General features: G+C 39.5%; 1 long non-coding RNA gene across 1 annotated transcript; it reads left to right on the plus strand.

The window, feature by feature from the left end:
* The first annotated feature begins 7,519 nt into the window (after positions 1–7,519).
* Positions 7,520–44,246, plus strand: LOC132351574 (uncharacterized). Its single transcript, XR_009498397.1, has 6 exons — positions 7,520–7,581; positions 34,741–34,868; positions 35,480–35,557; positions 36,422–36,504; positions 41,371–41,511; positions 42,228–44,246. It is a non-coding gene; the product is annotated as an uncharacterized LOC132351574 (long non-coding RNA).
* Positions 44,247–72,089: the final 27,843 nt, after the last annotated feature.

Here is a 72,089-nt window from a genome sequence, read left to right on the forward strand (position 1 = left end):
AGGGAGGCCAGTGGGCAGACATTAAAATCCTAAGGCTCTTTCCAAAAGAATCATAGTAAGATACATCCTCTGGGATCCTGGGATCCTTTATCAAGGAAACAGGAGGCAGACAAGTGAGAGAAAATTTGCAAAGGTTTTTAGGTCTTATAAACACAAACTATATGAATAGTAGCATCAATATTAGGAAACATACCATCCTGTATATCCTTTTTTGTTCCTCTTCTGGAGAGACAAGGGCATAAAAAGGCAGAGAAATTGCTAGTTATCGAACAGAAATAGTGTTAGATCCAGCTTTCCCTTCTCAGAGGCAGTGTTATCTCCATATCTTTCCAAGTTTTGTTGGCTTGACAGAATGCTGCTAAAAAATGAACAGTCTGTATGCAGGCAATGCTCTAGCTGTAATTCCCCATTTAGTAGGAAAATAAGAAATCGCTTTTGCATGATTTGGTAGCCTCTGCCATAGTACCATATTACTGAAAAACATGGTATAGTTTCCTTTTCATAGCCCCAAATTGTCTTGTTTAACAATTTAAGCAGGAATTTAAACTAGGTCTTAACTCAAAAAGTTAAAACAAATATTAACCTAGTTATGATTTAAAGCCAAATAATCTGTCCTAATGCATTTCCCTTGTGGGGAGGTACAGGGCAATTTAAAGAGATCTTACAAAAATAATAAATTCTACCTAAGGGAAATGGAAATCTACAGTTTTTTGGTTTTTTTTTTTTTCTATTTTTTTGTTTTTTTTCCCACAGTTCTTTTAAAAAGGGATTCACATTTCCAAGGAACTGAAGGACGGAGTCTCTTGTTGGCAGACTCCATTAGCTGTAGGACCTGACATGGTAGAAGCAACCCAACAGGGTATCTTTCTCATTTTCATGTAATCGGAGATTTTTTTCTTTTTTTTGTCTTTAAACAATAAGCGAGTCAAGTCACGGCTGAATGGATGTATTGCTCCGGTATTTTAATGTATTACAATTTATGGCAGTATTTACTTCAGCCCTTGGCTTGCTGACACTAAAATTATCTTAAACAGGAATTATAACATAAAATTAGATTAGATATACTTTAACAAGTTTATCTCTAACACTAAATATATACAAATTCTGAAATGAAGTACCCTGCAATTTTCAGCCAGTGCTTAAAGTAATTACACATTCTGTGGTGATAACACCTTCCGTTTTTTTATTGTGCCACAAGCTGGTGAGATACCTCTACCACGCATGTTAATGCTAATTAGCAGATAAAGTGTAAATCTGAGGGAGCCTTAAATTCTGTTGCTTTGCCAGTTTTCTCCTGACTGGAAATTGCAGGCCGAATTTCCTCTCATTCTGACTTGGTCTATTCAGGCATCGCCTGAGCTGTCTTTCTTCAGTGCGTTTTAATCCATCAGATCTGTTCGCCATTGAGTGCCTCACTGTTTGTTTTTAATTCAGCAGACTCACACAGTTTCCCCTATAACTGCCTTTTATAATCAATCATAGGAGAATTTTGACTCTGCAGAACAATAGGTGGGGATGACATGTTTATGCCACGCTCCCTCATCCCTGTTGTTTAGCTGCTAATAAAGTGACATGTTGAAATATGTTCCCGAACCTAGAGGGAGAGAGGGAGGCTCTGTAGGAGCTTTGTTTCCACTTATGCATCCGGAGCCCTCAGCCTGGAGGAATGCACCCAGTGACTCCAGTTACAATGAGCCTTCAGAGGGATGCGAATGTGTGGGAGCAGGAAGGACTGTCCACCCTGTGCTCTGGGATGGCAGAGACCCAGAAGGTGTGGTCGGCAGCTTCCACAGTTCAAGTTCAAGTTCAAGAAGTACTTATCCGTAGCCTCCACGCAAACTTGAGGCACATTCCGTGACCTCTTTGCCTCTCTTCCCTATGGCCCAACTCTACCTTTGAAGTCACTGGGAGATCCTTTAGGAAGAGTTTTGCTTTGAGCTGTTGGGCTTGATTTAATTTGAATTTACATTCTGCCCTACAGCAAATACGTTTGAGTTTCATTAACCAGGATGTGCTCATCAAGGACCTTCCACACTCTTTTTATTTCCACCTGCCTTTTTGATTTCTACCTCTACATCAATTAGTCAATAAAAAATCTCCCCTGCTATCCCCACCATCTGTGTGTCCTCAGCTCTGTCCACGTTTGCTACATGCCTATTGAATTCTTAACTGACTGTGTGTGAACCACCAGGGTCCCAACGATGAGCATGAAATGTCCATCAGCTGGGTATGGAGAAGAATCAAAAGGCCTAGAAGAAAAAGTGGTTCAGGAACATTTGGAATTCACTTGTGTGTGTGGGGAAGAGCACTGCCACCTCTTCCATGTCTCGATAACCATGGGTGAGGGTTACCAAAATGATGTGATTGCTCAAAAAATTAACTACGAGGTTAAATACTTATGCATGATAATAAAAATGATTTTGTTGCACCACGATGTTTGTATTAGTCAGCTCGGGCTGCCATAACAAAATACCATAGACTGAGTGGCTTAAACAACAGAAATTAATTTTCTCATAGTTCTGGAGGCTGGGAAGTCCAAAATCAAAGTGCCTGCAGATTCAGTGTCTGGTGAGTCCTCTCCTCCTGGTTTGTAGCTGGCTGCCTTCTTGCTATGTTCTCATATGACAGAAGGGGAAGAGAGAGAGAGAAAAAGAGAGAGAGAGAGAGAGAGAGCGCGCGCGTGAGCACGCGAGAGAGCAAGCTCACAAGGGAACTTCTCATGTCTCTCTCTTTTTTTAAAAAATAAGGACACTAATCCTATCCGATCAGGGCCCCACTGTTATGATCTCCTTTAACCCTAATTACCTTCAGAAAGGCCCAACTCCAAATACAGACACATTGTGGGTTGGAGCATCAACATATAAATTTTGGGGGGGGATGCAAACATTCAGTTCAAAACAATGTTTCTTTAGGCACCAAAGGCACAGAGGAAAGAGATAGTGATGCAGACCCTGAATACAAAAATTTTACTTTTCTGGACATGTGGTGTGATGTTTAATTGTTTAGAGTTGTATTTCTACTTTTATTAAATTTTAAGAGAAATAACATTAAGTTTTATCTTTAGTAAAGTTCTAATGTCCGTTAGAGAAGATTTTGAAAATATATTTAAGAAAAAAGAAGAAAAAAATTATCTCCAGAAAACTCACCACCCAAAGAGAGTAACTGCTAACACATTGGTGAATATCTTTCTAGAATTTTCCTATGCAAGCATACACGTGCACATACACACACACACACATACACACACACACTATGCATTCTGTTTTTCAATATGAATTCACATTGCATTTGCATTTTAGAAATTTGCTTTTTTCCTTTACCAATATATCTTGAATATTTTTCCATGTCATTAAATGTTCTTTTATAACACGTGTTTCCATTTTTTTAATGAGAAAAAAGAGTGGTTTCTGCTGCAAGATTTCATGGTCAACTTGTTTAAATTTATGGCCAGAACATTTTTAATTGAAAGTGTATCAGAATGACATGCCCAGTCCTGGAGAGGAAATGGAGCAGAGGGGAGCAAAAGGGTGTAACCCGAGGACCTGGAAACACACAGAGGACAAATTACTGAGCAAATCAATACTTGAAGATGTGCAAAAGTCACTGTGCCCCAGTTACCAGCAAAATTCATTCTGTCTCTTGAAGACATTATTTGCAACAAGCCTGGAACTCAATAAAGTTTGTGTTCAGTGATGGGATATGAAGTTGATTTAATAACCAAGGACCCTGCAATTTACTCAGCTGGCATAAAAAAAGTTGATCCTGTGGTATGACAAATGTGTGAATCTGTTGGATTATGTGGGAAAGTAGCAATCAGCTGCTGTTTAAATACCTGTAGGGATTACTTGCCATCTCTTAAAATCAGTTTCATAAAAACACTTTGTAAATTTACTTTCTGAACAGCCCTTGTGCATTTGATGCAAGAATGCTAATTTGGTGATCGACCAGAAAGTGACTGGCAGGAATGTCGATGACACTGGGAGCAGACAAATTGAGGCTAAAGCTGTCCTTTGGTTTAGAAAGTGTGAATAAAGACATTAAAATGTAGGACAAAGAGGAAACCAGAGGTGAAGGAAGAACTGGGAGTCTGGTTAGCATAATTTAGGAAAGATGACACTCAGTGGGATCTCCAGTCATGTGTCTGGAATATCATATTCATCTGACAGAGGTCAAATACTTCTGGGACCATGACAAATGGTGCGCTTTCAGTGGAGAGAAGAGTCTGAAATGGTGAAGAGTCTGAAAATCATGGCATATTAAGAACGTTTGAAGAGCTGTGTGCATTTAGTGCGAAAAAAGGAGAGCTGCAGTCAGCTACATGTATTGAGTTTGAGGTCTGATGAGGTATGTGCATACACTTATTCTGTGTTACAACAGATGGCTCAGAAGTTTCTCATGGTGATCTGCCACTGTTCTAGGATGTTTGAGGCAGGTCTGCATTGTGGCTTGTTGCTGTAGAAGATCTCTAACTTTCCTTTTAATTGAAGGTTTCCAGGGCCTCAACCTTCCTGCAAATTAGCTAAAAGCTCTTTGGTAGAGATGGCTGACAACCCACCAAAAGTTAGTGTTCTCCTTGCAGAGTAGGGAGCGATTGTTGGCAGAAAGGTGCCCAGCCAGAGGCTCTATTTCCCATTTCCATTCTAGGTGTGGCCGTATGACACTTCTCACCAATGGAAGGAGACTGGAAGGGATGGTGCTCACTTCGGGGTCAGGGCTTTTTAAGATACAGCCTGGGCTTCTTCCGTTCTCCATTTCCCTGTCTGCCAATTGAGTGCAAAATCCTTCAAGGCCCAGAGGATGGTGAGCTACAGGTGGAGGGAGCAGGTCCCTTAATCACCTTAATCACTAAACTACCTGCCCATCAGGAACACCAGCTCTGGACTATTATGTGAGAAATCAGCTTTTAAAGTGTTAAGCTGTTAAGATACGGGGTTTTATTTGTTACAGAAGCTAACCTAGTGCTTTCATCTGGGCCAATTCTGGGTGGTCTCCTGTACAAACAAGAACAGAGAAAACAGATCAGACCTTCAAATAAAATAACTATAGGGCAAGTACAGGGATTGTACCTGGACAATTGGGCCTAAAGAACTTTGCCTAGGACCAGAGGGAGGTGAGGAAGATGAAATAATGATAATGATGATGATAATAAAATATATAATTTAATATAATTATTTAATATATTTATAAATTTAATAATAATTATTATTATCAGTTAACATGTACCAGCACTGCACTCGGTAAATTACATTTGATCCTCACAATAACTCTATGAGTTTACCAATACCTTCCCCATGACAAAAATGAGGAGACTGAGATTCAGAGAAATTAAATAACTTGCTCAAGGTCACACAGCAAGTACGTGACTAAACCAGGATTTGAATGGAGGCTGTATAATGGCACCGTTTAATTCTAAGCCTGTGACTTGAAGAAGAAAAACCCTTTTAAATCCTGGGGTCATACTAGCTTTGGAGGGAGAACTACAAGCAGGAACCTTTCTGTTTTGCAGAGATATTGGAACTCTATGCCATGGTGCATTGTCCAATCTCTTCTGCTAGCATAAGCTTGCTTACTTTCTTGTTTTCCCTAAAACATATCTCCTGCAGAGCCTTCTAAGGTAACAAGAAATGCAGCTTCAATTCGAGCTCTGCAATGCATTCTAGAAGGGAACTCATCTGGATTCCCTTCACTGAGTAGAAAGTGTAGCTTTCAGCCAGAAACACTGCCTCTAACTGCCAAGGATCCCACACAGAATCCGGAATATTCCATTCACCCTACTCTCCACTATGTATCTTAAATCTGTAAGAGTGACTCTCTTTGTATGTTGAATTGTAGTGAAACACACAACTCATGTATGTCCGTGGTATCTTTAACCTGTGATGCAACTTTGGCTTCAAAACTCAGATGAAAGGACCCTTTTCTTACCTGCATTTAACTGGCTGTTTGTGGATACTCATCTCAGATATACAGATTGGGCCATTTTGTTATTTTGTTCCTGGGTTGTACCAGGCACTGGAGGAATTTGTGTAAAGTTACTGCTGAATCAAACTGAAATTTCCTGGGTCTGGGGAGGCATAGGTACCTACATATTTAATACGCTTCTCATGCACACAAAAAATTTGAGAATAATGCTTTATAGGATTGTAGAAAACTTATGTTTCTATAAAGTCTGAGTCTTTCTGCTTAAACATACAGACAGTGTGATGTTTTCTGAGCATCTTTCTAATGACTGAGCAAATGCTTCATTACATTTACTATGTCTAGAGCTCTGTCCTAAGAGCTGGAGATAAAACACCCTCTTGAAGCTTTCAGTCAGTTTGGGAAACAAAGTCAGCTTTTATAGTGCACTGTAGTAAATTATTGCTATGTTTTGTTCTGATTGATCTAGTAAGTTACTTGACCATGCCGCAGTACCCTGACTTCCTAGTTAAATTTTCCATTACAGGGGTGAGTATTATCTCAGGAATCTTTTATAGGGTTTTTCAACCTTGGCTGTTGTTAGTTTCACCTTGCAAATAAAAAGAATCTTGATGCAGCCTGGACCAATTAAATCCAAGTGTCTGGATTGGTGATCAGTGTTTTTCCCCAGGTTTTAGTTCCAATTTCAGTCTTAGCAGGATGTTTCTCTCCTCTGCCTTCCTGAGTATCTGTCCTTTGGGTGCTAGGAGGGTGTGTGTTTCCCAGAGACATCCATCATCGCGGAGCAGGATTTCCATTCAGATCTGATAGAAGGCCACGTACTTGGCTTCCCATCTGGGATGCGAGGTCCAACTCTTTAATTAGGCTTCCCCCACGTCCGCTATTGTATCTCCTTGTAATTACAAGAAGTTGGCATGGCTTGTGTTTGAGCAAGCCCATGAGTGATGTAGGCCTGTTTTCTGACATTTAAATTAGAAAAATTAATTTGCCGAGAGCAGAATGGAGGGGCTACCAGAGAGCCCTGGACCGAACAGTCTATCTTTAAAAACATCATTTCCTATTTGTTTGTATAAAGCATTTCAGGAAGCCTTAGGTGTTGGGATGATGAGAGAGGTGTAAAGCAATTCTACCAGCCACCCACAGGTAAGATGTTAATTACGCTGGGTGAGAGCCCAACACCAGTTGAAAACTAGATCCGTGAACACTAAGACGGGTGATTTTCCACTGAGAGAATATTTTTCCATTCTGGGGGTTATGCTTTTGACCTGAGACAGTGATTTAATAGTAGAGCCATTGAGCATATCCCGGATCTCTTCTTTGCCCAGGACTTTCTCAAAGTCCAGGCTAAGGCGAGTGACGGAATCTCTGGCGCGGAAATGCAGGCTCTAACGTTCTCCATTGTTTGCGCGTTTCTCCAGATGCCAGTCCACTTCGGCCTGGGTGGTCCAGGCTTGTGCTTCAGGCAGCTGCAGAGGTTCCAGCAGGCTGCAAGCCTCTGACGCAACCTTCCTTGTGAGGACTGATTGGCCAAGAGCTGGCAGCCAGCCACGGGTGTTTTTTTTTTTTTTTTCCTTCGCAGCGTTTGCACTTTTATGTCTAAGCTGCTACCTCTGCTGAGCTGAATGGAAGCAAAGTGTTCGAGCTTTATTTTCAAAACCGAGAAAGGTTTGTGGGAAGAAAGCGGTAACCAGGTTCTCATGTGGGTTTCTAGTAGAGGATGATGGCAGTTTATTATTATTTTTTTGGTGGGCATTTATAGATTCAGGTATCTCACAGTTTTGTGACTTTTTAATTTCTACTTTATGCTTCTGAGAGCATCACTGATTAAAATGATTTAAAGGATGATACAAGGAGGCACTTTGCTAGTTATCTTTTGCATTCTTCCACATCGCTGGTAGAAGACTCAAACATAAGTGGAGCACCTAATTTAAAGAGAACCCCACTTTGATTTCAGGGACAAATCAAAATGATCACGTCAGTGTCTTGTCTTTACATGTTTCCATTATCCATTGAGGATACTTGGACTTGAACCAGGGGAGGGAAGAAATTGCTTTTTGTTGAGTGGCATCCAGTTCCATGTACTTTCAATGGCCTGAATCAGCTAATCCTCACAGCAGTCCAATAAGGCAGGCACTCTCAGTGTCCTCATTTGACAACACAGGGAATTCAAGCTCAGAGAGGTCAAGCAACTTGGCTAACATTACAATATAGGGATTCCAGGAACCAAACCCTGGTTACTGAGACTCCAAAGTCCATGTCTTACCATTGCCATTATTTTTACCTCCTTGGCTCAGTCTAATTTGCAGCAGCTAATTCACAAGGCTGGGGCTCAAACCTAGAAGCCATTTAAATAGAAGGAATGCTTTGAACCAGGAGCACTTACTGCCTATCTTATTCACTGCTACATTCTCAGAGTGTGGAATAGAGTCATATATATGTGTATACACACACACACACACCCATACACAAACACACACACATACACACGTACACACACATATATAGAATATATATAGTAGATGCTCAGTAAATATTTTCTAACCAATTGAATGCTTTTTTTAAAAAAACCTTAACTCTTACAATAGTGTTCCTGAAACATGTAAACTTTGATCTCAATTAAGGTCTTTCTTTGTTTTTGTTTTTCTTGGTGTGGATCTTGGACTCCTCTTCTATATTTTCTATGCTTTGAAGGAAATGAGAGACCCCATTGTCTGGTTCTAACTGGTATAGTGAATGTCAGCAACTTAAGCCCTTTCTGCGGCCCACGAGGAAACCAACTATTGGACATGTGCCTGTGAGGGAAAAATACAATTTGTGTCTTACCTGATTTGAAAAGCCTTGTCTTGACATTCAGAGGCAAACTGGTGAAGTCCAGGCACTGTCATATCTGGTGAGCTCTGTTTAAATTCAAAACTTATTTAAGGAGACACTGCTCACACTAGAAATGCCAATAGCCAATGGATATGAGGCCAGGTTTGTCAAGATGCAATATTTTCCTGCCTTATTTTATGGAAATGCAGTATACCGTATGTCTCAAGGGTTGCAAAATCTGTGGCAGTATTGGATACCTAAATTATATCAAACTGTTCTGGCCTGAGTATATTTACTTAGTGGAACATGTAAGGTAGGAGGAGAGTAATTTAAATTACTAATCTTTTTTGAGAAACAAAATAATCAGTCTCTTTGTAGAGTATTTTTCTTTTGACTAATCTCATGAAGTATGAAAAGATAGTTATGGTAAAGATCCTTCTGCAATTCATTGAGGCTACTTCTAACCTCTTTTTATAAACTATTTTTCTGTGAGAATATTTAAGAGGTCATATAGAAGGAGTACATTTATAATAAGTATAAGTATATTTATAATATTTATATTTATTTATAATAATAATAATACCAAACGACAGATATTTTCTGTACCAGTTACTGGTACCAAAAAGGACTTTAGCTGTATTATCTCAGAGGTGGGTATTTTTAATCTACATCAGTGTGAATATTGCAGCTCTAAGAGGTTTAAGATCACACAGCCAGGAAGAAGCAGAAATGGGCTTTGAGTTCAGGTTTATTTGAGAACCAAGTTCACGGCAGGCCCTTATTTGCTGGGTATGCTATTTCCTGGTAATAGAGTGAAACATTTTGGTTAGTGTGATTTCCTTACTATTGTCCTTCCTAAAGTATAATCATGCTTCTGGTAGATATTAACTATACTTCTCTAAATATTAATTAGTTATGTATTTATTAATTAAATTAGTTGGCTCTGCATACTGAGGGAGGCTATATTTTTTACGTTATTAAGGAGAATAAATTTATTATATTATTACAAGGAGGAAAGAAAAAATTTATGCACCTAAAAGTGCAATTGGGAAGGAAAACTTGGAGCTAAATATAATATTTGTCTTGGGATCCAAAGCAATGAAAGAAGTTTTATATAAAGCAAAGTAAGAAATTGATTCTTGGATACATTTCTTTCCCATGCATCTGAAAAGTATCAGTAAGAGCATCTACAAAACAGTCACAAAATCATGAATGATTCCTAAATATTAGATCGAGCTTCTATTTCAGAAAGATTTGTTTTTTTTTTTTTATGCAGGAGTGGACGTTTGGATTATTTCTCATCTTTGGCCGTTAAAAGTAAAGCTGCTATGAACATTCATATACATGATATTTTTGGGGTTTTTGGATTATTCATAGTTATAGAAACACAACTGGTTTTTGAGTGTTGATTTTGTGCCCTTTAATGTTGCTTAATTTAGTTATTAATTTCACAGGATTTTTTGTGGAACCTTTAGGGTTTTCTATGTATAGGAATACGTCACACATGAACAAAAAATTTTTTACTTCTTTCTTTCCAAATTGGATGTCTCTTGTGTCTTTTTCTTACCTAAGTGCTCTGGCTAAAACTTCCAATACTGTGCTGAATGGAAGTGGTAAAACTGGGCATGTTTGTCTTGTTCCTGATCTTAGGGAAAAAGCTATCAGTGTTTCAACACTAAGAATGATATTAGTGGGACTTCCCCTGTGGTCCAGTGGTTAAGACTCTGCACTTCCACTGCAGGAGCCATGGGTTCCATCCCTGGTTCCTGAGGGAGGCTATTTAGATGAGGATGCCCTGTTGTATTTGGCAGAGGACATCCAGACCCAGGAACCCAAATATCACTTTGTAAAATATGATTAGATCTTGGGCCAATGAGGCAATGCAGGCCATATATTTAGGGAGGAAAACTTTGGTGACTAGAACAAATATAAGAAGATGTTTTAATTCATGACTGACGATGTGATGATGTAACTTGAGAATGTTTTATGGAGAGTTTTCTCTCTTGTTGAAGTTTGGTTCAGCTCAGTATGATGTTGGGTCAAATTTCAGTTTGAGACGTGGAATGATATGGTGAAGAAGAGTGGGGAGTCCAGGGTAAAACTGTCTGAGTTTGAATTTCAGTTCCATTATTTACTAGTTGAGCATGTTCCTTCAACTCTGTTTGTCTCGGTTTCCTCATCTGTAGAATGTGGATAATGTCCAACTCATAGAGTAATTGGGAAGATACAAGTGAGATGATCTTGGTGGATATTTTTGCCTGACAGAGGAAGTACTCAACAAAAGTTGATAATAATTGTTAAAACTATATTTCTTTATTATTATAGTTACAGAGAGTGTTGGATGAATATGGTGATTCCAAGTCAGCTGGATGTTTCTAAGCATTTTCTTCAGCAGGTGTAGAAAGCCTAACAAATGGTTTTTCTCCACTATAGAGAAATGTCAAAGAACCAGAGTCTGGCATGGAGTTCCCACTTCTCTTGCAGGAGCTAAAAAATAGACCCATTGTGTCTTACTTTCCGATTCGCATTTTCTGAGAGGTTGGGTGTGTTGGGAGCTACACCTTCCTGTGTTTCTCCCTTCCTCTCCTGCTACGACCAAACTCACAACCTTTCTAACACCAGATGTGTAGGGTTTTTTTCCCACACCGAGAAATTCTCTCTGATAGCAGCTGGTGTCCTCCAAGTCAGTTCAATTCTGACATTGACTGGAGTTAGTGCAGACCCCACAGGTGAAGGGCTCAGCCCCATGAGACTGCCCCCCACTTCAGACACCAGTTGCAAATTGTAGGTCCCCAGGTTACCCACTACTTTTGTTCAACTTGGCTACAAGTTTGAGGTGCCTATGACCCACCTCCTTGAATGTGATCACAATCTTCCCTCAACTTCTGCAAGGGATTGGTTCTAGGACCCCCTGTGGATACCAAAATCTGTGGATGCTCAAGACGCTTACATAAAATGGCCTGGTATTTTCATATAATCTAGGCACATCCTCTCCTATACTTTAAATTGTCTCTAGATTACTTTTCAATGCAAATACTATGTAAATAGTTGTAAATACAATGTAAATAGTTGCCAGCACGTGGCAAATTCAAGTTTTGCTTTTTTGAACTTTGGAATTTTTTTTTTCCTTGAGTAATTTTGATCAGTAGCTGGTTGAATCCGTGGATGCTGAGCCCATGGATGCAGAACCCGTGGATCAAAAGGGCCAACTGTATTTGCTAGAACAGCTCATAGAACTCAGAGAAACAATTATTTTCACCCGTTTATTGTATAATAAAGGCTATGATAAAGGACAGAGATGAACAGCTAGATGAGGAGATACCCCGGGCGAGGTCTGGAAGGATCCCAGCACAGGAGCTTCTGTCTCCATGGAGTTGTGGTATGCCATCAGTGGGTGTGTTCACCAATCTGGAAGCTCCTTGTACCCCATACTGTTGGGATTTTTATGGAGGCTTCATCACATAGGTGAGATGGATTATTATCTCAATTCCCACTCCTCTTCCCTCTCTGGAGAATGGGGGTGTAGGGCTGAAAATTCCAAGCTTCCAGTTATGGCTTGGTCTTTCTGGTGACTAGCCCCCATCCAAGAGCCCACCAAGAGTCCCCACCTCATTAGAACAAAACACACTGCTATCACCCAGGAAATTCCAGGGGATTTAGGAGCTCTGTCTCAGGAATCAGAGTCAAAGATAAAATGTTGGAACACAAGAGTTCTCTAGCACCACTATTTAGAAAGGTTTTAGTTGCTTTGTGTCAGGAACCAGAGTGGGGGCAGTGGTGGGGGAAAGAGACCAATATATATATTTCTAATTATTTTACACTGGGCCAGACTATTTTTTTTAATATCAGTAACAGACTGAAATTCAGCATCCCTTTTCCAGCTCTCCATTGCCCACCCCACCTCACATTGCCATTGCCATTGCCATGCTGTTGTGCCTCCAGTTCATCGTATGTGTGTTTTCGTTCTCAGTGGTGTCAGATATTTGTTCCTTTCTGACACCAACCTTGGCACACACCTTCCTTTGGATCTATAATGACTACAGGTCATGTGTTACAGAAAGGCTTATTGCACAGTCAGAGAAGTTGCTTTGGTAACTTAATTGTTTCCCATATTTTTCATAACCTAGTTTAATACTGTGTTAAAGATGCTTTATTTACTTTACTATGTCAAGATGCTTTCTTTCTCTCATGCCCAAATCCATTTTAGGGTTATTTTATGCATTTTGGGGGGGCCATACTTTTTAAAACGTTCAGTAGAATTTCATTTATTTTGATTCTTTGAAAGTTGAGCAACAGTAATTCTTCAGCCGTTTCCAGACTTGCAGAAGTATTTAAAAATAATAAGTTAATTTTTCTAAAAGTACTTTATAATTTGGAACTTTCTAGTTCATACATGGTTCCTTTCCTTTTTTCCCCTTCATTTGAGTTAATGTAATTTATTTTATATATGCTTTGATAACAGACACATATATGTTAAAAGATATTATTATATTATTACTCCGTATTTTTTTTAGTGTTGATCATTACTAATAATAATCACCAACATTTATATGTAAGATATAGCTTGCAATTGCGTCTGCCTATGATGTTATTATTTCCATTTAGCAGATTGGGAAATGATGTTAAGTGAGAGATGACTAGCAAATGGCAGGGTAGTCATGTCAAGCTGGATCTTCTAATTCCAAAATGCATTCTTTTTGCAAAATACCACATTGTGTTTTTCTGAGAGTTACTGTACTTACGTAAAATAAGTGAATCTTATAGAGAACTGTGAAATCAAGATTACCCATTATCTGACTCCTTCTTTCATAAAAATGTAACATGCATTTTTGGGCTCACATTTCATATTGCGCTAAGTATGTACATGCTTATCCTCTACAAGGGTTTTAACCTTGCTTTTCTAGTCTTAAGATTAAGTGCTTCTTAATTTCTCCTCCCCCTTCCTTTGGTTTTGATATAGTGGAGATCTGAGGAACTGTAGTCTGTGATCTCCTGTGACCTTGAGCAGTTTTCATAACTTTTCTGAGCTTGTTTTCCTCTTTGGATATAATACCACAGTGAGTATCTGATACAATATGTAAAATACTTTGGAATGTGCCATACCAAAGTCATTTAATATTATTGTTGCGTTCATATTGTATATTATTTACGGGGTCGATTTATAAGAGTTATGGAATTAACAATTTTTATGTTAATCGCAGAATAATTCATTGCATCACTCCAAGTTCAAACGTCACTCCAGAGCTTTTGATCATTGGCTGAAAGGGATCAGAGAGGCCATTCAGTGAGCTAATTAATTAGTTGACTAATGCCTTAAAAACTGTCATCCATATTTTAGTTGAAATGAAGAAATCAAGCTCAGAGAAGTGGTGAATGATTTGAAGTCACAGAGCAAGTTAAGTGAGAGAAAACAAACAAACTTAGGTCTTCTGATTCCAAACTGATGGGAATAGCATGGATCTGGAAAGCACATGGTACTCATGTATCCTGGTTCAGAGGCAACTCAATTAACATGTTCACATTCAGGCATTTTACACCTATTCCCAGGGTGGGGGACTCACAAGTGTCCCACATGTAAGGTTGTTTCTTTAGAGACTAAAACAACTTCCCAGATATATTAACCTAGACACCCTGATCCACTCTTAGCTGTTGTAACTACTTCCTGAGAATCAATTCCTGGTATCAAAGGCTTTCCTAAACCCAGACACCAATTATCTAAAGACAGTGTAAGCAGTGCTAGCACCTTTCTCTTCATATGTAGGATAGAAAAGTGGTTTTACATAGAATTCATAAAATTAGCCTGAAATAAATATTTGGGTTCGTCCATGAATGTTCACCCATGCATTGAAACTGTTTATGCAGGCGACCTAGGGATTTGACGCAGATAGCTTTAAGGATCACAATACAGAAACTCTCATGCATGATTAGCTGTCCTCAATGTTTTAGACAAATAGAAAATAATGCCAATTTGCTTCTGTTTACTTTGAGGCCAAACTGATAAACTTCATAAGAAGGAAGAACGGATTTATTTAATAACGTTCAAGAGTTTGGTGCTGTTTCATCAAAGTTGTGTAACACTTTTCCCTTGTCGTAATATTTGTTTGTATCTTGGGGGACCTCTTTTCAGCATTCTTGGAAGCCGATTCTGTTACTGGAACACTTAACTCCTTTAATGATGGTGATGAATGCTCATTCATGACGTCCATCACTGGCTTTAGAATTCTCGTAAGAGGTGCATTTTGTACTATATACGTGTCTTTAACAGGATTGAATGCAAGAGGCATACAGAGTAAGGGTGATAGACTTTTAAAATCATGATTACTGTGAATGGCTTCAGTCTTTTAGATAGTTCTATAAAGGGTTTTTCTGTGACAGGTGAAATTCCAGTCAAGTGAAAAGGTGATCTTTTAACTCAGCTACTGTGGGACATATCTTAAAGGTTTTTTTGGGTTTTTTTTCCCTCCACAAATCTTTACAAAGCTTGTGAATCTGCATAGGGGAGAAACATCTCCACAGAAAACTTGTTCAAATGACAGATTTTTATGGTCTAGACATTCCAGAATTTCATAAGATTTACAAGGCTCCAGTAAATGTGGTAGAAAAACTTATAAAACTCCAGTGGCTTGAAATGAAACATTTTCATGGAGTGGAAATCAACCTGCTTTGATTAAAACACAGTTCAAAGGAGGTAAACCAATGTGATGTAACAGATTTAGTTAAAATAGTGCCTTTTCATCGTCCTCCACCATCCCTTCCCATTTCCTTCTCATCAGTGGAAAATGGTGTATTACAAAGAAGTTACTAATTATTTATTTATTACTTCCATGATCCTGCAACTGTGTCCTTGTTAGGTATATTAGGAAGGAATGTTGCTTCCCTGAAATAGTATCTTGTCAAGCACATACCTGTGCACACACATGCAAACTTTTAGACTTTCACTTGGGAGAGAAGCAACTTCTAGATCTCGCTCTAATTTAGGGAAGTGCCATTTATGCCCAATTTAAATGTAGTTTCCACGTTGGATCATAGGGGCGTTCTCAGCCAAGCTGAATCCTTTCCCACTGAATTTATTGTGTGCTGTGGGTTTGGAAACAGGTGTAGGGGGTACAGTTGGTTTCTGTTCTTCTTGGTCAAAGTCATAAAAACTTTCTTCTGGGGGATGGGTGTGTGTGGGTGGTGCCAGTGGTGGTGAGATGTAGATCTTTTAGTCTTTATGTCTGCTCCCTTGGTTGATGTTTTTCTTGTTTTTTGCATTTCTACAGAGAAGATGTTGTGGCTAAGAGGCTGAACCGAGAGAGGTGTCATCAAGCGGTTTAGTAGGTTGAGAAGGAAGCTTGTCATTACAGCTACGGTTGTCAGGCTCTTAGAATTTTTCCTACAATAATAAAGATTTCAAGAAATTATGGTGTGCCAAAATGCCAATTATTTAAGGAGTGAGATATAGTTTTCTAGTAAGCAGATTTCTCTTGAATACTAGCCATGCCACCCCTTTCCAGGATCATGGCACCTGTCAAATCAAATCAGTCATCTCAAGGTTACTTCTGAGCACAGAATCAGAGCACAGAAATATGGATGGTCTACTATGGTTCTGTTTTTAATATTTTTGCTTTTTCTTCTTCCAGTTTTATTGAGATATAATTGACATACAGCACTGGGTAAGTTGAAGTACAGCATAATGATTTGACTTACGTACATTATAAAATGATTACCGTAATAAGTTTCACAAACATCCGTCACCTCATATAGATACAAAATTAAAGAAATAGAAGAAAATGTTTTCCTTGTGATGAGAACTTTAAGGATGTACTCTTAACAACTTTCATGCATGTAAAACATCCAGCATAAACTGTGGTTCTTACATTTTAGTGTGTCTGAGAATCACCTAGAGGGCTTGTAAAACACAGATCAATGGACCTCATCCCCAGAGTTTCTGATTTAGTAGGTTGGGAGTGGAGCCCAAGAATTTGCATTTCTGACAAGTTCCCAAGTGGTGTTGATACTGTGCTCTGGAGGTCCATTTTAAGGACTACTATTTTACAGCAGTAATGTGTTGCTCAAGTTGTATTACAGCTTTGTGACTTATGCCTCCTTTGTCATAGAGTATAACTCCCCAATGACTAGGATACTTGTGTCCACCAAATGTAACTACTTCTCACCTCAGATGATACTTGATAAGCACCAACAAACTCTTTTTTCTTTTTTCAACATATTTATTGGAGTATAATTGCTTTACAATGTTGTGTTAATTTCTGCTGTATAACAAAGTGAATCAGCTTTATGTATACCTATATCTCCATATCCCCTCCCTCTTGCGTCTCCCTCCCACCCTCCCTATCCCACCCCTCTAGGTGGTCACAAAGCACCAAGCTGATCTCCCTGTGCTATGCAGCTGCTTCCCACTAGCTATCTATTTTACATTTGGTAGTGTATATATGTCAATGCTACTCTTTCACTTCGTCCCAGCTTACCCTTCCCACTCCCCGTGTCCTCAAGTCCATTCTCTATGTCTGTGTCTTTATTCCCGTCCTGCCCCTAGGTTCTTCAGAACCATTTTCTTTTTTTTTAGATTCCATATATATGTGTTAGCATACAGTATTTGTTTTTCTCTTTCTGACTTACTTCACTCTGTATGACAGACTCTAGATCCATCTACCTCATTACAAATAACTCAATTTTGTTTCTTTTTATGGCTGAGTAATATTAGATTGTATACGTGTGCCACATCTTCTTTATCCATTCATCTGTCAATGGACACAGGTTGCTTCCATGTCCTGGCTATTGTAAATAGTGCTGCAATGAACATTGTGGTACCTGACTCTTTTTGAATTATGGTTTTCTCAGGGTATATGCCCAATAGTGGGAGTGCTGGATTATATGGTAGTTCTATTTTTAGTTTTTTAAGGAACCTCCATACTGTTCTCCAAGTACCAACAAACTCTTATTAACCAATACCTTTCCTATATCCGCCATCAAATATAATATTATTGAGAGACTCTACTTCCTCGTTACATTACAGTGTAATTAAGATGATCATAACTTTCTTTAATAATTATTAGATGTCAATTATGTTCTTCTGAGCACATCTCTTTGGTGCTTTGCTTTGGTTGGTAACTGGATTTCCTAGGTAGACATTTGGGAATCTGCTTTTTCTCATTAGCAAACAGCTTACAAACCATCTCCTTAAGATGAGGCTATTTCTCTGATAGGCAATCTCTTCTATGAGGGGTTCTTTCACTTGCTTCAATTCCAGAAAGTGGCATTTTTTTCTGACCCTGTCCCCCAAATCAAGTGGGGTGAAGTCTTTGTAGTTTCTCATGTGCATTTATGATGAGTAATGATATCTCACAATTATTTAGGGCTTATTATGTGTCAAAAGTTACTCTAGACACCTTGCACGTCTTAACTCATTTAATCTTCACCACAACCAAATGAAGAATGTACTTTTATTATCCCTACATTAAAGATGAGAAGATGAAGCCAAAGAGAGGTGAAGTAGTTTGCCAAGGGTCCCACTGATAATACATGGACCACCCAGGATTTGAACCCCAGGGTTAGATATTTGTCTGTTGGTTGTGGTTGGTCCTCCCCAATATGGGTGTTGAGGAGGGGAGCTTCTCCTCAGTCATTCTCCATAGTGTAGGGCCTCCATTGCTGCTCTGCAAGTTGGTCCTGCACAAAGGAAGCAGGACAAGAGGTTGAGAGCAGCTGAAACTGTGCTGTTCTCAGGTCACCAAGTCGTGTCCACCCTGGTGTGGGCTCTACCATCGGGGGTGGGCCTTCTCCAGCTTCACACATAGGATCTGTATAGGTCAGTGCTGATTAGAAAGGAACTCTTGCTCTGCTTTCCTGGGAGGGAAACGGATGGGAACAACATTTTGGGTCCCTTTCTGGCCTCCATTTCTCTGTAAAAGACATTTTAGTACATCCTTGCTGGTGTCCGGCTGTTCCTGTGATGGGGGAGGTGGTGATGAAGTTAAATTGGGGGTGTGTGTATGGGTGGTGGAATTAGAAAGCCTAATTGTGGCCTCACATCTAAGCAAAGTGTCTTAGGTTGGGTTCTCCAGAAGAAGAGCCTAGGAGGGATGTGAGTGCATGTGGTTTATTGAGGAAGTGTTCTCCAGGAAAACCCATCAGGGAGCAAGGGAAGCAGCATAGGCAACGGGGAAGACTTGAGCGAGGAAGAATGTGGCCTTGGGTCAAATTTACCTGATCCACAGGGGAAGACCCCAGCACACAGAGACCACTGCAGAGCTACTTCTCCTTGAGACAAAGGGGTGGAAGGGCTGCTGGGGTGGGGAGGGAGGAGGGAGTGGTGGGCTTGTAACTTCCCAGGTGAAGTGACCCCATCAACTGAGGACAGCTCTTCAGATTAGGGAGGCATCTATGCAACACTCACAGCAGCTGAGGGTGGGTGCACTGGGCCCTGAATAGGATCTGGGTGTGGTAGCAAGCTCTGTTTGTAAGTTTAGCTTTAATAGAAATAAATATCTGTATTGTCTTCTGTTTGACTCGTATATCTACTGTACAGATATAGGAGGAAAAGAGATGTGATTATCACGCTAAAAGCCCAGCATTAGGCCACCAAGCTTCACTCTGCATTAATACCAGCTTGAGATGGCTTATTTATAGATAAATCACACATTTACTGAAGCTTTTCATTATAGCACTGTAGGATTGAGTTTGTCTAGAAGAAAGAAATGAAAATAATAATTCGTTTGCTTTGATCATTTTTTTCTAACGAATGAAGGGTATGGCTTCTAGTTGCATATTGTAAAAAAGAGAACAAGAGAAGTCAAAGTAGATATATAAATGGTACTTTTGGCTACTGTTGTTGAGATTGCTCTAGCCATGAAGCCTCCATGAAGACCTCACAACATATTGGAGAATATCCAGGCTTTGGAGAAGAACAGGGATAGATTCAAATGGATCGGCTTCCACTTAGGAAAACTACTTAATCTCTTTGGGATTCATTCTCTTCATTCATAAGATTGTTGGGAGACGCAATAAGATGTTGTATATGAAGCTTCTCTTACAGTCCCTGGCACATAGTAGGTGCATAAAACATAAAAACCACTTGTTCAATAAAGATTTATTGCCTGTACTACTATAATACATGCTGAGCAATGCACTAGGCACTGGGGCTGTCAGCATGAATACAACACAGTCCTTTGCTCCCGAGTCTAGTGAAGGAAAAAGACACATGAGTAAATAATTACAACTTTAAGTGGGACAAAAGAGGTGTAGCTTGGGGAGACCAGATGAGGAAGTAGTTGCCTGAGGGAACTCCAGAAAGTCTTTGCAGGGGAGAAAAAAATTGAGTTGGATTTCACAAGATGGGAACAAGCTTGCTAAAAGGTAGAAGGAACTGTAGAAGGCATGGATGAATGGAAAGTTATGTGGTATTTAAACACTATGTAAAGGGTCCCCAACAAATAAATATACAATAAGAGTTTCTCAAAACTCTGTTTTGGGTCAACCTGATGCTCATACCTCTTGCTATAAACCAATACCCACATTCCATTTTGGTCCTATAAACTTTTGAACTGAATGATTGTTTATTTATGACACTTTATTTCCATCCCCAAACATGATTTCTGTAGGTATCAATGATGATGATGATAAAGATTGATGGTAAAGATTATGAAGATATATTTAATTTAATATGGGTGTATTGGATGTAGCAAAAGTGCATCAAAAACTTGATATGTGTATTTTGTTTAATTTGTGTTCATTGAAATGCAGCTTAAATGAATTGGAGATCCCATGTTTACATAAATATGGAGTTGGAACATTTAAGAAAAGGCTTTTTTTGTATTAAATAGCATTCCTAATATATCTATATAAATCAATACCTCCTGTTCTGGGATAGTTTAATCTGAGAAGATTATGGCTTTAAGATCTTTTAATCACTAAGGAGGAACAAATATGTATCAAGCACTTAACATGTGTTAGATGAATCACAGTATCATTCAAGCTTTTCAACATTCTTGACAGATACAAGGAGCAGTCATTACTGTTTGCCTACCTACCTCTACACTCCGCATTACTAACAATACTCTGATTTGTTCAGATGTGTGGTGGAATAGATCCCTTTCCTAGCCATTGGGGATGAACAATGATACAGCTATAGTGCCATGTCTCTTTACCAGTGATTGGTTTAGAGGTGGACATACAACTCACTTCTGGCCAGTGGAACCTGAATTGACATCTCCTGGGGGCTTCTAGGTAATATTTTCCTCTTGGTGGAAAGGCAAAGCTGCATAAGGGAAGTGCTTCTCACCTTGTTCCAGCTTTGGACATTTTCATATGAAAATATAATTCTTGGAACCACTTTAGCCGTCTTGAGATCATGAGGAGGAAGCCAAGGCAATTGCACAGACCAACTCAATTTCTGAATACTTTAGCTGCAGAATCAACCCTGGAGCTTACCATCTTTGGACTGTGTGATATATTAGACAAATAAGCCACAATTGTTTGAGCCAGTTGTAGTCAGGTAATCTGTTACTTGCAGCCCAAAGCATCCTAATTATATATTCCCATTTTACAGGTTATGTCACTGAGGTGTAGGAGGCCAAATCATTTATTCAAGATCTTACTGATATTGAGCAGGGAAGAAAAACCAGGTCTGTTGAAATCCAAAGCCCGGTCTCTGTGTCTTGTAAGAAAAAAGAACTTAAGTTTAAAAAAAAGTCTTTTCTCTTCCTCACATATTGAACTCTATTTCATTCATTTTTTTCCCCTGAGGAATTTTCAGAAAGTGCCTCTCGTCAAACACCAGGGTAATGAAGCAGTTCAAAAACACATGGATGTTCCATTAACCAGCTTTACTATATAATAGCTAATAATTACAATTTATTGACAGTTTGATATATGCTTTGTGTGAAGTGCTTTCCATGCATCATTTTATTCTTGCAACAACCTTGTGAGGTAGGTTGTTTCAGATGAGGAAGATGCATTTCTGCAAGGTTAAACTACACGCCTAAAGTCACACAGCTCACAGAGGCAGAGCCAGGATACAAACCCACTTTTACCAGTGTGTTTAACCACTGTGCTATACTTTGCATAGCCCTATAATCCTGCTCGACCTAAGCTATCTGAAAATCCTGAGAAGAAAATAAACAGTTTTCCCAGCTTCTTTTCTGCTTTTACAAGGCAACCACACTGCCAATAGACGTTTCTGCAAGAATACATTTTACTTTTGCCAGGACAAAAAAGGAATTAACTTAATGTGGTGCCCAGCTGTTTGCCAATAAATTATAGCATTTTAGTTTGGAAGAGATTGTAGCAGCCATCTTGTTCAGGTTTTCTTTCCCAGATTGGTCTCCCCAAGCAGAGGTTATTCAACCTTTGTAGAGAAACTTCCACTGATCTTGTAATGGCTCACCTCAGCATTGCTCCAATTGTTAGAGAACTCTTCCTTTTTATTGATTTTCTGTTTTTTCTTTGTAACATCATTTTAGCAATTCTAGGTCTGTCTTCTGTAGAAGTAGAAGCTTTGACATCACCGAGATCTGGGTTGATATCCTCCTGACTGGAATATTGTTTATCCTTGCTCAGTTCGAGTTTGCCTGTTATTAAGATGAACAAGAGCATCTCTAATACTATAGGGTCAAAGTAAGAATTAAAGGAAAGCCTCACAGCTCTAGTACAAATTCCCAAGGGAATCTAAGTGATTCGGTTAGACGCTATTACTTTAGGGGTAAAACTTCTGAAGCAAGTGACCTCATAGGCCACTCACTGGATGGGAGATAGTTTGCCTGTCTTTGTATCAGGTGCCCTGTTGTGCTCAAGGACCAAGTGTCACATGATAGAATGGCCCATTTTAAGAGTATGCCATGGGTGTACCGCATCAGAGACTGCACATCTTTCAGTTACCTTCTGTAGAGGGCCACAGACATGGTGGTAACAGAGTGTAGAGTCCTGTCTGGTACCCACACTTAGCTTGGTATATAAGTGCTCAATAAATTTGTTTTATTTATTTTTATTTTATTTATTTTTATTTATGTAGTTCATTTGACTCTTTCTTATTCCACTAGCCAGGCTTTCAAGTTCTTAGAGACGGCGCTCACTCATTTCGATTCAGCAAATACTCACTGAATGTACTGTGTTTGTATTAGCTTCCTAACTCTGCTGCAATTCCCCTGATGCAGGGATGCATCTTCCAGTTCTTTAGTCTTATTCTGTAGCCCTTAGATAATGACAGATTCCAAAGGGGACAAGCCTTCAACATTTGACAATCACCCCAGTTGATTCCAATATACCATTACACTGAAATTTTCATTCTTCAATGAGGGAAGCAGAGTTATGTCACCAAGTTATTTTTTGGGCCTCCACAGTTTCTAATAGCCTTCATTGGATGGTGAATGGCTGAAAATTTTAAATCTAGTAGAGGTTGCATTGGGGTACTCTGAAGGCTTTCGACTGGCTTTCTACCCTTCTACATTTTCTGTTGCCATAGTTGAGACCTGTGTCCTAAGCTAGCTCAGCTTCTAGTCTAATTTTCGAAGTTTAGTGCGCATAAGAATCTCCTGGGGACATTTTGCAGATTCCTAGACTTCATCCCCCAAGGATTCTGATTTATATGGAGCCTCAGAGTTGACTCTCTAAAATAATAATCCCCAGGTAATATTTTTGAGAAGCATAGAGCTAGGGTAAATATAAGAACCCTTAGATTGTCAGCTCAGTGATTTTCCATGAAAGTAAACTTGCTATGGGTTCAGCAGTGATCATCTTCCTGGATTCAGACTCTGGGCTCTTATTTCTTCCTTGTGAGAAAATACTTGCCTTTCGCCCCAATGTTGACCCTTGTCTTGTAACTACTCCCCCTGCAACACACACCTCTCAGAAACTGGGAACTTGGCACTGGATCCCAGTCCATTACGACTAGGTTCACGTTGTCTGTACTCACTTAAGGTATGGAGTTCTGCACCCAGAATAAAGTAAGGGGCAGGTAATTGATTAGATGAAGATGCAAAGGCAGAATGTCTGATTTGGTGTGGCATCTCCGGTGTGATAAAATTGAACCAGAAACAAAGTAATTGAACCACTGGCACCATCCCTGCAAGTTGTTTTCCTTGAATTTTTCTTCATTACTCAAATTGCTCTTTGGGTTGCTAGCTCATTTGACCCTTATTTTTGGTTTTATGGCTCTGGTTTTTGAATGTGTAAACTCCCTGACTCTCTGGCCTGACCCTGTACCACATCTAGACTATGTCCTAGTTTAATATTCTATCATGTATTCCTATTGAAAACTGATATAATGATAATAATTATGGTGGTCCTGCTACTACTACTACTAAATATCTATAGGGTACATATTATCAATATATGCTTTACATTCACAGCAAACATCTGAAGTAAGTCCTATTTTTATTCCAAGCTTTAAATAAAGAAACTGAGGTTAGAGTTATACAGCTGTTAAGTGGCTGAGCCAGAAAGGCTATGCAGGCAGTCTCACTCCTGGAGCCGTGCTCTCATCAAGCACATTACATTGTTCATTTCCATCTCTGCTGTACCTGCCATTGCTCACTGAGTGACAAAGAAGTCTCCAAAAATCTTACATTTTCTTTAATGTATATGGTAAATGGAGACAGGGGATGAAAGTTCCCAATAATTCCTTTTTGGAACTCCTTGAGCACCACTGAATTTCAACAAAATTTTTCCTCCAAAGAGCATTTTTGAAACCGTGACATTCCCTGTTATCTCTCCTAACTAGTGAGATCATCCCAGTGATTCTGGGGGGTGCTTCATTGCATTTTATCAGTGGCGCCTTTGTTGTACAATTTCCACTTTTGCTCTTGAAGATACAATAAAAGATTTATGTCTGATGGACTATGATGTGGTTTGCATCTAAGAGAAAAACAATTCCTCCCAAAAAAGTACCATATCCCCAAATGATTTCATAATTGCAAACAGTGTTGACGAGCTCTTTGGCTTAAATCAGTTTACAACATATTTGCTGTGTTTTTGTGTAGATATGTTTTGATGTGCTTGCTAAGGAAAAATAATTAAAACCCCTCTGCCATTTCTAATTGAGAAGAAAGAAATGTAACCCATTAGTTGATGTCTACCATAATAAGATTTTTTTCTCCCTCATTTCATTCCAGATTTGTTTCAAGGATTAACTTGCATTAAATGGTTTCAGGTCTGAACGTCAGCCATGTTTCTCATTATTGGAGATCAAAATGGCTTAATTCCTTTTGTGTGTTGGTGCCACTAAAACACAAGGGAATCTTAAAACGACAAACTTCTGATAGAAGCACCACATTTTCCTCGTCAATCTGCCCAGCAGAGCTTGTGTTTTTCCTCCATTTACTGCTGGAAAAATGCTGTGTACTGACAAGTTTTGGGGTTCTGGTGTCATGCACAGGCTAGGCAAGACTTACTTTGAATCTAGTTACTGTTGTATTTTCAAATATGTTGATGTGAACTTTGTTTTCTAATGCTCCTTGAGTCAACTATTGTCTTTGATCTTTAAACAGAATGTGGCCATCCATCTAGTGGGATGGTAAGGACTAGCATCTAGGTTAATCCAGGGGCCTCTGGATTTAAACAGACCTGACTTTAAATTCTGATTCCACCATTAGCTATATAACCTGGGTCAGTTTTGAAAACTTGCCTTGTCTGTAAAATGGAGCTAATGATAGTACCTATTTATTGGCTGTAGAGTGGCATACAAGAGCGAATGCATGTTAAAACATTGCTGAGCAAAGGAGAACGTGTTAAGTGACCAGTTAGTTCTATTGTTATGTTACCCTATTGTAGGGACTATTACCCAGAGTGTTGTATTACCCAGGATGAGTTGGAGTCTCATTCCCCGTCCTGGTATCTGGGTTGGCCTCAGTGACTTGATTAGCCATCAGAATGTGGCAAAAGGGACATTCTGGGACTTCTAAGGCTGAGTAATAAGAAGCCTGGCAGCTTTTGTCTGGGTGTCTTGGAATGCTTGCTCTGGGGAAAATCAGCTGCATGCTGTGAGAAGCTCAAGCCACATAGAAAGGCCATTGATAGGAGCTCAGGTTGACAGCCCCAGCTGAGCTCCTGGTTGTCAGGCCAGCCATGTGAGTGAGTCATTTGGATGTCCAGCCTTCAAAAGGCAAGAGTTGATTTCAAGGCTTTTGGAGATTCTCTTTCACTTCTAGCATTTCCTTGTGACCTTGCTAAACTTGGTTATCTGGTTGATTCAAGCTAAACAATTAGACACTAAGAGAGAATTTTGGGGGCACAGGAGCATAAGGGCAATAAAGAGTACCGCTTTCCTCTGCTCAAGATCTGAACCAACGGAGAGAGGAGACCAAGGAGTAAGGGAGATGGAGACCAAAATATCGCTTTTATGAGAGTGAAGACCGGGCATGTGTCTATGGTTTCCTCATGGAGAACCCTAGAAGGAACTAGGTTTATCTTTTCAACTGGCCCGGGGCACTGACCTCACTCTAGAGGAGCAAAGAACCTGACAGCCTGCTCTCAAGAGGAGATGTCTGGGGTCTTCATGCTCATCTCAGACTCGCCAGTCAAGGGGAAGGGGCTGAGGTGTGGAGCGGAGCCAGGACCGTCATACTGATGATCTCCCTCTACCTGGAAGGAAACATCAGGAATGGGAATGGGTGCTCCTCTGACAGGACTGTCTACCTCAGTATCTATTGAGTTCAAGAAATAAGTGACCCAGGTTTTACTCTGTGAAGACACAGTTTATGGTGACAGATTCAGACTGAGGCGTTTCACTTTACTTGTAGGTTAAATTGGTTTGTATCAATGATCTCATTCTTTTCTTCTAAGTCCAGAGAGTCCTGGTAACATCAAGTCCCATGTACTTACAAAGATGGAATTAAGTAAAGAACCTTCCTTCAATCATTCCCTCTTCCATCTTTCCCTAACTACTTTCAATTTATGACCCCAACAATGAATCTTAAATAAACTGCTTCAAAGTCTTCAGCCTAAAGGAACTGATGGGATGGTATTAACAATCACACCGTTGATCATGAAGTTAAGGATGAAGGTTCAATTTTAGCATGCTTTAGCTTTAAATAGAGGTAAGTTGTTTTATTATTACAAGCCTTGGCGCCCTTGCCCTTGTCCGGCTATTTAACAAATGTGTGTCCTTGGTTACCAGTGGAACCCAACTAGGGGATATAGATAGCTGAGTGTGAGCCTCAATGACTACTCTTCAAACAATTCCAAGCACGTGTCCTATTGACGGGGTGTGGAGAACGCAGGCAGCGCAATCAGGATGCAGATGTTCTGAGGTGTGTTTTCAAGTTGTGCTTTGCAGGAGGTCTGAGCCACATGCACACACACACACACACACACACACACACACACACACACAGACACACACTTTCAGAGTCTTAGAATCTCACATGTATTAATTCCTTCCTTTCTATGCCTTCACTTGGAGGATCTTCACAAGATCAGGAGTCCTTGCCTCTGTGCTAAGACTCTTCTCTTACTACTTTTGTTAGAACACTGATATTGTTGATTTTTACTTTTTAAAAATCTGTTTCGAATGTTGTACTAGGCTCTGAAGTCTACGGGAGCAGGGTTGAGGCTATCTCATTCAGAGTTGTATATAGCACCTAGTACAGTGTCTGACCCCTGGAGGGGCTCAGCAAATATCTCCTTGAATTGAATTGAATGACAGCTTGCTTCCCAAGGCAGAGGAGTGCAGGCACCCTGGGTTGAGGTTCTGCTTCTAACCATAATCTGCAGACTCAAATACAGTTTTCAGTGGCTCCTAAGATCCCTGAGGAATTAATCACACTAAGCTTCTTGTTTGGAATAACTTCACTGCCAATACACAAGAGCTACCTAGACTTGAGGCTCTCAATACCCCAATGTAAAGAGTCTCATTACATTGTTCCTTGAAGTCTCTGTTATGTCAATCTATGTGACTGGTGCCCAGTCCTTCAAGGAGGACTGTAACAGGGACTTGGGCACAAAATGGAAGTGGCACCCAACAAACTCAGTCATCAGGGTAAATAGTATCTTAATGCTATAGTTTGAAAAATCAAAATTAATGCAAACATTTCATAAAAAACAAAATATCAGAATTCTAAATCAAGACCGTTTCAGTATTCTTGATTTTCCTTTTGCCTCTGAAAGGCGTTAATTTGTTGCCTCACTCCTCTTGTCTAATCTTGGCCCTGGAGCAGACAGAACCAAAGGGAAATCTCCTTGGACATGACTTCCCTGATTTTCACCCCTTGATTTTTTTTTTAACTATATGGGGTCGGGGGAGATGGTATGGGTTTCAGGTTAAGTACTAAAAGCTAAATGCATAAACAAAGTCATAAATGTAAGAAGTCAAATCTGAACTGTGTGTCGGAGAAAAGATTTAGCAGGACATGTTGCATAGTTAATAATTGAATAACAAAAGGCTGAAATAAATAAAAATTTTAACAACACTCAGCAATAAGGCTGCAATATTTAGTTCTCAGATGAATTTGTATGGCTCCATTTTTATTTGGAATCGATTTTTAAAGGGCTTTTTCTTAAATTCTTCTGAATTCCCGTTAAGCAGTACATGAAAAGTTACTTTAAGTGAGAGCAAATGTGGATGAAATCAGCCAAAGCTCCAACTGCGCCTTCATCCCTACTGGAAGAGCTTTCTTCATTTACATAGGAGAACATGGAGCCAGAAAAGGGGAAAATACAAACATGAAATCTCCAAGAGCCTTTTGGAAACACAGCAGAAAAACACATTGCTTAAGTGGAGAAGCCAAGTGGTTTTCGAGTTTCCTGCAAAGCAGCAGCTTTAGGGGGAGAGTGACCTTCTGGGGAACGCGGTGGCCCTGGCTGGAAGATTAGGGGCTGACGTTTTGCAGGCTGTGGATGGGGGTGGAGAGATTGTGTAACTGTAGTAAAGCGTCTTGAAACTTTTCAACAGGAAAACAAAGTGGGGAAGAAGCCTTAAAGAGAAGGGAAAGCCTCAGGCAGGTTTCCCCCCCCCCCCCCCCCCCGTGGAGGCACAGCTGCCGCTGTGTCACAGTATTTCCCAAGTGCTTCCTTTGGATCTCTTTACCTGGTGCCAACCCTGTACAACGGAAGTAGAAGAGAGCTGCTTGATAGCAATCGAATCCCAGTCACAACGCTGAGTTTTCTCCTGGCTCCTTTCTGGAGCACAGCGTGGGTCTGATTTGCTTAGAAATGCAAGGGACCTTCCCTGTCCGCCTCCCATCTTCCAGTTCTGGAGGGACAGGCTGCAGGCAAGCTTTCCTGCTGCACCGGTGACGGGAAGGTGGAAAATCTTGGCTTGCTGAGTCTGAAATGAGATGCCAGTGGACCCAGTACCAGAGATCAAATTTTCTATTTTTGGCCCTTCAGACACAGAAATGCACAGCTATGCCAGAGTAACCTTTTCTCTGGAGGAATCGTCTCATGGCTTGTTGCACATTAAAATCATCTAGGGAGCTTTAAAAATACTCATGCCAAGGCCCCACTTCAATCCTATTAAATTAGATGCCCTAAGGGTGGGAATCATGCATCCAAATTTTTTTTTGAGCTCCCCAGGTGATTGTAATTTGCAACCAGGGTTGAGAAATCATGACCCAGAGCTCTTGAGCCCACAGACAGCCCTTTTCTGTCCTCTGGGTCCACTCTCCACCCAAAGAGCTCTGTGATCTCCATCAGTGGAAGCTAAGGCTCTTTCAGTTTAATTCAGTTCAATTACAAACAATTCAATTCAATAAATACTTATTCAACTGCTTTCTTACCCTTCATTTCTGATTGTGTCTCCCATGAGAGTGGTGAGAACCATGTTTCTCAAATAAGAGGATGGAGATACTTGAGTTAACCTCATTTTTTGGAGCCATATTTTTTAAAAAACCTGTTAAACACAGATTACAAATTTTTAAAAATTATGCATTGGATTTGGATTTTTTTTCTGACACAACACTCTGAACAGCATATGTTTGTGTGTATGTAAAACATCCATTTTTTAAAAGCATTTCTTAATTTTTAAAAAAAATTATTTATTTTATTTATTTTTGGCTGCATTGGGTCCTCACTGCTGTGCACGTGTTTTCCCTAGCTGCGGTGAGCGGGGGCTACTCTTTGTTGATGTGCGCGGGCCTCTCATTGCGGTGGCTTCTCTTGTTGCGGAGCACGGGCTCTAGGCGCACAGGCTTTAGTAGTTGTGGCTCACAGGCTGTAGAGCACAGGCTCAGTAGCTGTAGCGCACTGGCTGAGTTGCTCTGCAGCATGTGGGATCTTCCGGGACCAGGGCTCGAACCTGTGTCCCCTACATTGGCAGGCGGATTCTTAACCACTGCGCCACCAGGGAAGCCCTAAAACATTCTGTCTTTTAATGGGTTTCTGTATTCAGTGCATGTTCTAAAGCGTTGATGCACTGAGATAAATAAGACAGAGTACTTAGCTTCTGAAGAGCTCCCAGGCTGGTGGGAGACATGAGATGGGAACAAGAAATTAAAGGATTGTGAACTGCTGTAGCTAAAAGAGGTATGTATAAAAGGATGTTTCAGATGAATTCAGAAGAAGGAATTGTGCCTGGCAAGGCAGAAAGGCTCACAGAGGAAGTAGAGGGGAGTAGCCATTCTCCACGAAGGATTCAGGCAACGGGAGGAGGACGTGCGCTTTTTGAAGGTGAGAATTAAATGTTTGGCTAAAGGCTACACAGGAAACATAGGAGGAGATAGGGAAGGAACTTGAGGGCTCCCAACTGTCTGTTGAGCTTTATCTGTTGGAGTCTAGCATTTCTAAACCATTCTTGCCTCAGGGCTGACTTTTAGATTCATAAATTTGCAGCTACACTTGGGTGTGCCGTGGTGGACAGAACACGCTAGGTGGATGAGACCGTAGCTGCTCTGCTTCTGGAAAGTGATGGACAGGCCTTTGAGGAGGCTCTAGAAATGGATTGACGTGGATTTCATACACTAACTGTGGAACCTTGGACAAATTCCCGAACCCCCTGTAAAGTGAAGATTCTCCTGTTCACCTCATAGGGTTTTTTGTTTGTGTTTTTGTTTTGAACGAAGACTCAGTGTATTAGGTGTTGTGTAAAGTGCTTAACAAACTGCCTGAACATAGGAAATGTCAATGAAATGTTGCTCTTCCTGTTGAGATATTGAATTTGTAATTCCCTTTAATTTTTCTTCATGTATATTCAGCCTTCCCATTACACCTTCTTCCCAGGTACATAGAGAGACCATCACCCTGGGTGATGATGAGAAGAGCATGACTTTGGACAAACAATATAAAATGTGTTTTACGGAGCAGTTACTAAATCACCAGCAAGGAACGACACAGTTCTAGAAAGTTCTCTAATAGGCTCGTCAAGTCTCTTTTACCGATAAGTCCATTCTGCTGTCCATTGTGTCTCTGCTTCCAAAATTAAAACCACCACAAAAATGACCAGGCTCAGTCCATCTGCAGCATCACATCTGATCTCTCCACGGCTTACTCATCATTCTTCCTCACATTTTAAGACATGATGAGGAGGATGATATTTGAGAAAGAACTTGAAGAATGCATGGAATGTCTTATGGCTGAGAATAGGCATTCCAGGTGGTCGGATTAAAATAAGTAATGGTATAGAAATATATGTAGGAACGAAAAGTAGTAAAATAGTTGTTTTGTTGGAACCCAAGTTGTATTTACAGGAAAAGTAGAGGAACAGACCTCAAAATTGAAGCTGAGGCTACAAGGATCCTCCTTAGAGATTCAGCCTTGAGAATGAAAATTCAGAAAATTTATGAACATGCTATAAAATAGCTGACATCTCTTAAATAACTTGGCTCCAAATTTCTTTTAAAATAATTTACCTCACCTTTTATTCTGTTCTTTTTCTTTCTTTGTGTTGATTTATTTCTTCCCTTGTGTCCTATCGAGGGCATTTGGGGTGAGGTCCCAATCCTGGCTTGCTGAGAGTTCATCTGCTTCCAATGCCTGTTCTAGCTCCACGTAAAGTCACAATCTGTTCCTGGGAGAACATATTCATTTGCACAATAACCAATTGTAATGTGAAAAAGGAAGGATTATAACATCAGTTGGGCTATGAGTGGCTGGCATGGAAGAAGTCCAGCAAGGCGCAGATCCTGTTTCTGTACATATGTCCTTAATAATAATGAAGAAGTAGGGGGTAAATTATGCCAGAAGGGAGCGGAGTCATTTCTGAATAGCTGGTTTTCTGAGGGAGTACATATGATGTCAGCAATTAATTAAGGCCTCAATTCTGTTTTCCTATAAAAATCCTATTTTAGTTGCGGTATCTTTGACGCATCTGCTGGCATAAGCAGGATACAGGCCATAAATAAAAATTCAAAAATATCTCTTTCTTGTAGAACTTGGAAACAGACATTCTGAAATTGAAGGAAACCTACATAGTATCCAGAAGGATCCCGAGATCCTTTCTAAGATGAAGGGCAGTGAAGTCCATGCTAAATCCAGGCCCTGAGGGATTTGATTGGGAGGGAAGACAACTCTGACCGGAAGCAGGTCCAGGATTTATAACTGGACAATTTCAAATCCATGTTGGATGATACTTCAGTGGCAAAGGCATTTCTGGAAGAAATGTTAAGCAGTGCCCAAAGCAAAGAATTTACCCAATAATGACAGTAAAAACTTTAAAGTTTCAAGATACTGGTAACAGAGGATGGAAGATTGACAGGACCAGGCATCACAAAGTCCTTTTCTGGCAACTTTACCTAAAATGAGGACCAATGGGTTGTAATTAGAACTCACGTGTCCTCTTTAAATAATAAGCAAAGATACATCCAGAACGATAGATTATTTGAGCTGAGAGGGACTTGATTGCACATTGAAGCCAACCTCCTATTTTGTGAGGCAATTGATGTCCAGTGATCACTCAGCTAATTTCTATCATAACCAGGGGCAGAATTATGGTCTTGTAAGAACTTTGTCCATGTCATTTTAACGCCCAGCACTCTCTTTATACATGATCCCAAGAGCATCCTAAATTTTGCTGGGTGAGTCCCAAGGTAGGCATAAGGAGGAATGGGTATGTTACATGACCACTGTGGAAAATCTGACATGTCAGTGTAAACTACTGGGAAGAGCGAGTAGCCAAAAATCACAAAGAGAGTCCAAACGGCGCTGTGGCCAATTCAATCCAGTTTTTCTGGTCAGCTTCATGATTTGGGGGAAACAAAATAGGGATTTTTGTTTGGAAATGTAGAATGGAGTTGAGAATTTCCTCAAAAGCAGAGGAGGGAGATCCTTCTAAGTCAAGGCAGTAGGAATGAAGGGGAGGGGACCCAGATACCCAGGAAGGGAGTCCAGGAAAAAAGATGGGGAAGCAGGTCCCAGGCCAGCCAGCTGCTCTGGAAGGCAGGTGGTGGCTGCAGTGATGGTGGTAGTGGTGAAAGAGCATTTGAGAAACTCTGGGTACTTATGAATCTCAGGAAGAAGGGGGACAGACAGAGGGTGGGGGTGTGGTGGGGTGTGGAAGCAGGAGGTGCTTCATCTGGGGGTGGGGTGGGGTGTGGAAGCAGGAGGCTTCCTCTGATGCTGACAAAGCATCCCAAACTCCAGCCATCAGTCATGTCACTGATGGGATATGAACTGGGATATGAACTTGCTTATGGGATACAAACCCAATGATGTCTTACTGATTACAGGGGAGGAAAAAGAAATCAAGTTGTTAGAGGTCAGAATTCTTTTTATTATAAAGTAACTCCTCAAAGGTCCATAAATGAATTCTATTCAGTGAGGGAGACACATCAAGGAAGTATAGAGCTGGAAGACTTCCTTTTTTCTCACTATTAATATTGATACATGGCATTTTAAAAATGTGTCTTCTAGTTCCAAGGCCGAACATAAGGATCAAAAAGTGGGTGGTGGCCCAATTCCTGGAAATCCCCCCCTTCCTGAAATAGCTGGAAAACTCCTCCCACTCATTAGCCTATGAAATTACCCACCCCTATAAAAACTGACAACCCCATACCCTGGGGCCGCTCTCGCCTTCTGAGATGGCCCACATTCTGTCTATGGAGTGTGTATCTCTCAAAATAAATCCACTTCTTACCTTAAAAAAAAAAAAAAAGTGTCTTCTGATATAGTTGCTTCACCATAATAACAAACAATCTTAATATATAATAATAATAATAATAATCTGCAGGCATCTATGTATCAAAATTTTTTTCAGAGAATATGCTGGTGGAGAGGCTCTCCACAAAAAATATTAATAATGAAGAGCCTGAGTTCTAGAACTGTGGTTTTTATGAAGATCCTGTTTACTTAAGTTCTAACCTCTGCATAGTTACAGAAAGACTGAGAATTCTCAGCAGTTAGTGTTCTTGGCAATGATCTGGGGAAGTACAAACGCAGCGTGGGTCAGCACAGAAGATAGACAGGAAGGAGGTGGTGACCAGCAGGCAGCATCCGTGAAGGATATAAAGAGAAATAGGACCTGGACTCAAAGAGTTGCCACCACCTTATGCTAAGGGCTCATAGCGAAGGCTAATTTTTAAGATAAAGACATAGCTATACGGTATTGTTTCTCTGAAGGATTTGTTAGTATTATTAAATACACATATATAAACAGTTAATTGACTAATAAATAATATTTATTTCTTAAATAGTTTCTTTTTATCTCCTCAGCGAACACTTTTGGTTGTTGACATCAAACTCTTGAGTTATAAGAACGCCTGTCAAAGGTCTGTTAGAAAGTTCCTTGAAACCAGGTGGATCGGACTGGTCCTTTAGTACAGTTGTAGATGCCCACTGTGGGCAGACTGAGGAAACGACCCTCTTACCAGGATGTGCTTGAACAAGGCCCAGGACATTAAAAAAAAAAAAAATCTTGCAATTACATTTTTCTACCACTAGATGATATGCACGTATAAGCAAGATGAAAACCCTCCTACCTTTCCTTTCTGCATCAGTGGCCACAGTGTTGATAGGTAAGTTAAGATATCCAGAATTCAATTCCAGATGTTACTAAGAAAGAGAAACACAATATGAACATGAAGAACTGCCAGCATTGATTAGGTAATAAGTGTGATCATACCAAATTTATCAAACACTTATCCTTTCATCTAGGGGCCATCAAAGTTTACCACCTGCCTATGGGCCAAATCCAGTTTACCACCTCTCTTTGTAAATAAAGTTTTATTGGAACACAGCCATGCTCATTTGTCTGGGACTGATTTTGCTCCACAATGACAGAGGTGAGTATTGAGACAGACTGCCTGACTTGTAAAACTTAAAAATATTTCTATAGGGTCCTTTACAGAAAAGTTTTCCAATGCCTGGTCTAAGCACATATAGGTCATACTAACTCACTTAATCTTTACAAATCTATGGTTGTGGGTATGTGTTATTACAATTTTTTTTTAATTTAAAATTTTTATTGGAGTATAGTTGATTTACAATGTTGTGTTAGTTTCAGGTGTATAGCGAAGTGAATCAGTTATACATATACATATATCCACTCTTTTTTTAGATTCTTTTCCCATATAGGTCATTACAGACTACTGAATAGAGTTCCCTGTGCTATACAGTAGGTCCTTATTAGTTCTCTATTTTATATATAGTAGTGTGTATATGTCAATCCCAATCTCCGAATTTGTCCCTCCCCACCTTACCCCCTGGTAACCATAAGTGTGTTGTCTACATCTGTAACTCTATTTCTGTTTTGTAGATAAGTTCAATTGTACCCTTTTTAGATTCCACATATAAGTGATATTGTATGATATTTGTCTTTCTCTGTCTGACTTACTTCACTTAGTATGACAATCTCTAGGTCCGTCCATGTTGCTGCAAACTATTTGTTTTACAGATAAAGAAAGTGATTAAGGACACAATGAATCCTGGCACATACGTTAAATGACTGTAGCAGACATACATGACAAAGGCTGTAAGTATTGATGTACACCATGCTTGATACTCTTGGGTTTGTGTAAACAAGATGAATAACAGTTGGCTTCAAAGTTGTGGGGAACCTAGAAAGAAGAAATTAAAATTATTGCAAGGTCAGGCCAGCCTTCTGTGTGATCCACACGTAGAAATGTAGCTGGAATTGAGTAGCTGCCCATGAGCACTTTTTCCCTACATGACACTTATTCTGAACATATTGTAAGAAACTCTTTTGACACAATAATTCATAAGACTGAAGCTGACTCATCAAATGAAAACAGTGCTTAACTTGTGACTGAAACATCCGTGGTCAAGTGGAGAGACACAGAAAGAAGGCAGTCAAAGGAAGTCTTCTTCTTAATGTCCTAGTTTTCCCCCAATCAAAGGAGGTCTTTTCTCCTTCAGTGCTGGGTATACTTGGGCCCTCAGGATATCTGCTGGGGATGGTGGAAGCTGGGAGTGGGGCTGGGGAGCAGGGTGGTATTCAGCTTTATAATTTCCTAGATTCCTAGTCATCCTCAGGAATGTCTTTCCCAATAGTTTATAATATGCAGTGAAGTACTGGGATAACCCCTGATGGTTCGTTCCACATTTGTGATTACTGATCTTTCTTTCTTTTATTTTTCCTCCTGAAGAGTTTAGGTAACTAACTGCCTCAGAGTCATACATCATGAGGCGGAGAGGGGAGAATCAGGAACTGGGTGAACCAACTTAATCCTTTGTCCCACACGAAGGATGGGACCATATTGCCTAGACTCCAAGGGTTTTCCACATGGACATGCCCCAAGCTCCTTCTCTCCCTTTCCTTTGCTCCAAGAAGACCTCTTCTATTATTCGTCCACATTTTGATGTCCTCTTTTCTTAGGATAGATACCCCATCATCCCTACAGAAAAGGAAGGCACACTGGACTGTTCCTTCCACTCAATCTTTGTTGACTCTAAGAAAGGGTAGGTGCTAATGTTTGGTGTCTCCTTGGGGTGAGCTGGGGGTGTGAGTGGTGGAGGGTCAGGGAGGGGAGCAGGAAGGAGAAACTCTGAAGCCTGGCAGAGGGATGTGGGGAAAGAGCAAAGGCTTCTGTATCAGGGAGCTACTGTTTTCTCCTAAAGAGTCTGAAATAAACAAAGCTTCCTGTAATAATAATTAATTTTCTTCTAAAGAGCATCCTATCTGAGTTACATGAGAAATTTATATTCCTCCTAATAACATAGCTTGGAACCCCTCCCCCTGCCTGTTGTAAAATGATAATCCCAACCTCATTACGCCAATGGAGGATTTGCCCCAGTTTTCATTACAGAATGAATGTCCCAAGTCCAGCTCTCTTTTCTTTAATATACAGGTATGTATATATGTAGGTTCAAATGTATGTATGTATTTACATATTTACAGTTGAATTTTGGTCAGAACAGGGCATGTGGGATAGTGTTAAGCTGAAAGTTGGTAAAGATAATCTGGGCTTTTGGAATTTAGGAAAAGGGAAAAGGCTGAGTGATCAGACACGGTCTTGTGACAGGTAAGTGAGTTAGGTTCTGAGGGAATTTGGATATGTAAAGCAAGGGGCATTTTAGACTGTGGTGGAGAGGCAGGGGTATGGGCTTGAGTGTGGGCACTTTGGGAGAAGATAATTCTGGTAAGGCCTGAATTTAGGAGTTCAGAACTATCAGGTTAAAGTTTGAACTGGATCTCACAGTCCTGGAAAGAACCAGGACTTTTGACTAGAGAAGTATCACTGACTATGAACATTTCAAGGGTAAAACCATCATGTTTACCTTTTCTTGTCAGTTTTTAGCTAAGTGACCACTGACGTGTGGTCAGGTTTCAACCAATTTCAAGCGAATAAATGCACAGCAGTGATGTTTTAGGAAAAGTAATCTGGGGACTAGGTATGGGATGGATTGGAGAAGACAGACAGAAAATAGGGAAAGAACAGGAGTGCAAAGACATACACATATTACTTTCCTTCACCAAACAGTCCATGTAAAATGATCAAATTTTAAATCTCATTGCTAGTACCACAACTGTAGTTGGAAATGGCTGAACATGAATCAATCATCACAACAGTAATTGTAACCAGAAATAGGAAACGTTTCATAAAAAGTCTATCTGTTTCACTTTTGACTACGTGGCCATGTCTTACTGTGCCCAGTTTAGGATATTTCACAAATGCATCATGATGAAAAAAATTAATCGGGAAAGTAGATTTTGTGTTTGCCTCAATCACAATCATTTTCTAATTAGTGTGAGGAGTAGCTTATTTAATAAATGTTATTTCTTTTTATTCTTACCATCTTCAGATCTATATCTGAGACAGAAAATTTTATTTCTAATTTACTTTTTTATTCAATGAAAGCCAGATAAGAAGAAAGGGTTAAGTCTGAGTTATCAAAATAGGTTTTCTTCAATTCTTAATTCCTTATTCTACCCCTGGTACTAGGCTGATGTGTTTAACCAGAAGGACTCACTTTCAAAATCTCTGTGTTATTGGGTGGAGAAATAAGGGCCCAAGTCCATCCCTGGTTACGTCAAGTGGTGTCAAATTTGGCTTGCAATTCTCACTTCCTGTTGACTCCAAGAGAAAGGCTGCAGTTGGCGTCTAAAAGTGAAAAACATGAAGCTCTGAGACCAGTCTGAATTACTAATCACTACATCTCCTGTTCAGTCTAACCACTTTCCAAGTGATTAAATGAACCGGCCAGGTCAGTGACTCAGCTTCCGAGGGGGTGGCCAGCAGTCCGAGCTGATCTGCACATCCCTGGTTTCAATTCCCAAGGTTTGATCCAGAGCTGCCTCGGAAGGGTGATTTCCCCTTGGAGCTTGTCTCTCTGGGGACAGAAGGACAGACACAGATGCTGAAGTGTATAGTCTGCTGGAGAAGGGCCACCTCACCATGAGTCTTTGGCGGGAAAGAGTTGCAAGAATGTCGTCTTTCATCAGCTGGTGTCACTCTTTGGAACCAGTCACAAGTAGCTGGGTGTGGTAGGGTGAAGTTGTCTGAAGTCTGAACGAAGAAAAATATATTGAGTAGGAAACATGAACTTTTTTTCTTTTTTGGCTTAACTGTCAGTAGATACAGTATTCCCTTGTTTGTTTCAGTAACTACCAAAGGTTCTTGACGACGTCACCATTTTAGAGTAGTGTATTCATTCGCCTGGTTTTCTAAGTGATTAGCTGAACTTTGCTGCTTTTATGAAGCTTAATGTCCAGTTACCATAAAAAAACAGCACATGGTCAGTGGTGGAAATAGGGGTGGGATTGTAAGGGCCACATGGGAGTGCAATTCCAGGAACTCCCGGCCTCCTATGCAAATTAGATTAAGCTGCTCTTCGGCCTGGGCTCCCAGAGCAAAGAATTCCCATTCCCACCTCTTTTTTTTAGCATTGTCTCCTGTGGGAATTAAGAAATCACTTTCAATTTATTTCAGCTACTGCCTGTTTTAAAAAAGGACATCACAGGCCTCAGTTTTTCCACCTTGCTTACGAAAACTCCTTACCAGGTAACCTCTTAAATATTTAAAAAGAAAGAAAAAGATTTTGAGATCCTTAGGAGAAAATACTGTAAGTAAATCAAAGTCCTATTTTCTCAGAAAGAAAGTTGAGTCTTTTGACTGGCTGGTGCCACCATCTTCTTCAGGCGATTTTCATACTTGGCATAAAACTTTTAGTCGTTTCTCATATTACCTTTGTTTTGATTAGTTAAAGCATGATAACTTGACAACACTCAAATGTGAGAGCTTGAGAAAGGGAGGGTGGCCGGGAGGAAAGAAGCCCTCCAGCCAGCAAAGCTTTCTTTAAAACTTTATTGTTTTTTAAACATGAATATTTTAAATATCCCTCAAATACAGGGACTGAAGGTGAACTTGAAGAATACATGCAAAACCACAACCTAGATTCTCTGAAAGTGGCCATTTCAGAGCTCTCTGGAAGGAATGTGTGAGCATGTGCACACCAGAGAGCAAACATGCAAATCAGTTCTTTCCCAGGACACCCCAGTGCTGCTGCTTTATCTGCACAGATGTGCTGTGAGCCTTGCAGATAGCATCTGTTTGTTCTATTTATGGGGGAAAAAAAAAAAAAGTATTTGTGAGCTCGGCAGGAGCACAACTTTCTTTTTGGATCTTTGATTCCATTAGAATTTTTGAAATTTCACATTTTGGAACAAAAGAATTTGAGTCGTTGGCGATTCTAGGTGCTGTGTAATTCCCTCTCCCGTTTATTTCTTACCTGCTTCTCCTGCCTCCCAATTTCATAGAGTTAAAATCAGAGCAGGGGAGATGAAGAGACTTGCACAAGCACATAGAACATTTATTCTTAGTTTCATTCATCATTATTGATTTGTTTAGTTATTAACCAGATACTTATTGAGGATCTATTATATCCCAGGCACTATGCAACATTCTAGGACCCAGTGGTGAGCAAAAATGTCACTGTTCTTGTCCTCATGTATTTCATAGTTTACTGGGGGAAATGTACAGAAATAAGAATAATCACACACAAATATACATCTTCTTCTGTGACAAGTGCTAATTATTGCCCTAGGAGCCTAAAATAGGCACATTTGAGCTGGTCCAAGAGGTAACAGAAGGTTTCCTTGAAGAAATGATGATGCTTCTTAAGCGACCCTTAAGAAGGCTGAGTAGGACCTAAGGAGGCATATAAAGGAAGGGTCTTCCCGGCAGAGGGAAGGTTGAGAAAAGACCCTGCGATGGATGGAAACATGAGAGTATGAGAACCAGAAAGAGGGTCAACGTGGCTGAAGTGAAGAGGGAGGGAGAGCAGGAAGGAGATGGGCTGAGCTCTGAGTCAGAGCCAGACATCACAGCGCATTGTGGCTCATTTTGAGCTTTGTTTTAGGAGTATTGGGAAGCCCAAGTAGTGAGCAATGGGAGGAGGGTAAGACTGGATGAGGAGGACCACTGGGGGCTACTGCAGTAGTCCAGGCAACAGGTAGCAGAAGCTTGGTCTAAAGTAGTGAGTGGTGGAAGAGAGGGGAAAGGAGTAGATGCATTGAAGAGGTATTTAGAATGTAAAAATGATAAGATATGGGGAGGGAGGGAGTAAGCGGGGGCAAGGATGACCCTAGGCTTCTGAGTGGGGCAAATGGATGGATGGTGGTATCATTCATCAAGACAAGGAAAGCTAGACGGTGGGGGTAAAGGCAACATGATAAGTTTATTTTAGGAAGTATTGAAGTTAGATGGTAAGTTATAGGTTGACTATATGGGTCTGGCCCTCAAAGACAAGGTCTGGGCTGGAGATAAAATATTTGTGAATGAGTTGTTTATAGTTTTGACACTGATGTGATTTATTCCTCTTCTGCGTCTTTCCAGAACAACATCTCTGTAAGTAGGGATAAATCAAATGGTTTTGGACACCAGGCTAAGTGAATTGTTGAACAACTTATTTTATATGGCAGGGATTTGAAGGACTGTTGGGAGGTAGGTCTAGTGTGGATGAATTAGGAGAAGTATGGTTTCAAGTATATCAAAAGCTACCCCTGAGCCCAAATACCCATCATTTTCCCCTTGACCTGCCAGAGGGCCTAATATTGCTAGCGATCATGTTACTCTTTAAGTAATTCTCATTTTATTTGGCTTAAGAGTGCTAAAACTTTAGTAAAAGTTGTCTACACCAAACTTCTCACTCAAAATGAGTCTGCTTTACAAAATCTCTAGACATAGGGCCTCGGCTTGAACATGTCTGTGATGGGGAATCCAATACTTGGCAAGACAGTGCAGATTTTTAGTTCTGTTCCCAAAATTCTTCCCTGTATTGATCTTCTCATCTAGCATGACACAGAACAGTTCTTCTTTTCCACAGAGCAGACAATCAACTGGCGTTAAGCCATCAGTCATCACTATTCTCAGCTCAGCTGCCAAGAGATGAATGAGTTAGATTCAACTGTCACTGAAGCCCTTCAATAGACATCATCTCACTTAGAGGTCACAACAACCCTTTGAGGTATGTGTTATTCATCTAGAAAGAGAGGAGGAAACTGATTCTCAGAGTTAAATGACTTACCCAGTGATGTCACACGAGTAAAGGGCAGAGCCAGGATTTGAATCCAAATATTCTGCCTCCCAGTCCAGAGCCCCACGCAAGCTGCCTCGATAATCTGGTTTCGGGCTCTGCGCTGACTTCTAAAGGTAACACATTAGTAAGGACCAGTGACTGATCAGCTGATAGCACTGAGGTGGTGCTTACCCACCTGACCCTTGTGGACTGAATGATGCCTGCCCAGTACTTGACCTTATAACCTTGTATCTCTTTAAGAACTGGATAGAACACTCATCTTCACATTTTTTTTTTTCAGATTTCACTCCCAATTAGTTAAAAACAATGAGCATGTATCCCAAATATATTTATATGTGTATCTTTGGATTCAGTATAAATATGAATATATCTGTTTTTTAAAATTAATTTTTATTGGAGTATAGTTGCTTTACAATGTTGCATTAGTTTCTACTGCACAGCAAAATGAATCAGCCATACATATACATATATCCCCTCCCTTTTGGATTTCCCTCCTATTTAGGACACCACAGTGCATTAAGTAGAGTTCCCTGTGCTATACAGTATGTTCCCCTCAGTTGTCTATTTTATACATAGTATCATATAAGTTTAAAAAAACATAAAAATATAAATGAAAGTCGTAATATTTTCTTTTTCCACCCCAGTGAGTCATCTTCATGGGTCATCTCTGTCTGCTCCCGCTGGAGGGACCACTGAAGTGGAGTCGGAGGACAGGACAGGAGAAGAGCCCAGTGTGACAGGCCATGGCTAGTTGGAGTACGACACCTGGGGAGTGTCTGGAAACATTTCAGACGTGCTGACGGCGAGCTTTCCTCTCTGTGCTGCCCAGCTTCAGCTCGGTTTCTGCTAAGATCTCTCTGGAGGTTCACAGGGAGTGAAGGGCTCATTGCCCTGCTCTGTGTTGTTTGTCCTTGGCTTTAATTGCCACTTGTGTCCTGAGCTATGTGGTAATAGCACTAATAGCTAACATTTGTTGACTGCTTACGATGTGCCACTGTGCGAAGAGATTTACGCACATTACCTCATTGATCTTGTTACAACCCTGTGAAGTTTTGCTATCCTCGTTTCACAAATGGGAAAACTGAGGTGTGGAAAGCTGTGACTTACCCACAGGGGTATGTCTAATCAGTGGCCCAGCTGGGATTTGAACCCAAGTCTGTTCTCCACCAAATCACTCATTCTTATCTGCCGTTCTATACTGCCAGTAGGATTAGGGTTTAGATTCCTGATAGTGATCTGGAAGGATTTCCAGCACTATAAGTGACTCAAATGGGAAGACTCATCAGTTGCACAGACCAAAAGGTTGGGCTCCCATCAGGTGTGGCTAAATGAGAGGAAGCCATCAGCTTTACGGAAGTGCAAATGTGCCAGTGCAGTTACAAATGAACGTCTCCAGTCAAATCTGAGTCCTTTGTTTCGAGATAATCTGGCTCTCATTGTAACCCCCAGCTTCAGGTAGCAAATATACGCTGAATACTTTTCTGGATGAGACCCCTGGAGGCTGTAGTTGTTGTTTAAGGCACCTGAGTTCCATTACAGACTATACATGGTTTAACCTTACATTTAAGTGTTTGAATGTGTGTGAGAGAGATGTCAAGGGGTCCAGGAGTTTTCTTCATTATCTGTCAGAAGGCTTCAGCCTAGTGGAGTCAGATAGACATGGGTTCGAATCCTCACTCTGGTACATGTAAGCCGCGAGAACTTTGGCAAATTATCGTTCTTCCAGTCTTAATTTCTTCATCTTTAAAGAGGCGGTAATAGTACCTGCTTCAAGGTGGTGCTGTGAGGATTAGATCCTATACATACGCAGTGCTTGGAGCACAGTAAGTGCTCAAAAATTGGTAGCAGGTATTGTTCTCGGTGACCCTGCTTTGTCTAAGAAGAGGCACTGATGGATCGTTGGTGGCATTAAGTCCCTGTCCTCTGCCGTGCTGGTGATGTCCTATTTGAAAATGAAAAGGAATTTTTTTTCTGAATCTCCTCAGCATCTTGCTGCCACAGGAAAAGAAATCTGTTTCCACAAAGAGATGCAAGAACTGGAGACACTGGAAGTTTACGGACTGGAGAAGGCGGATCCGAGAAGAAAAGCATTCTGGCGATCAGTGACACTCTCCTGAGCCGCCCAGATGTGGGCCAGATGCTGCAACTCTGTAGAGACACGTCGGGCTCAGTGACTTGTGCCATGACTTTCATCCACGTGGCCATGAAAGATAGTGACTGATCTCACTCCGATTATTAAGAGTGACTTCAGGGCTCTGGAAACATGGGGGTAGGAGGCTGGGACTCGAGGGGGGAGTCTTGACAATCCTCCCAGTTGAGCAGAAGGGTTTCTGGAGCTGACAGCCCTGCTCTGGGGATACATGTCTACTTCACATGCCTCGCCCCACACCTAACATAGAAGAGGGCTCAGCAGGAAACACTGAGGGCACTTCAATGGGAAGTGATCTGCGATTTCTGCCTTTGCAGGAATCATCTCTAGCGACTTTTATTTGGTGTTATTAAAGACGATTTTGATGTGATCTTAACTATAGTGATTCTTCCTATCATCACTTTCTCTTTAATCAGCCTGTATGGCCCCTTTTCTAGCTGGAATTTCACTACACTGCTCAGCCTTCCATTCCATGCTTTTTAAAAAATATGAATACTTTATTTATTTGTGTAATTGAACTATAGTTGATTTACGATATTATGTTAGTTTCAGGTATATAGCATAGTGATTCAGTGTTTGGCAGATTATACTCCATTATAGGTTATTACAAAATAATGACTATAATTCTCTGCGCTATATGGTATACCCTGGTTGCTTATCTATTTTATATATAGTAGTTTGTATCTGTTTATCCCATACCCCTAATTTGCCCCTCCCCCTTCCTTCTCCCCTTTGGTAAACACAAGTTTTTTTCTATATCTGTAATTCTGTTTCTGTTTTGCATATATATTCATTTGTATTACTCTTTAGATTCCACATATAAATGATAATATACAGTATTTGTCTTTGACATTTCACTAAGCATAATATTTTCTAGGTCCATCCACATTGCTGCAAATGGCATTATTTCATTCTTTCTTGTGGCTGAGTAATATTCCATTGTATATATATACTACATTTTTGTTTTGATAAGCATATTTTCTTCTTCTAAATGGATAATGATGGTGAAAATTTCTCTTTTTATGTTTGGCATTAGTAGAGGCACATTAGTATACCTCTTTTTAACTAAGGGCTAAATGCAAGAGCTGAAACCTGGACACGGAAAACAAAGAGTTGATCATAACTGCTTCCCTGCCTTCAGTTTTGCCCTGTTCCCTGGCCAGTTCTCTCTACTGCAGCCATAGTGACATTTCTACTTTCATCCCTACTGCATTCATTATTTATTGCTGCTGTAACAAATTACCACAGACTCAGTGGTTTAAGAGAACACAAATTTATTCTCTCACAGGTTTGTAGGTCAGAAGTCTGACATGAGTCTCAATGGGCTAAAATCACAGTGTTTGCTGGGCTATGTTCCTTTCTGGAAGCTCTAGGGGAGAATCCTTTTCTTTGCCCTTTCCAGCTTCTAGTGCATATTCTTTGGCTCATAATCCCTTCTTGCATCTTCAAAGCCAGCAATGTTGCATCTCTCTGGCCATGCTTTCATGTTCCCATCTCCCTCTGCCCAGAGCTGGGAAAGGATCTCTGTTTTTAAGGATCTATATGATCAGATTGACCCATCCAGTTAATCCAGATAATCTTCCACCTCAAGGTCTTTAACTTAATAACATCTGGAAAGATAACTTTGCCATGTAAGGTGACATATTCACAGGTTCCTGAGATTAGGATGTGATACATTTGGGTGTTATTCTACCTACGACACCTACCAGTCTGCTCCAAGCCCATCATCTCTCTCCTGGACAACTGCAACTGCTTCTTAAATGGTTTTGCTTTGTACAACCTGTTTTGCTCCTTCACCTTTTGTTATTTCTCTTCCCATTCACTCTGATATAAAACCATACTGGCCTCCTTGCTGTTCCTTGAACACAAAAAAGCACAATTCTGCCCCAGGGCCTTTGCACTTGCTTTTCTCTATCACAAAGACATTTTCATGACTGCCTCCCTCAGGATTCTGTTCAAATGTCACCTCTTTGGGGGGGGGGGTCTTTTCCTGAACAACTTATATAAGTGAGCATCCTTTCCCCCCACTTTCATCAGACTATTCTTTGTCTCATGTTCTAACCTATTGACTCATGACAGATGATACATTTATTTTTTTTCTCTTTTCCTTCAAGTCTTTATTTCACTTTCTCTTTGAAAGGTAGTTTCACTGATTATGGAGTTCTAGGTTGACAGTTTCTTTTCCAATATTTTATAGATATAACTACACTGTTTTCTGGATTGTATTATTTCCGATGAGAAGTCTGTTATTTTTAATTTTCTTCCTCCCAATATAATTTTATGCTTCTGTGATTTTCTCTTTGACATTCATTTTCAGAGATTTAATTATCATTTGCCTTGATGTGGCTTTCTTTATGTTTCTTTTGCTTGAAGTCACTCAGTTGCTTGGATCTGTGGGTTTATAGTTTTCATCAAAGTCTGCCATTATTTCTTCGAATATTTTTACTGCCTCCCCCTTCTGAGATTCCAATTATACATATGTTAGTTCACTTAATATTATATCACAGTTCTCTGTTCATTCCTTTCCCCCATGGTATCTTTTCTCTTTTATTTCATGTTGTATAGTTTTAGGGCTCTATTTTATATCCTCTACTTCTGCCATACCTAATCTGCTGTTAATCCCACCTGGGGTATTTTTCATCTCAGATATTGCTGTTTTTTATTTCTATAAGTTTGATTTGTATCTTTTCATACTTTTCACACCATCCTGATCATACTTAAATTTTCTCTACTTTTTAAAATATAAGAAGTCCATTTATTATAGCTGATTAGCATCCTTAATTTTTACTATCATTTGTCATTTCTGGGTCTGTTTATATTGATCGATATACCTCATTATGAGTCATATTTTTCTGTTTCTTTGCATGCCTAGTAATTTTTGATTAGTAGATTTTGTGAATTTTATATTGTTAGCTGCTGGATTTTTTTTTATCCCTTTAAATAATTTGGGACTTCTTTCTAGGACACAGTTATTTGTTGACAGTTTTGTTAAGGGGAACCTAGAGCAGCCTTTAGTCTAGGGTTAATTTGACTCTACTCCTGAGAAAATATTCTCTAAGGACTCTATTTAATGCCGTGTGTGTTAGGAGTACTTTCTATTCTGGCTGGTGAAAGTAGTAACTCTTTTTCACACTGTATTTTCCCTGAAGATTGTTTTAAATGCTCCCTTTCTTTCTTTGGCCTTTATAGTTTTCTCACATGTATGTGCTAATCAATAGTTAGCCAAAGACTCCAGGGTCACTCTCTGCCACTGTCCAGAGCTTTCTGAGTGAAGCTTTCCCCTCCCCAGTACTCTGTATCCAGAATATTATCCACCTTGGGCTCTCTGAATCCCAAACTCTATCTATTCAACACAGGGAGACTGCTCAGCTCTGTCTGGGTCCCCAGTCCCTATGCTGTGGCCAGTATGTGCTCCCCAGATATTAAGCTGGGTCGCTTGTAGGGCTTATCTTGTTTGTTTCACTTCTCTCAGACATGAGTATCCTACAATACCAGTCGTCCAGTTTCTGAAAACTGTTGATTCTCCTATTTTATCTGACATTTTAGTTGTTTAAGCTGTTTAATTTTTGTCTTTTATTTTATTTATTTATTTATTTATTTAATTTTATTTTTTATACAACAGATTCTTATTAGTTATCTATTTTATACATATTAGTGTATATATGTCAATCCCAATCTCCCAGTTCATCTCACCACCACCCCACCCCCACTTTTCCCCCTTCGTGTCCATACGTTTGTTCTCTACATCTGTGTCTCTATTTCTGCCTTGCAAACTGGTTCATCTGTACCATTATTATACATTCAACATATGTGCATTAACGTACGGTATTTGTTATTCTCTTTCTGACTTACTTCACTCTGTATGACAGTCTCTAGGCCCATCCATGTCTCTACAAAAGACCCAACTTCATTCCTTTTATGGCTGAGTAATATTCCATTGTATATATGTACCATGTCTTCTTTATCCATTCGTCTGTTGATGGGCATTTAGGTTGCTTCCATGACCTGGCTATTGTAAATAGTGCTGCAATGAACATTGGGGTGCATGTGTCTTTTTCAATTATGGTTTTCTCTGGGTATATGCCCAGTAGTGGGATTGCTGGGTCATATGGTAATTCTACTTTCAGTTTTTTAAGGAACCCCCATAATGTTCTCCATAGTGGCTGTATCAATTTACATTCCCACCAACAGTGCAAGAAGGTTCCCTTTTCTCCACACCCTCTCCAGCAATTGTTGTTTGTAGATTTTCTGATGATGCCCATTCTAACTGATGTAAGGTGATACCTCATTGTAGTTTTGATTTGCATTTCTCTAATTATTGATGTGGAGCAGCTTTTCATGTGCCTCTTGGCCATCTGTATGTCTTCTTTGGAGAAATGTCTATTTAGATCTTCTGCCCATTATTTGATTGCGTTGTTTGTTGTTTTAATATTGAGATGCATGAGCTGTTTATATATTTTGGAGATTAATCCTTTGTCCATTGATTCGTTTGCAAATATTTCTCTCACTCTGATGGTTGTCTTTTAATCCTGTTTACAGTTTTCTTTGCTGTGCAAAACCTTTTAGATTTCATTAGGTCCCATTTGTTTATTTTTTTAAATTTCCATTTCTCTAGGAGGTGGGTCAAAAAAGATCTTGCTGTGATTTATGTCAAAGAGTGTTCTTCCTATGTTTTCCTCTAAGACTTTTATAGTGTCCTGTCTTACATATAGGTCTTTAATTTTTTTCAGTTTATTTTTGTATATGGTGTTAGGGAGTGTTCTAATTTCATTCTTTTTTTTTTTTTTAATCATCTTTATTGGAGTATAATTGCTTTACAATGGTGTGTTAGTTTCTGCTTTATTACAAAGTGAATCAGTTATACATATATCCCCATATCTCCTCCCTCTTGCATCTCCCTCCCACCCTCCCTATCCCACCCCTCTAGGTGGTCACAAAGCACCGAGCTGGTCTCCCTGTGCTATGTGGCTGCTTCCCACTAGCTATCAATTTTACATTTGGTAGTATATATAAGTCCATGTCACTCTCTCACTTCGTCCCAGCTTGCCCTTCCCCCGCCCCGTGTCCTTAAGTCCATTCTCTACATCTGCATCTTTAATCCTGTCCTGCCCTTAGGTTCTGCAGAACCATTTTTTTTTAGATTCCATCTATATGTGTTAGCATACAGTATTTGTTTTTCTCTTTCTGACTTACTTCACTCTGTATGACAGATTCTGGGTCCATCCACCTCACTACAAATAACTCAGTTTTGTTTCTTTTTGTGGCTGAGTAATATTCCATTATATATATGTGCCACATCTTCTTTATCCATTCATCTGTTGATGGACACTTAGGTTGCTTCCATGTCCTGGCTATTGTAAATAGTGCTGCAGTGAACATTGTGGTACATGACTCTTTCTGAGTTATGGTTTTCTCAGGGTATATGCCCAGTAGTGGGATTGCTGGGTCATATGGTAGTTCTATTTTTAGTTTTTTGAGGAACCTCCATACTGTTCTCCATAGTGGCTGTATCAATTTATATTTCCACCAACAGTGTAGGAGGGTTCCCTTTTCTCTACACCCTCTCCAGCATTTATTGTTTGTAGATTTTTTGATGATGGCCATTTTGATTGGTGTGAGGTGATACCTAACTGTAGTTTTGATTTGCATTTCTCTAATGATTAATGATGTTGAGCATCCTTTCATGTGTTTGTTGGTAATCTGTATATCTTCTTTGGAGAAATGTCTATTTAGGTCTTCTGCCCATTTTTGGATTGGGTTGTTTGTGTTTTTGATATTGAGCTGCATGAGCTGCTTGTATATTTTGGAGATTAATCCCTTGTCAGTTGCTTCATTTGCAAGTATTTTCTCCCATTCTGAGGGTTGTCTTTTGGTCTTGTTTATGGTTTCCTTTGCTGTGCAAAAGCTTTTAAGTTTAATTAGGTCCCTTTTTTTTTTTTTTTTAATTTCCATTTCTCTAGGAGGTTGGTCAAAAAGGATCTTGCTGTGATTTGTGTCATAGAGTGTTCTGCCTATGTTTTCCTCTAAGAGTTTTATAGTGTCTGGCCTTACATTTAGGTCTTTAATCCACTTTGAGTTTATTTTTGTGTATGGTGTTAGGGAGTGTTCTAATTTCATTCTTTTACATGTAGCTGTCCAGTTTTCCCAGCACCACTTTTCTCCATTGTATATCTTTGCTTCCTTGTCATAGATTAGTTGACCATAGGTGTGTGAGCTTATCTCTGGGTTTTCTATCCTGTTCCATTGATCTATATTTCTGTTTTTCTGCCAGTACCATATTGTCTTGATTACTGTAGCTTTGTAGTATAGTCTGAAGTCAGGGAGTCTGATTCCTCCAGTTCTGTTTTTTTTCCCTCAAGATTGCTTTGGCTATTCGGGGTCTTTTGTGTCTCTGTACAAATTTTAAGATTTTTTGTTCTAGTTCTGTAAAATATGCCATTGGTAATTTGATAGGGATTGCATTGAATTTATAGATTGCTTTGGGTAGTGTAGTCATTTCCACAGTATTGATTCTAACAATCCAAGAACATGGTATATCTCTCCATCTGTCTGTATCATCTTTGATTACGTTCATCAGTGTCTTACAGTTTTCTGAGTAGAGGTCTTTTACCTCCTTAGGTAAGTTTATTCCTAGGTATTTTATTCTTTTAGTTGCAGTGGTGAATGTGATTGTCTCCTTAATTTCTCTTTCTGATCTTTCATTGCTGGTGTATAGGAATGACAGAGATTTCTGTGCGTTAATTTTGTATCCTGAAACTTTACCAAATTCATTGATTAGCTCTAGTAGTTTTCTGGTAGCATCTTTAGGATTCTCTATGTATAGTATCATGTCATCTGCAAACAGTGACTGTTTTACTTCTTTTCCAATTTGTATTCCTTTTATTTCCTTTTCTTCTCTGATTTCTGTGGTTAGGACTTCCAAAACTATGTTGAATAATAGTGGTGAGAGTGGATATCATTGTCTCCTTCCTGATCTTAGAGGAAATGCTTTCAGTTTTTCACCATTGGGAATGATGTTTGCTTTGGGCTTGTCATATATGGCCTTTATTATGTTGAGGTAGGTTCCCTCTATGTCCACTTTCTGGAAAGTTTTTATCATAAATGGGTGTTGAATTTTGTCAAAAAAATTGTCTGCATCTATTGAAATGATCATATGGTTTTTATTCTTCAGTTTGTAATATGGTGTATCACAGATTGATTGATTTGCGTATATTGAAGAGTCCTTGCATCCCTGGGATAAATCCCACTTGATTATAGTGTATGATCCTTTTAATGTGCTGTTGGATTCTGTTTGCTAGTATTTTATTGAGGATTTTTGCATCTATATTCATCAGTGATATTGATCTGTAATTTTCTTTTTTTGTAGTATCTTTGGTTTTTTTTTTTTTTTGCTATCAGGGTGATGGTGGCCTCGTAGAATGAGTTTGGGAGTGTTCCTTCCTCTGTAGTTTTTTGGAAGATTTTGAGAAGAATGGGTGTTAGCTCTTCTCTAAATGTTTGATAAAATTCACCTGTGAAACCATCTGGTCCTGGACTTTTGTTTGTTGGAAGATTTTTAATCACAGTTTCAATTTCATTACTTGTGATTGGTGAGTTCATATTTTCTATTTCTTCCTGGTTCAGTCATGGAAGTTTATACCTTTCTAAGAATTTGTCCATTTCTTCCAGGTTGTCCATTTTATTGGCATAGAGTTGCTTGTAGTAGTCTCTTAGAATGCTTTGTATTTCTGCGGTGTCTGTTGTAATTTCTCCTTTTCCATTTCTAATTTTATTGATTTGAGTCCTCTCCCTCCTTTTGTTGATGAGTCTGGCTAAAGGTTTATCAATGTTGTTTATCTTCTCAAAGAACCAGCTTTTAGTTTTATTGATCTTTGCTATTGTGTTCTTTGTTTCTATTTCATTTACTTCTGCTCTGATCTTTATGATTTCTTTCCTTCTACTAACTTTGGGTTTTGTTTGTTCTTCTTTCTCTAGTTCCTTTAGGTGTATGGTTAGATTGTTTATTTGAGATTTTTCTTGTTTCTTGAGGTAGGATTGTATTGCTATAAACTTCCTCTTAAAACTGCTTTTGCTGCATCCCATGGGTTTTGGATCATCGTGTTTCCGTTGTCAATTGTCTCTAGGTATTTTTTGATTTCCTCTTTGATTTCTTCAGTGATCTGTTGGTTATTTAGTAACATATTGTTTAGCCTCCATATGTTTGAGTTTTTCACTTTTTTTCCCCCTGTAATTGATTTCTAATCTCATAGTGTTGTGGTTGGAAAAGATGCTTGATATGATTTCAATTTTCTTAAATTTACCAAGGCTTGATTTGTGACACAAGATGTGATCTGGGAGAACATTCCATGTGCACTTGAGAAGAAAGTGTAATCTGCTGTTTTTGAATGGAATGTCCTATAAATATCAATTAAATCTATCTGGTCTATTGTGTCATTTAAAGCTTGTGTTTCCTTATTAATTTTCTGTCTGGATGATCTGTCCATTGGTGTAAGTGAGGTGTTAAAGTCCCCCACTATTACTGTGTTACTGTCAGTTTCCTCTTTTATAGCTGTTAGCATTTGCCTTATGTATCAAAGTGCTCCTATGTTAGGTGCATATATAATTGTTATATCTTCTTCTTGGATTGATCCCTTGATCATTATGTAGTGTCCTTCCTTGTCTCTTGTAACATTTTTTATTTTAAAGTCTATTTTATCTGATATGAGTATTGGTACTCCAGCTTTCTTTTGATTTCCATTTGCATAGAATATCTTTTTCCATCCCCTCACTTTCAGTCTGTATGTGTCCCTAAGTCTGAACTGGGTCTCTTGTAGACAGCATATGTACGGGTCTTGTTTTTGTATCCATTCAGTGAGCCTGTGTCTTTTTTTGGAGCATTTAATCCATTTACATTTAAAGTAGTTATCAATATGTATGTTCCTATTACCATTTTCTTAATTGTTTTAGTAGGTCATTTTCTTCTCTTGTGTTTCACACTTAGAGAAGTTCCTTTAGCATTTGTTGTAGAGCTGGTTTGGTGGTGCTGAATTCTCTTAGTTTTTGCTTGTCTGTAAAGCTTTTGATTTCTCCATCAAATCTGAATAGGATCCTTGCTGTGTAGAGTAATCTTGGTTGCAGTTTCTTCCCTTTCATCACTTTAAATATATTATGGCACTCCTTTCTGGCTTGTAGAGTTCCTGCTGAGAAATCAGCTGTTAACCTTATGGGAGTTCCCTTGTATGTTATTTGTTGTTTTTCCCTTGTTGCTTTTAGTAATTTTTCTTTGACTTCAATTTTTGTCAGTTTGAGTACTATGTGTCTCGGTGTGTTTCTCCTTGGGTTTATCCTGCTTGGGACTCTCTGCACTCCCTGGACTTGGGTGGCTATTTCCTTTCCCTTGTTAGGTAAATTTTTGACTATAATCTCTTCACATATTTTCTCGGGTCCTTTCTCTCTCTCTCTTCTCCATCTGTGACCCCTATAATGTGATTATTGGTGCATTTGATGTTGTCCCAGAGGTCTGTTAGGCTGTCTTAATTTCTTTTCATTCTTTTTCCTTTATTCTGTTCTGTGGCAGTGAATTCCACCATTCTGTCTTCCAGGTCACTTATCCATTCTTCTGCCTCAGTCATTCTGCTATTGATTCCTTCTAGTGTATTTTTCATTTCAGTTATTGTATTGTTCATCTCTGTTTGTTTGTTCTTTCACTCTTCTAGGTGTTTGTTCTTTAATTCTTCTAGGTCTTTGTTAAACATTTCTTGCATTTTCTCAACCTTTGCCTCCATTCTTTTTCCGAGGTCCTGGATCATCTTCCCTATCATTATTCTGAATTCTTTTTCTGGAAGATTGCCTATCTCCACTTCTTTTAGTTGTTTTTCTGGGTTTTTATCTTCTTCCTTCATCTGGTACAGAGTCCTCTGCCTTTTCATTTTGTCTATCTTTCTGTGAATGTGGTTTTCGTTCCACAGGCTGCAGGATTGTAGTTCTTCTTGCTTGTGCTGGTGGATGAGGCTATCTCATCCTGGTGGATGAGGCTATCTAAGAGGCTTGTGCAAGCTTCCTGATGAAAGGGACTGGTGGTGGATAGAGCTGGGTGTTGCTCTTTTGGGCAGAGCTCAGTAAAACTTTAATCTGCTAGTGTGCTGATGGGTGGGGCAGACTTCCCTCCCTGTTGGTTGTTTGGCCTGAGGCGATCCAGCACTGGAGCCTACAGGCCCTTTGCTGGGGCTAATGGTGGACTCTGGGAGGGCTGATGGCAAGGAGTACTTCCAAGAACCTCTGCAGACAGTGTCCTTGTCCCTGTGGTGAGCCACAGCCACCCCCCTGCCTCTGCAGGAGACCCTCCAACACTAGCAGGTAGGTCTGGTTCAGTCTCCTATGGGGGTCACTGCTCCTTCCCCCTGGGTCCTGATGCACACACTACTTTTTGTTTGCCCTTCAAGAGTGGAGTCTGTTTCCTCCAGACCTGTTGAAGTCCTGCAGTCAAATCCTGCTAGCCTTCAAAGTCTGATTCTCTAGGAATTCCTCCTCCCGTTGCCAGACCCCCAGGTTGGGAAGCCTGACGTGGGACTCAGAACCGTCACTCCAGTGGGTGGACTTTTGTGGTTTAAATGTTCTCCAGTTTGTGAGTCACCCAACCAGTGGTTATTGGATTTGATTTTATTGTGATTGCGCCCCTCCTACTTTCTCACTGCGGCTTCTCCTTTGTCTTTGGATGTGGGGTATCTTTTATTGTGAGTTCCAGTTTCTTCCTCTCAATGATTGGTCAGCAGTTTGTTGTGATTCTGGTGCTCTCACAAGAGGGAGTGAGCGTATATCCTTCTACTCGCCACCTTCAATCTGTTTAATTCTGAATTAGAAAGCCCTGGATCATTTGCTGTGGGCAGAATTTGGGCAATATTTCATTTAAAAAAATCTGAAATGTAAACTTTGGTTTGATTTTTATTTCTCTGACTACTAGTGAGCCTGAATTTTCCCCAAACATGTATTGTTTATATTTCTTCTTTCCTGTGTAGGCACTACCCATTCTCTCCTTTCTATTGCTTTTTCTCTGTCCCAGAGGCCTCCACAGTGAAAACTTTTGTTCCTACTGTAGTTTGGATAGATTTATGGGACAATTTCTCATGCCTAATTTCCAGTGGTCTCTCTGTCTAGCAAATGGGGATCTCCTTTCAGATGAAGGACTTTTATGCCTTGAAGTCTTCTTAGAGAGGTTTTTGTTTTAGTTTGAAATACTTACGGGTAGAAAAAATGCATCAGTTATTGGTTTTTCTTCCCATCAATTTACCACTCAAGATCAAATGCCAGGAACAATGCCTAATCACTGAACTTGATTTCTTTTAATTAATTTTGGTCCTGAAAGTATTTTGGCAACTAAGTCTAAATGAAAGGGAGATGAAAATATATCATGTAATGCATCCAACATGTTAGAGAGTGATTAATGAATGCTCTGCTATTGAAGGCTTTGGGAAGAACTGATGAATGAACTGAGGGCAACTGGGAACTTTACTAACTGTAGTTTCACGATTTGAGCACTGGCCTAAATCTTATCTGAGGGTTAGTGGATTTACTGATGTAGAACAAGTCACTGAATTACCATTACTCAAAACTGCCCTTGATTTTGCTGTATATGAAGTTATCATCGTTATAATGACTTTTAAATTTACTATCATATTAGGGTTAGTCACTAAATTTTTGCTACACAATGATTTGAACTCCTGATAGATTTTGATCATATCTGTAACACACAATTTAACTATCTCTTCCATAAGTCCAGAAATTATATTTTCCCTTTTTAATGTCTCTACAAAATGAAATTATATTCTAAGAGAACAATTGGGGTAATGCAATTTTCCCAGCTTGTATGGTGGCTTCATATTGTAATTTTCTTCATCTATGTAACAGAGAACAGTTCTTTAGTGATGCCTTATTTTCACTGATACTTTATATGTTTTTTATTTATTTATTTTTTTTGATGGGAAGAGCAAGGTGTCAGGATATAACACACTTTTCTTATCTTTCCAGTTGGAGAGTTAGATCTGGTAGCAAGATAGATGGAGATCAATGGATTGTGTCAGCTCTTTTACTGATAAAGTAAGTTGGAGTATGTGACCTGTATGCCTTGGCCAAGGGAGTTTACCAATAGATCAACCCTGAATAGACAAACTACATCCACTTCCCCTTCAGTCTCTGACACAGCAGGAAAAATTCAGGTCTTCCCCGAATTGTAGCTTCTTACATTTGGTAGGAAGATAATTAGGAAGAGAGGAGATAGGAAAGGGCTAAGAGAAGCATGCCTTAGTTTTCATCCCAGAGCTACTAATTACCATTGGTTACTTAACCTCCATAGACTGTTTCCTTATCTGTGAAACAGGACAATACTACCTGCTCATCTTATCTGATTGATACAAAAATTCAGTATGATAACACATATGAATGTCCTTTTTAAAAAGTAAGTTATTCCTAAATGTGTTTCCGGTGGCCAGTTGTTGCTAAATGACAAAAATCTGCTTGAAGAATGTAATAGCAATGTAAATAATATCAGCTACCCTTTATATATGCCTTTTCATATCAAGCCACTGTGCTAGGGGCTTGACATGCATTCTCTCCACATTCTCTTAACACATATTCTCTTTAAATGTTTTTTCTATTTTCTGTATCAATTCACCATAAAAATTATAACTGCAAGTTATTCTTATTCTCAGTTTACAACTTGAGAGGACTACTTCTTCTCAAATAAATGTTAAGTTTTCGCTTTAACTCCTTGAAAAGCTTTCCAAGAGTTTGTTGCTTTTACTTCTTGGAAAAGGAAATCTTAACACCTCAGACCTCCTCCACAAGAGAAAATGGGGGGCAGAATCTTGCCTTAAGTCTTCTCATCACTAAGGTTTCCACTGAAGACAAAAGTGCCTGTAAGGGATATAAGAAGTGGGCTTCAGGAGTGAGATGATTGAAGGAGAGAAGTCGTGTCCTGTGTGTCAGCATATGCTCAGTGAAAGCAAAGAAATCTCTCCCCTCCCATCTAGCTCCTTTGCTGTTTCTTTGCCCTCTCTCCCTCTCCTTCAGCGGGTTTACATGGGCACCGGTCCTGGCTCTAGTCCCCTGAAGGTGGAAGGATGTGCTGAGCCTTAGCTATACTCAGCTTCTGGCTGGTCTCACTGTGCATCTTCTTTGCTCCCCTCTCTGCTCTCTCCCCAGATTTGGGCCCCAAGTTACACTGCCCATAAGGGCAGGACGACCTCTTCCTTCTTCTCCATTGTGCTTGGGGGAATTAACTACAGTAGATGCACTCCATTCTGGCTTTGCCTCATTAAGAGGTCTCTATGGATTAATTCCCGGGAGATCAAGTCTCATTACTTTACTGTGGCAAAGTGAAATTAGTGCAAAGTAACAAGGAGCCAGATTAATGTGACCCCAGGAAATAATCCATAAAAAACTTATGAGGCCTTTAGCAGGCTATAAATTGGATTTCAGACAGGGTCAGGGGAGGGGGAAGAAACATGTTAAAACACAATCAGTTTGTAATGAATAGAGCTAATATTTTAGCACTTCCAAATAGAAGAAAACACCAGAGTAAATAACTCTGAGAACCCAATGGCAATATTTTCTAACATGTGTAAATAATTGAAATTGTGATTATAATCCTAACTGAATTTTTCTTGCTTTATGGCTGCTAGGAAGTGTATTGTTCATTAAGCATCACAGAACTCTAAATCAAAAGAACAAAGGAGAAGGGGAAGGCAAAAGAAAGAAATGAAAAAGAAAAATATCTTGTCTGGGTGATCAGTTGTCTGGCTTAGTATATAGGCAGGAGAATACGTGGTCTTCAGCCTTTTGCAACAAAGCAGTCAGGCTGTTGGAAAGATATATCCCTTCACAGGTCATAGCAGTTGTAGCAGAGCCTGAAAAGCAAATAAACAACTCATTAGTTGTCCATATAGTGTTTTTCTGGGATAAAGAAACTGACTTTGAAAGAGGGGGGAAATGGTTTGGAGACTGATAGGATACCAATTTCTTCCTTTCCTTTCCTTTCCATTATTTTCTTTCCCTTTTAGCAATAACAGGAATGGTGAAGTGACAGGCACTTTGTAGTGGTACCCAGAAATCCTGTGTCATCAAGTGGTTAAGAAAGGATGTCTTGGGTATTTGACAGAAATAGTAAACATAATTCTAAAATTCATTTGGAACTGCAAAAGACCCCAAGCTGCCAAAGTAATCTTTAACAAGAAGAACAAAGCTGAAGGCACCACACTTCTGGATTTCAAAGTATATTACAAAGCTATAGTATTCAAAATAGTATGGTACTGGCATAAGAACAGACATACAGAGCAATGAAACAGAATAGAGAGTCCAGAAATAAATCCGTGCATATATCGTCAATTAATCTTCAACAAAAGCAACAAGAATGCACAATGAGAAAAGAACAATATCTTTAAAAATGATGTTGAGAAAACGGAATACCTACATGCAAAAGAATGAAATTGGATTCTTCACACCATAAACAAAAATCAACTCAAAATGGATTAAAGACTTGAACTTAAGACCTGAAACTGTAAAACTCTGGGAAAAATCTGCTTGACATTGGTCTTGGCAATGATGTCTCAGATATGATACCAAAACCACAGGCAACAAAAGCAAAAGTAAACAAATATGATTACATTAAACTAAAAAGTTTCTGTACAACAACGGACACAATTAACAAAATGGAAAGGCAACCTATGGAATGGAAAAAAAAATTGTAAACCATACATCTGATAAGGGGTTAATATCTAAAATATATAAGGAATACAACTCAATAGCAAAAAAACAAATAACCTGATTAAAAAGCAAGCAAAGGATCTGAATAAACATTTCTCCAAAGAAGACATACAAATGCATGAAAAGGTGCTTAACGTTACTAATTATCAAGGAAATTAAAATCAAAGCCACAATGAGCTATCACCTCTTACCTGTTAGGATGACTATTATTAAGAAAAAAAAGATAGCTAGTGTTGATAAGGATGTGGAGGAAAGGGAACCCTTGCGCACCATTGGTGAGAATGTAGATTGGTACAGCTATGATGGAAAGCAGTATGGAGGTTTCTCACAAAATTAAAAAAAGACCTACCATATGATCCAGCAATCCCATTTCTGGATATTTATCCAAAGGAATTGAAATCAGGATCTTGAAGAAATATCTGCACTTCCATGTTCACTGCAGCATTATTTACAATAGCCAAGATATGGAAACAACTTAAATGTCCATTGATGGATGATTAGATAAAGAAAATGTGATATACAGATACAATGCAATATTGTTCAGCCTTTTAAAAAAGGAAATCTTGCCATTTGTGACAACATGGATGGACCTGAGTAGCATTGCTAAGTGAAATAAGCCAGACACAGAAAAATGCACTGTATGATTTCACTTATGTGTAGAATCTAAAATAGTCAAACTCATAGAAATGGAGGATAGAATGATGGTTGCCAGGGTCTAGAGGGAGGAGGAAATGGGGAAATGATGGTTAAAGGATACAATTTCAGTTATGTGAGTTAAATGAGTTCTGGAGATGTACTCTATAGCATGAGCTTATAGCCAACAATACTGTACTGTATACTTAAAATCTTCTAAGAGAGAAGATCTCAAGGGGGGGACAGCGGGAGGGAAATTTGGGAGGGGATGGATGCACTTATAACCTTGATGATGGTGATGGTTTCGTAGGTGTGTACTTATCCCCAAACTCATCAAGTTGTGTACATTCAATATGTACAGCTTTTTATGTCAATTATACCTAAATAGTTAAAAAAAAAAAAAGGATGCCAAGGTAAGCCTTGTGTGTCATGTGCCCTGAGACCTTTGAGCCTACACAAATTATTGCACCTCTGTGTTTCCCTAGAGCCTGACTCTTACTCCCTTTGGAGTCAGCCCACACAATGAACTGGCTCAGGGTCAGGTGGTCTCAGGCATCCTTGTGGAGATGCAAGGATGCAGCAAGAAGAAAGCTGGGTGGGTTGGTTTGGCCACCAGGAAACCAGGCCCATGTAAGGAGGATATAGATGACCTCGGGTCAGGGGAGCACTGTAATGAGTTTGAAGTGTCAGGGCACCCAGGCACAAAGGCCAAGGGTGAAGGGTTTGCCCTATAGGCTCCCTCAGTCCTGCGTGAACTGCAGACAGGAGCTGTCAGTGCCACATGTTAATCCAAAAAGAGTCTGGGCAGGGGATGAGAGGCAGGTTTCTAGTGTTTAAAGGGACAGAGAAATTCAGGCCCAGCTGCTCAGCCCTACCTGCCTGGTCAGCCTTTTCAGGTTAAATGAGAATTTATACCTTCCCTCGATTATTAGTTTAATGCAATACTTTAATATAATTCTGATCTTTGATGGAATTAAGAAAAGTTTCTGAAAATACCTGGAATAGTGAACAGGTAAGAATAGCTAAGGCAGTTTTGAAAAACAAGAGTAATGAGGGATAGTTATTCTGAAAGTTAACAAAACATATTATAAAACTAATAAGTAAAGCAATATGGTAGACAGAAAAATAGATTACAATGGAATGTTTGAATCCAAATTACAGAATATTTGAAGACTTAATATGTGATAAAGCAGAAAACCCAAATTATGGGGAAGAGAATCATTTAATTAAAGTATTGTTGGGAGGAAATTGCTTTGTCATTTAGAAAAAAAAGTTAATTGAGATTCTCAGCCCTTATACAGAGCAATTTCCGAGAAAGCATGTGAGTGTGTGTACATATATATGTTATGGATTGACTTGTGTCCTCCCAAAAGACATAACTTTGTTTACAACAGCCCTAGGAAGCTAACACTATGTATTTAAAAATATGTATGTATATAATTATAATATTTTAATGGTTGATTTGTATATTGAAGTGCTAAAACTAGCTAATATAATTTGATGAGGAAGCTTGAGTGGTACTTTGCCTTAACAGATTTTTTTTTTTTTAATAAATCATTTGTTTAACTTTTGGCTGCATTGGGTCTTTGTTGCTGCACGCAGGTTTTCTCTAGTTGTGGCGAGTGGGGACTACTCTTCCTTGCGATGCGTGGGCTTCTCATTGTGGTGGCTTCTCTTGTTGCGGAGCACGGGCTCTAGATGCGTGGGCTTCAGTAGTTGTGGCTCGCGGGCTCTAGAGTGCAGGCTCAGTAGTTGCAGTGCACGGGCTTAGTTGCTCCGCCGCAAGTGGGATCTTCCTGGACCAGGGCTCGAACCTGTGTTCCCTGCATTGGCAGGTGGATTCTTAACCACTGCGCCACCAGGGAAGCCCCCACCTTAGCAGATTTTAAAACATTTTCTAAAGCAGTGATGATTAAAGCAAAAAGACTAATAGATCATTAGAATAGAATGGGAATTTAATGTATAAAAATATAGGAGGAGAGTAAGGATGTGGACAAGCAACTCAGTCTTTTTCCACGTGGACTTACCCAGGCTTCTTCAGAACGTGGTGTCTGGGTTCTGTGAGCATCCTGAGAGAATAAGGCGGAAGTGTGTGACATTTTTTGACTTAGCCTCAGAAGTCATACAGTACCTTTTCTGACACACTCCATTGGTCAATGTAGTCACAAAGACCTGCCCAGGCTCAAAGCAATGGAACATAGACTCACCTCCTTTATTTTTAAACCTATTTTATTGAAGTATAGTTGATTTACAATGTTGTATTAATTTCTGTTGTACAGCAAAGTGATTCAGTTATACATATATATATATATATATATACATTCTTTTTCATATTCTTTTCCATTATGGTTTATTACAGAATACTGAATATAGTTCCCTGTGCTATACAGTGGGCCCTTGTTGTTTATCCATTCTATATATAATAGTTTGTGTCTGCTAATCCCAAACTTCCAATCCAACCCTGCCCCACCCTCACCTCCCCCTTGGCAACCACAAGTCTGTTCTCTATGTCTGTGACAGACTTCACCTCTTGATGGGAGACTGGTAAAGTTCTAGGAAAGCACGTGCAATGGGAAATATTGTCGCTACTGTCATAGGAAAATAGTCAGCCATGATTTGGGACTTGGGAAATCCTTGCCCTCTCCATATGTAAACTGTATTGACTATAATTGACTTTGCTCTCTGGGTTTCTTGGTTTGGTTCTCACATTTGCTTCCCTGAACTCTCACTGTACCCTCACCTTTGCTTCCCTATCGTTATCTTAGGGCAAAATTCCTGGACACTGGTGATAATTTTATTTTGTGAGGCATTTTGGGAAAAAATTTGAACTTGATTTCCAACAGGGTTAAAGTGGTTGTAGAATTAGACCCAAATATAACAGCACAAAAACTCAAATGTAAGGCACTGAGTTTTTGGTAGTTTCAGATGATACAAATGTGAGGAATTGTCAAAGAAATTGTGAGCATGCACACAGCCATGCATGCAACCTTCCATGTATTCCTAGGTGTGGAATGGCCACAAGAATCTTGATCTCTCACCACATTATTTTGGGGGTTCAAGTCAAGCTCTGCTTCACAAAACCTATTTCAGGGCCATGTTAAACCTGTCAACTAGAAATTGACAGCTCTATGACTTTAGCATTGAGAAATTCCTTTCGTTCTTTGTCCTGGGACTCCCTCTTCCTCCCCAACTCCAATCCCTATATCCTGTCACCTATAGCCTCTCTAGGGTCCTCAGATAATGTAGAAGAATAAAAGATAAGTCTGTCTTATAGAATCTGAAGAAGCTGCTGACTTCAAAACTCAGCCCTGTATCATGAGAATCAGTTAGATCACGTACAGTCTCAAGTTAAGTTCAAAGAAGCAAACTTTGACAAAAGTTTATGTAAAGAATTTTCATTGTTCCTACATCACCATAGCAACCATATCTTATAACAAGTAGCTGATGTTATCCGAAATGAACCTGCAAAATAACCTTAACTTCTAAGTGGGGGTCTCATACAAGTGATTTCATGGCCCATGATACCCATGGGCTAATTAGCACTTGGTAACAGTTATTTGGATGGAGGTCAGCAAATCTTTGATACCAGAGATATTGCTCAGTCCTTTCTATGCCTTAATACCAATAAATACAGTCAACTCAGCCAATGTGGAGATGGCATAGAATTTCAGTTTTATTTATCTTATGCTTCAATAAAAAATAAATGAAAATAGAGGTACTACAACATTTTAGATAATGGAAGAACCACTATCCAAAGGGGAAAGGTGTGTGTGTGGCTAGGTGGGTGCTAGCATGGTCTCAGGACTCACACAGTGCCTGCACCTATAGAGGATCAATATACATTCGTTGAATAATGAAATGAAGGGAGGAAGGAATTGGGATTATGTTAAATAATTGACTAGATTATGTTAAATAATGAACTAGAAGAATAGAATGCAATAATGCATTATTGCATTCTATTCTTCACTTGGTATTTTGAAGGAAGGGTCAGTTTGAAATCCTTTCCTTGAGTTCACTATATTGGATAGATCAATTTGTTTTAAAAAGACTGTAAATTCTGTTTGTGATTTAACTTTGAAAAATTCTCCTTTTTGGTCTAGAAGCACCTGGATGACATTTTGGAGTTTGTTCTTTTTTTGCATCTGATGCCTCCATGACCGATTTCAGGTAGGCTTAGCAAACGCATTTCAGAATTGAGTGAAGGAAGTTGTTAAGATTATATTTCAACTCATATCTAAACACAGGGTGAGGAAATGCAATTGCAGGAATAATAAAAATGATGAAAAAGCCCTTACACAGGACGTTCCCAAGGCACTTGGGACACTGAAGATAATAATTAATGCTTATTAAAGTCCTATGGGGTTAGGAAGGGGGCAAAGAGTATTAACTTGTTTTATAGGGGAAATGAAGCAAGAGAGCTTTAACAAACTCCCTCATATCAAGCAGTAATTATGTAAAAAAAATAAAGTGTAAAGCACCAAACTCCTTTTCCTCAAGCCCTTGCTCACCAAAGCGTAAGATTGCTCCTGAACTGCAGTCTCGAGTAAATTTCAGCAAGCTTCAGACTTATCTCTTTTTTTTTTCTTTTTTTAAAAAACATCTTTATTGGAGTATAATTGCTTTACAATGGTGTGTTAGTTTCTGCTTTATAACAAAGTGAATCAGCTATACGTATACATATATCCTCATATCTCTTCCCTCTTGCGTCTCCCTCCCACCCTCCCTATCCCACCCCTCTAGGAGGTCAGAAAGCACCGAGCTGATCTCCCTGTGCTATGCGGCTGCTTCCCACTAGCTATCGGTTTTACATTTGGTAGTGTATATATGTCCATGCCACTCTCTCACTTTGTCCCAGCTTCCCCTCTCCCCTCCCTGTGTCCTCAAGTCCATTCTCTAGTAGGTCTGCGTCTTTATTCCCGTCCTGCCCCTAGGTTCTTCATGACTTATCTCTTTTACCTTCATACCTTGTGCCTCAGATCAGGTGTTCTAAGCCCCTTTTCCACTGTGCAAACCCCAGCCCTCTACTTCCTTCGCTCTCAACAGAAGAAGTTACTTCCTATTTCACAGAGATCCTTCGGTGAACTCTCAACCTACTTCCTCTCTGACTAAAAATTTGTTTTTATTTTCACCCATTTTCTGCTCATTCCTCTTCCTTGTTTCAGTCTCATCACCTTTCACAGGCAAGTCCATCCATCCCTCTCCGGATTCCATGCATTACAGCCCTCTGGCGGGGGGCGGAGGGCAGCAGGGGATTTTCTGCCACCTGCCACCCCACCCCTACCTCTTGCCTCCTGTCTTAATCGCTCCTCCTCCCTTAGCTCTTTCCTGTTAAGCTGAAATCAGGCTCAAAACTCTCCTTCCCTGAAAATACTTTTCCTTGGCCCTGCTTTTCTTTCACACGACTTCCCCACCTCTCTCTCTTCCTGGGATTGCTAAATTTCTGAAAAGAGCCGCCTGTTCTTATGGGTTCCTTTGCATTGATCATTTGGGCTGCTCTTGTTTTCCCAGGGGCGGGGGGCAGCAGGAGCTTTGGAATCAGACTGCCTGGGTTCAATCCCAATGAGAGGAAGACTGGCTTTATCACTACTGTGCTGTTGACTGGGAAAAAGTGATCATTCCTTTCATACTGCCTTTTCAAGCACCAATTTATACTGCTCTGCAGTTTACAGGAGCTCTACCTGGAGAGATAAATTGTTTGATTTTATTTTCAAATTTGAGCTCCTGTCTGATAAAAAGACTTGTCTTTCCTATAAAATCAAGCATGTATATTGTTAAGGAGAAACACATTTTTTAAATTTAGATTTTTATTTTAATTGGAAATGAGGAAAAGAAGAAGAACAACTACCATGCATAGTGAAAAATATCTGTGCATAATGGTTGGTTACCATTCACAGCTCTTCAGCCTTTTCTATTAAAAATCTCCGTACAAACAGAATGGGATGGTCACTTCAGTCTGTGGGAAAGCAATTTTCCGTAGACTTTATGGTAAGGATGAGGCAATCTTACTTCACCGGTTACCTGCAGGTCTTACAAGCATTTCTTTCCTACACATGGTTTAAAATCACTGATTTGATAGGTAAGAGAGGTCTAAATGTATCAGGGAGATTGTTGTAGAATAAAAATGTGCTCTAAGTGAGGGGAGAGGGAAGAAAGAGCAAAGGGCTAAGAACAGTTACTGGTAGTAGTTCTTTGGGTAAATAAAGAACTGGGATGCTAAAAATGAAATTTGATATCACTTATAACATGAGACTGTCAATCTAAAGATACCAAAAAACGGAAGAGGACTTCAACTGCTGCCTCTAGCTGGTGGCCACCAGACAGACATCCATTTCATTAGTTCAACAAACATTTATGGAACACTTTCTAGAGTAAACACTTGGAAGGCAGGAGTGAACAACACAGTTCTTGTGCTGAATGAGTGCATGATGTAGGGCATGAGACAGATAGATAAATATCAATAGTTTATGGTGATAAGTGCAGTGATCCAGGTTTCCCTGCAGGTGTGATGAACTGATACAGACACAAGAAACAGGGCAAGTATCCTGGTGGAGGTGCTGACTGGGCTGTACTTGGAGGAGTAACCCTATCATGGAGGGGTGGGAGTGGAAAGGCAGTGAGGAGAGATAGAATGGAGAAATTGGGGAGCAAAGAGTCAGAAGAGTGGAGAGCGCAAGATAGGGATCAAAATTTAAATGATGTTGAAATAACACCAGTGGCAATAAAAATGGGGGTTAAAAAATACAAATAAAGAATTAAACTTTGCAAATAAAAGATTATAGCTGGGAATGGGAAATGTAAACCATGACTTAAAAACCCTTGGGAAGAGGATTGTAAACCAGACTGTGTGTGGGTCTGAGTGACCTTGACCAAGCACAGTAATTCTAAGAGCCCAAAACTGTTTAAAAGGTCCCTCAGGCTCCAGATCTCAACTATGCCATGTTCTTGTGTTTCACGGGAAACCACTTTCTACCTATGTTTATTTTCATCTCTGTTCCTCGTGCCCTACTGCAGTGCAATGAAGACTAGATATGCCTAGTGAAGGGTGAGTTTGGTTTGGTCTCTAGATATTCCTTCTAGTCACAAGGATAGATGTGGAATGTTCTAGGCTGTGTTTGCTTCGTAGGTAGAAGTCTGGAGTGGCATTTCCACCATGCCCCTTGAATTTTTCCTGCAGAAGTTATGACTCGTGGAAATGATACCTGATGCTTTCATGATCTCAAGTGGCTCACCTTTGTAAAAGAATTCTCATAGTGAAACTGGCAGTTTTATAAAGAAATAGGCAGTGTGGATAAAGAAACAAAGAACTACTTTTTTTACCAGTTTTACAGGATGTGGAGCAACTTCTCATACAATGCTTGGCAAATATTTTTAAACATGGCACTGAAAATGAAAAAAATGCAGCTTCTGAGAGGGTTATTTCTTTTCTTTTCTTTTTTGTTCTGTTGTGTATTTGTTCTGTTGAAAGAAAGACTTAAGAACAAAACTGAGAGAAGGAGCTGTATTTCCTCAGCCCTTGTTATGTTCTACTTGTTTTCACATGTTATTTCACCTATGTAACATATCCAGTGAGGCAGCAAGTAGTATTATTCCCATTTTCTAGAGGAGGAATCCCCAAACCAAAAAGATCAAATAATTTGTAGAAGAGCAGAGAATCAGTAAAAGAGCTGGGATTGTAGGGCTTGCCTACCTGAGCCTAAAGCTTCAACTTTCCCTACTATAACCAGTTACAGCAGTTTGGGGCCTCCTTTTATGCCCATAGGACCCTATCCTTCCTCCTTTGTCCATAAAAACGTTGTACTTTTCATTTGAAGTAAAATATACCCCCAGAAAAGTGCACATGTACCTTAGGGGTATAGTTTAATGGATTTTTCACAGACTGACACATCCGTGAATTACCTCCCAGATCAAGACACGAAGGATCACCAGCATCCCCCAAAGTCCACTCACGTCCCAGCCCAGTTGGGAACCCCCATATCCAGAGTAATCACTATCCTGACTTCATCATAGAGAGATTTCGCCTCTCTCAACTTTATACACGTGGACTCATGTAGTCTTCTGATTCTGGCTTCTTTCACTCAAAGTTGTGAGATTCACGCACAAGATTACAAGTCATTGACAATTGTTTGTTCTCATTGCTGTGTAGTATTCCATTGTGCAATCACACCACTATTACCCACTCCTTTGTTGCTGGGAAATTGAGAACTTTCCTGTGTGGCGTTTGTAGTACACAGAATAATGATTCCCCCAAAGATGTCCACATCCTAATCCCTGAGGGTATGCTACTTGTCGTGGCAAAAGGGACTTCGCAGAGGTGATTAAGTTAAAGAACTTGAGAGGGGGACGTGTCCTGGGTTATCCAGTTGGGCCCAATGTAAGCACAAAGGTCCTTTATAAGCGGGAGGCAGGGGAGGCATATCAGAGAGGAGATGCAAAGATGGAAGCGAAGGTCGGAGTGGGACGCATTTCTTTCTTTTTAATAGAGCCGGAGCTGAGGCTTTGCCTGCGCCCCGCCCGCCCGCTGCAGCCGCTGCTGCCTCCGCCCTGGCTTCCGCCCTTGTCCCCGCCCCCTCCTGCCCGCCCCCGCCCCCCTCCGCCGGGCGCAGGTGAAAGGTCAGTCAGAGCGGCGCCCCGCGCGACCCTACGCTGTGGCGCTTCCCGGCAGCCACCGCGGTCACTGGGCGGCAGGTGCCTCGCGCCTGGAGCTTCATATTCTCAGCTCGCTGCGGCCCGCCAGGCCTCCGTGGTCACGCCTGGGATACATTTTGAAGATGTGTTTTGAAGGTGCAATCTAAAGATGGCAGTTGGCCTCTGGAAGCTGGAAAAGGCAAGGCAACAGACTTACCCTTAACTTCTCCAGAGCTTGACGCCTTGATTTTTTTACGCCAGAAGGCCCCTGTAGACTTCTGCCCTAGAAGTAGATAGTACATTGGTGGTGTTTTAACCCGTGAAATTCATGGTAATTTGTTACGGAAGTAATAGGAAATGAATACAGGGCTATTATGGGTAGAATCACTACGAACATTCTAGTACATGTATTTTGGTGAACATACGAGCAACATTATTGTTGGGTGTATATCCCCAGGAAGGAGATTGCCAAGTCACAGGATATGCATGTTTCAGCTTTAGTCGATAATGTCAAATGTGTTTCCAAAGTGATTATACCAATATATACTCCCCACTAGAAGTGAGGAGAGTTCTGGTTACTTTACACCTTTGCCAACACTTGGAGTTTGCTTTTTTCATTTTGAAAAATTTGGGAGCGTGCAGTGGTATCTCTTTGCGGTTTTAATCTGCATTTCCCTGATGACTGATGAGGTTTAGTACTATTTCACGTATGTCTTGGCCGTTTGAATTTTTTGTGAAGCGTTTGTTCAAGTCTTCTGCCCATTTTTTCTTCCTACTGTCTGATTATTTTGGCTGCAGAATTCTACTCATCTCTGCTTTCCTGAATACTCAGTGCTTCATAATTATCTTTCCCTGGTCTTTCCCGTTTTTCTAACTCTCATTTATTTAGTTGCCGCAAGAGAAATGCATCATAAGCTGATTCAGACCTAGTCATGATTCACTGTTAAAAGTTTGTGAATATCTCTTTTAGAGCTTTACGATTTCAAAAGAGACGTTTGGGTCTTGACTGTGCCAGCCTCTATGCAGCCTCTTAACCTAGGCCTGCATGGTAAGGCCTAGCAACTCAGCATTTAGACCACTTGGGGCTTTCCACCAAAAAGCAAAGTCTGACACACAGCCTCTCTTCTCTGTAGCCAAATTTGACTGTTAGCAAGGAGTTAGAAAAAAGCTCAATGGTTTATGGAATTCAGGTTTTGTGGGTGACACTAACATAATTGTTGTTCTTCAGTTGCTTGTGTTGCCTTTCAAGAAGGAAAGTTTAAGACATTCTGTATTTGGCATTTAATATATACATTGCCATTCATAGGTGCAAGCTTTTAAATTAATTTTAAATTGACAAAGAACATTGACTTTTCTTGGTGTACAATTCTTTGATTTTTAACACATGTATAGATGCATGTAAGCATTGCCACAGTTAGGACAGGGTGGAGATCCATTACCCCAGACAAGTTGCTTGTGTTATCCCTTAAAAATGACATCCTCCTCCCACCTGTAACCTGGCAACCATTGATTTGTTATCCATCTCTATAATTTTTGTCTTTTTGAAAATGTCATAAAATGGAATTTTACAGTATGTAATCTTTTAAAACTGGTTTCTTTAATGTAGCATACTCCCTTTGCAATTCATCCAAGTTATTGCATGTTTCTTTTTATTGATCCTTTTATTATTCCTTTTTGTTTTTCTATTTCATTGTACAGATGTACCAACAGTTTATCTATTTACCGGTTGATGGACACTTGTGTTCTTTCCAGTTTTTGGTAGTTATACTGCTCTCAACTTTTCTGCACAGGTTGTTGTGTGAATATAGCTCTCGTTTCTCTAGGGTAAATGCCCAGGATGAGTGTACTAACTTTATAAGAAACTGTCAAACTGCACAATTTGCACTCCCGCCAGTAACATGAGTGTTCTAGTTATTCTGTATCCTAATCAGCTCTTGATATTGTCAGTATTTTTTATTTTAACGATTCTAATAAGTGAGTTTTAATTTGAATTAAATTATGGTTTTAATTTGAATTTTCCTAATGGCTAATGATGTTGAGCATCTTTTTTGTATGCTCATTTGCCATTTTTATATCTTCTGTTCATTTTGGTGAAATGTCTGTTCATTTTGCCTATTTTAAAAAAATGAATTGTTTTCTTAGTAAGTTTTGAGAATTCTTTATGTATTCAGCATACAAGTCCCTTGTCAGATATATATGACTTATAAATATTTTCTTCCAGTCTGTTATTTGTCTTTTATCCTCTTAAAAGTGTCTTTCACAAAGAAAATATTTTAATTTTGATGAAAACAAATATATCATTAAAAAAAAATGCATAGTGCTTTTGGTGTCATACTTTAGGGCTCTTTGCCTATGTCCAGGCCATAAAGAGTTTCTCCTGGAAGTTTTATAGATTTACATTTTATTTAGATCTATAATCTATTTTGAGTTAATTTTTGGATAACATGTGAATAAACTTGTGTTTTTAAATTTTTTGCTCATAGATGCTCAATTGTTCCAAGATCATTTTTTGAAAAGACTTTTTATTTTTTCATTGAAATGTTTCTGCACCTTTGTTAGAACAGACCATATTTGTGTGAGTCTATTTCTGAACTCTCCATTTTTTCCCATTGATATAATCCTTTAATCCTTTCACCAATACCATACTCTGTTGCTTATCGTGGCTTTATAGTGAATCATAAAATCTGTGTAACATATTCCTCTTCCTTTATTCTTCTTTTTCAAAATTGTTTTAGCTATTCTAATTCCTTTGCCTTACTATATAGATTTTTAAAGTCAACTTGTCTATATGTAAAAAAAAATCCTGCTGAGATTTTGATTAGAATTGACTTAAATCTATAATTTAATCTGAGGAGAATTGACATCTTTCTATGTTGAGTCTTCCAATCCATGAACATGGTATGACTATTTATTTTGGTCTTCTCTGATTTGTCTTATCATCATTTTGTAGTTTCTAGTGTAAAGACACCTTATGTGTTTTGTTAAATTTATTCCTAAGTATTTTATTTTTTGGAGTTGTTATAAATGGTATTTAAATTTTTTTGTTTTCCAATTTTACATTGGTAGTATACAGAAATAAGATCAGTTTTTGAGTATTAATCTTGCAGCGTGTGACCTTGATAAATTCACTTATTAATTTTAGGAGTTTCTGTTGATTCCTTGAGATTTTCTATTTGGATAATTATGTATTTCATCTGTGACTAGAAAGAGTTTTATTTCTCTCTTTCCAATCTGTATGCCCTTTATTTCTTTTTCTTGCATTACTGCACTGGCTGGGACTTCCAGGATAGTGTTGAATAGGAACAATAAGAGTGCACATCCTTCTCTTGTTCTTGTTCCTGATCTAAGAAGAAAAGTACTGAATCTTTCATCATTAAGTATAATGTTAGCTCTCAGTTTCTTATACATCCTGTTATCAGGTTAAGGAAGTTCCCTTCTGTTCCTAGTTTGTCGAGAGATTTTATCATTAAGGGATGTAAAAACACCCAGAGTGTTTTCTATCTTGGTGAATGTTCCCTGCGAACTTGGGGGAAAAAAGTCTATTTTTGAAGACATTTTTGGATAGATTATCAGCTGCTATTGGGTGGAGTTCTACACACAACTAGATCCAGTTGGTTGATGGTGTAGTTCAGTTCTATATCCTTGCTGATCTTCTACCTGCTAGTTCTATCTACAGAAAGAAGAGTGTCAAAGTCTCCAGGTATAACTGTGGATTTTCCTATTTCTCCTTTTCGTTCTGCCAGTTTTTGCTTCATGTACTTTGAAGTTCTGTTGCTAGACACATACACATTTTAAAATTGTTATGTCTTCTTGATGAACTAACACATTTATCATTATGTAATGTCTCTGTAGGTGCATGGTTTAACTTAATTTTTTCATCTGTATATGGAATCTGAGAAGAATGTCTAGGGCATCATGGATTCTTGAATGTAGACTTAGTCCTGATTATGTTATGCTCTTTCTGTAAAGCTAATTTGTAAAGGTCTTGACTCTTTTAATGTTAGTTGAGCCAGTAGCACCTGCTTGGCTATGTCTTAAATATAGAAAAGTTAGAAGAGCTTGTCATTGAGAATCTTTTAGTACAGTGAAGTCACAGACATTTGTTAGGACAAATGGGTTACTGCTTTTTCTCAAAAACTGTAGGGTAGGAATTATCTGATTTTGAAAGACTTAAGTTTCATTTTACAGATTCTGAGTGGATGAAGACTACTCCCAGGATCCTTGCCCAAGGGTTTTTCTCCTTTGGTTTTCCTGCATCTCTGCCTGAGAAGACAGGCAGAGTTTCTAGGAAAGAGAAAATATCTCTCTGTGAAGTGAGGGAAACCAAACCTAAGAAAGGTTTTTTTTTTCTTTCCGGGGCAGC

This window comes from Balaenoptera ricei, chromosome 17 (assembly GCF_028023285.1).
Source record: "Balaenoptera ricei isolate mBalRic1 chromosome 17, mBalRic1.hap2, whole genome shotgun sequence".
Lineage (NCBI taxonomy): Eukaryota > Metazoa > Chordata > Mammalia > Artiodactyla > Balaenopteridae > Balaenoptera > Balaenoptera ricei.